General features: G+C 45.5%; 1 protein-coding gene across 2 annotated transcripts; it reads left to right on the top strand.

Annotated features, from left to right (window-relative positions):
- Positions 1–15,795: 15,795 nt before the first annotated feature.
- On the top strand, positions 15,796–70,858 carry TNPO3 (transportin 3). 2 transcript variants are annotated; one of them, XM_040413501.1, is made up of 23 exons: positions 15,796–16,373; positions 18,395–18,595; positions 23,522–23,595; positions 23,675–23,831; positions 24,196–24,339; positions 26,659–26,834; positions 32,365–32,503; positions 36,097–36,243; positions 36,567–36,674; positions 39,503–39,594; positions 39,839–39,978; positions 40,240–40,431; positions 41,383–41,474; positions 44,720–44,796; positions 44,903–44,963; positions 45,068–45,208; positions 45,844–45,960; positions 46,063–46,157; positions 47,617–47,773; positions 54,942–55,109; positions 55,311–55,423; positions 56,166–56,260; positions 70,191–70,858. In XM_040413501.1, exons 1-22 carry the CDS (start codon positions 16,260–16,262, stop codon positions 56,224–56,226), a joined length of 2,766 nt encoding a protein of 921 aa, XP_040269435.1. In that variant the 5' UTR covers positions 15,796–16,259; the 3' UTR covers positions 56,227–56,260; positions 70,191–70,858. The 2 variants fall into 2 exon arrangements, with proteins under 2 accessions (XP_040269435.1, XP_040269434.1); XM_040413500.1 differs by having other exon boundaries at positions 45,044–45,208.
- Positions 70,859–72,089: the final 1,231 nt, after the last annotated feature.

Genomic DNA, 72,089 nt, shown 5'->3' with positions numbered 1-72,089 from the left:
CCCTTGGGCTCCTGACCAAGGTAATTTACATATCAATAAGATAATTTTTTCTAAGAATCTAACACACACAGAGCAGTAAGGCCTCTTTCACACTACCGTTTTTTTTTTTTTCGTTTTGCGGCCCGTTTTTTGCGTTCCGTATACGGTCCATATACGGAACCATTCATTTCAATGGGTCCGCAAAAAAAACGGAATGTACTCCGTATGCATTCCATTTCCGTGTTGCCGTATCTCCGTTCCGTGCAAATATAGAACATGTCCGTTCTGTGGCTCCATTAAAGTCAATGGGTCCGCAAAAAAAATGCATCCGTATGTCTTCCGTATCCGTTCGGTTTTTTGCGGAACCATCTATTCAAAATGTTATGCCCAGCCCAATTTGTTCTATGTAATTACTGTATACTGTATATGCCATACGGAAAAACGGAACCAAAATGGAAACACAACGGAAACAAAAAACGGAACAACGGATCCGTGAAAAATGGACCGCAAAACACTGAAATAGCCATACGGTAGTGTGAAAGAGGCCTAAGGCTCCATTCACACGCCCGTGGTGTGTTGCGGACCCGCAAAGTGCGGATCCGCAACACACCCGCCCGGCACCCCTATAGAAATGCCTATTCTTGTCCGCAAGCTGCGGACAAGAATAGGACATGTTCTATCTTTTGCGGAGCTGCGGACCTGAAGATCGGGGCCGCGCTCCGCAAATGCGGATGCTGACAGCACACTGTGTGCTGTCCGCATCCATTCCGTCCCCATAGAAAATGAATGGGTCCGCACCCGTTCCGCAAAATTGCGGAACGAATGCGGACCCATTTGCGGACGTGTGAATGGAGTCTAACAGTGGGATCATTTTAACGCCTTCAAACCCGGGCCTGTTTTCACCTTCCTGCCCAGGCCATTTTTTGCAAATCTGACATGTGTCACTTTATGTGGTGATAACTTTAAAACGTTTTACTTATACAGGCCATTCTGAGATTGTTTTCTCGTCACATATTGTACTTCATGACACTGGTAAAAATAAGTTAAAAAAACATTTTTATTCATAAAAAAATACCAAATTGACCAAAAATTTGGAAAAATTTCCAAATTTCAATTTCTCTACTTTTATAATAGATAGTAATACCTTCAAAAATAGTAATTACTTTACATTCCCCATATGTCTACTTCATGTTTGGATAATTTAAAAAATGACATTTTATTTTTTGGGGAAGTTAGAAGGCTAAGGCCCCCTGCACACGAACGTGTGCTTCCCGTTGATGTATTGCGGACCGTATTTGCGGATCCGCAATACACGGGTGCCGTTCCGTGGGCATTCCGCATCCCGGATGCGGACCCATTCACTTGAATGGGTCCGCAAATCCGGAGATGCGGAATGGTGCGGAACGGAACCGCTTCCGTGGGGTTTCGTCCCGTACTTCCGTTCCGCAAAAAGATAGAACATGTCCTATCTTTTTGCGGAACGGCCGGATCGCGGACCCATTCAAGTGAATCGGTCCGCGATCCAGTGCGGCTGCCCCACGGTCTGTGTTCGTGCATTGCGGCCTGTGTTCGTTGCTGCCCCACGGTCTGTGTTCGTTAAATTTCCAAAACCCACTTTTTAAGGACCAGTTCAGGTCTGAAGTCACTTTGTGAGGCTTACATAATAGAAACCACCCAAAAATGACCCCATTTTAGAAACTACACCCCTCAAGGTATACAAAACTGATTTTACAAACTTTCTTAACCCTTTAGGTGTTCCACAAGAATTGATGGAAAATGGAGATTAAATTTCAGAATTTCACTTTTTTGGCAGATTTAGAATTTTAATCCATTAATTCCAGTAGCAAAGCAAGGGTTAACAGCCAAATAAAACACAATATTTATTACCCTGATTCTGCGGTTTACAAAAACACCCCACATGTGATCATAAACTGCTGTACGGGCACACGGCAGGGCGCAGAAGGAAAGGAACGCCATATGGTTTTTGGAAGGTAAATTTAGCTGAACTGGTTTTTAGATGCCATGTCCCATTTGAAGCCCCCCTGATGAACCCCTACAGTAGAAACTCAAAAAAGTGACCATATTTTGGAAACTACGGGATAAGGTGCCAGTTTTATTGGTACTATTTTGGGGTACATACGATTTTTTATTGCTCTATATTAAGTTTTTTTTGAGGCAAGGTAACAAAAAAATGGATGTTTTGGCACCTTTTTTATTTTAAATTTTTACAGCGTTTAACCGAGGGATTAGGTCATGTGACTTTTTTTATAGAGCAGATCGTTACACACGTGGCAATACCTAATATGTCTACTTTTTCTTATTTATTTAAGTTTTACACAATAATAGCATTTTTGAAACCAAAATAATGATATTTTAGTGTCTCATAGTCTGAGAGCCATAGCTTTTTTATTTTTTGACCGATTATCTCAGGTAGGGTCTCATTTTTGGGGGGCATACGCCTTTTTGATCACTTGCTGTTGCAATTTTTGTGATGTAATGTGACAAAAAATGGCTTTTTTTTACACAGTTTTTTTTTTTTTTACGGTGTTCATCTGAGTGGTTAGGTCATGTGATATTTTTATAGAGCTGTTTGTTACGGACGTGGCGATACCTAATATGTATACTTTTAAAAAAATATTCACTTTAGCACAATAATAGTAGTTTGGAAGCAAAAAATAATCATATTTTAGTGTCTCAGTCTGAGAGCCATAGCTTTTTTATTTTTTGACCGATTGTCTCAGGTAGAGTCTCATTTTTTGCGGGATGAGGTGAAGGTCTGATTGGTACTATTTTGGGGGGCATACGCCTTTTTGATCACCTGCTGTTGCAATTTTTGTGATGTAATGTGACAAAAAAGGCTTTTAGCACAATAATAGCAGTTTTGACACAAAAAAAATGATGTTCTAGTGTCTCCATGTTCTGAGAGCTATAGTTTTTTTTTTGGGGCGATTGACTTAGGTAGGGGCTCATTTTTAGTGGGATGAGGTGATGGTTTTATTGATACCATTTTGGGGGGCATACGCCTTTTTGTTCGCTTGATTGTTGCACTTTTTGTGATGTAAGGTGACAAAAATGGCTTTTTTTTACACTGTTTTTATTTTTATTTTTTTATGGTGTTTATCGGACAGGGTGGATCATGTGATATATTTATAGAGCTAGTCATTACGGACGCGGCGATACCTAATATGTGTGGGTTTCGTTTTTTTTTTCTGTTTTTTATTATAAAATAAGGGGAAAGGGGCGTTTTTTTTTCATTTTTACTTTATTAATTTTATTACTTTATTAATTTTATTAAAAACACTTTTTTTTTAAACTTTTTTTTACTTTACTTTATTTATGACATTCACTTTTGGGGGTCTGATCCCCTCTGCCATGTATTACAATACATCTGTATTGTAATGCATTGCCTGTTAGTGTATGACACTGAGTCATACACTAACAGGTTGCCTAGGAGACCCAGCTGAGGCTGGATCTCCTCGGCACCCGTAGAGGGCAGGTCCCGATGCTGTGCAAGGCATTGGGCAGCCTCTGCACGGCATCGGGCTGCCTTGTGTCACATCGGGTCCCCGCCACAGCAGTGCGGGGACTCGATGCTCTCCCTCACCCGTCACAAACCTCTTCTATGTCGCGGTCAGCGCGGACCGCGGCATAGAAGGGGTTAATCCGCTGGCATCCGCTGGTATGCCGGCGGATACAGCAGGGGCCCCGGCTACCACGGACTGCCGGGCCCCTGCAGTGATCGATATGACGTACTATTACGTCAAATTGCGGGAACTCAGTGGTTCCCATGACGTAACAGTACGTCAAAGGTCAGGAAGGGGTTAAATACAGCAAGGAGACTGATGGGCACATATAAATATCGCTATAGCGTTAATCCTGGGGACAGAATCCCTTTAAAGCGCTGCCTGACCATTTATATATGTGCTATCTGCAAGGGGTATGTGCAGATAGGATGTATATATCCAGTGGGCAGTTGCGAAGGGTTTTATCTGTATGGTAAGATGCATGTCCACCTACAAAGGTGGTAGCACATGCTCAGTTCCATCTTTCAACTACCAACAGCCAGATCTACTGTTAGAATCTGTGAAAGGCTGAGTTCACACTTAAGTTATTTGGTCAGTTATTTCCATCAGTTAGGCTACATGCAAACGACCGTATGTGTTTTGCAATCCGCAAATTGTGGATCCGCAAAAAAAAAACGGATGACATCCTTATGCCATCAGTTTTTTTTTTTGCGGATCCATTGTAACAATGCCTAAAACGGACAAGAATAGGACATGTTCTATTTTTTTTTGCGGAGCTACAGAACGGACATACTCATGCGGACAGCACACAGTGTGCTGTCCGCATTTTTGCGGACTCATTAAAATGAATGGGTCCGCATCCTATTTGCAAATTATTTTTTTTACGGACACGGAAACAAAATACGTTCGTGTGCATGAAGCCTTAGGCCTCATGCACACGACAGTTGTTTTTTTAGTCAAAAAATTGTGCATCCGCTAAAAAAAACAGATGTGGCATCCGTTTTTTTGGGAGGATCCGTTTTTTTCCATAGATTCCTTGTAATAAATGCCTATCCTTGTCCGCAAATGTGAAAAAAGTAGGACATGCACTATTTTTTTTGCTGAAGGGAAACACGGACAACGGACGCGGAACACAAACGGAAAAACTATCAGCATTTTTTTGCTGACTGATTGAAATGAATGGGTCCCCATCCTATCCGCAAAAAAAACGGAACGGAGGGCTTATTGTGAGCCAAAATCAGTAATAAAGTCTATCTGCATCTGTTCTGTGTTTTTGACCCGCACAATAACTGATGGAAATAACTGATCAAATAACTGAAGTGTGAACTAGGCCTTACAGGGAGGGAAGTGCAGCAGAAAGGGCACGCCCCACCGAACTCCTAGAGATTTAAGCAAAACAACTGGTGCAATGAGTGTGGAGATCTCTGGATCCGTGTGAGGTACAGGGCTGGTTCAAGCTGTGTTAGAAAGAGATTGTCATGTACTATATGATGTCTAATTATTTTTTACATCATTCATGGCATAAGCCCCTTTAAGGTGGCACTATGACTAGCACTGAAATCCCAGGAGTTGCTTTTATTCTGCCAGGGTGATTTGAAAAGAAAAAAAAATGTCAGGGGTAGATATAATGACATAAAAGTATTCAACCCCCCTGATACATAGTGAAAGGTCTCCCACCAACTGCAACATCACAGGTGAACCCATCTGCTCTTTCATGCTGCCCTCAGAGAAGGCTTTGCGCACATCCATGTGCTATTCGTATATTTTATGGATAGCTTACTCATCCATTCATTTCTATGTGGCCATGCGCACATTCGTGTCTTTTGAAAATCTCTTTTTCCTTTCCGCAAATTATAGAGTAGGTCCTATTTCTGGTCCTTAAAAGGGGTTATCCGAAACTATAAAAATGTCCCCAATATGCTAAGCCCCTCACATTGAATATACTTACCCCGCTCCCCGCACCGCTCCTGGTCCCCGCACCGCCGCCGCTGCTTCTCCCTGTGCGTGGATGAAAACATCCAGTGTCAGGGGGGGTTGGGAGAGAGCAGCCAACGGCAGGCGGGGATGCTAGGGAGACATTGGATAACCCCTTTAATGTAGATAGAATAGCCCTTTCTATTGTTGGGAGTGGGAAAATACAGAATGCTCAGGAAACATATACGTGTTTTGTGCAGCTGTTTTTTGCAGATCCTGCTGCCAGCAAGAAGTCGGTTGATATTCATGATATGTGGGCTTCCCCGACCCACAGTTGCTTATTGACAGATTTCTCCCTATTATTATTTATAGTTTAACATATAGATACTTAAAAATGGGTGCTTATAAGTGACAGGCTCCTGAAACCAGTGTGTCTGTCTGTACTTTATGCCACCCTAAAAGAGGCCAGCATAAAGGACCTGGCAGGTTCCCTCTGACACTGTCATTTGCCGTATGAAATATATTTAAGGGGTTCTCACATCTCAGACAATGGGGACATATCACTAGGATATGCCCCCATTGTCTCACCTCTGGGACCTACACCAAGAAAGGAGCCCTGAAAGTTGTGGAGGGCGCACTGCGCCTGCGCATAGTTTTTGGCATAATTGTTGGCATAATTGAAAGTTTATAAAACATGCCCCCCAATGCCTGGGCCCCTCATATAGATTATACTGACCCTGTTCCCCGGCACCCCCGTCGCTCCAGATCCCTGCATGGCCGTCACTGCATGTCTGCATCACCCTCGATACTAGGGAGGCTTCTCTCCGTCGTGGCCTGCTATTAGCTGTGTAACATCCTGAAGTATGTCACTAAACTTCTGTTCCCCTGCTTCATAATGTTAAGTGTATGTATATTGTCATCTGGTATAAGTTTGCATCACTCTCTCCATAATGTGCATTTTCCAGGCCTGTTGTATTGTATATTTGCTGTAATTCTCAATGTACACCAGCAGGTGGCAGCAATATGTAAGCAGACCATGGTTAGTTAATAGATCTAGACTGGAATAGACCATTCCAGGCTAGCTCCCCCCTTTCTGAGGAGGAGTGGAATGTTCCCACATCCTACTTCAGGGGGAGGAAGGAAAGTTCTAGGCAGTGTGAGCCACCCCCCTGCTGGGGTAGGCTGTGTTAGTAGGAGCTCCCAGAAACAGGGACCCCAACCAAGGATCCAAGCCTCGGCTGAGGCCCAAGATCAACCTTCCCAGCCTGAGTCCCTTACCTCAGCTGGTAGACCAAGAAAGCAGCCTTTCACAGAACTATCAGATCTCCAGGAAGCCACCACCATACCCTGCGAGCAGTCCTGTAAGTAAAGATCCTAAGACAAAGAGAAGATAAGTACCTCATCAGCTAGTCAGACCCATATCAAGTAGACTAAAGACAGAGCAGAAGATAGATACCTGACAGTTTCTCTAGGCATATAATCAGATGCAGAATACATATAAATTCCTGCCACATATTGCCACTACCTGCTGGGACCCTAGACTATTGATGTACACTGTATGGATCAAAGCTGCATTTCACCAAGTAAAGACAAGTTGGACCCTATTATCTGTGTGGATTCCCATCATTCCTCAATTACTCCTATTAACAGCACTCATTTTGTTGCATGTGAGCCAGGATACAGGAGTCCAGCCGTACCACAGGTAGAAGACACCGTTTACACTACCATATCTGCTATACAGAGACAATATCCCCCTCTGGCATTCCTCACCTGGTACGTGAGCTCATAACATCTTAAAGGGCCCTGCTACAGTACCTGCGCAAGCTGCAACTGGCGTCACAAACTTATACACATATAAACTGACCCACTGCATAGCATTCCCACTGACCCAGTGTCCTGCTCATTGGAGCTGCTCCCCTCATCGCCAGATGTTTTGATCCGCATGGCAGGGAGATGCAGCAGCGGCTGTGCGGGGATCCAGAGGGACGCGGGTGCCGGAGAGCAGGGTAAGTATAATCTATATGAAAGGCCCGGGCATTGGGGTTCATTTTTGTATAGTTTGGATAACCCCTTTAAGTATCTATGTCCACACTTAAATAAGATATGATATTGGGGGAACAGAATGGCATTAGTAGCGTTCATAGGTACAGTAGGACCAGGGAGCAGTGAGTACAGTGCACCTTGTGCTGGCTCTGTACTCACTGTTCTCTAGTGTTTGTCTGCTGAGCTGTGACCTGTGCACAGTGTGTGGATGTTGGCACTCTCTTTGACCTCACTCTGTGTGACGTCGGGTTAAAGCACAGCGTGGCAGAAAGAGCGCTGAATCTCATTAGTGGCGGCAGAAGAGAGGTGAGTTGATTTTTTTTAAATCTGAGGTCTGATTGGGGGTCTTATTAATATTGGGGTATTGATCTGCGGTCTGATTGGGGGTCTTATAACAATGGGGGTCTGAGCTGAGGTCTGCTTAAAATTGGGGGTCTGAACTCAAGTCTGATTACTACTGAGGGATTTGATTGGGGGTCTGAACTGAAGTCTGATTAAGGCCTCATTCACACATACATGGATTTTAGCAACCAATGACGCCGTGTGCTCGTGCACTCAGCAGGACGGGTTTTCACAGACCGTGGTCCGTGAAAATCCACGTATGTGTGAATGTGGCCTAACATTGAGGGATCTGATTGGGGGTCTGATCTGGGGATGAAAAATTTTTAATTTTTTTATTTTCCTCCTTTAAAACCTAGGTGCACCTCATCAGCATCTTATAGGGTGAAAAATACGGTACATTTAATAGAATTATTAAATATGTAAAAATATCTCTAGATATTAACACAATGGTTTCCAGTATATTTTAATTTGCTCTAGTGAAATATGAGTGTCGTGTCCTTTTAAATTCTCAATAGCATCACCATGGTAATAGCATTAGCCATCCACCAATCGAATTGCTTGGCTTTAACATGTTAATATCAATAGCCATCCAATAGAATTGCTTAATTTGAATTTGAAAAACAAAAAAGGTCGGTTGTACCTCGGTAAGCAGTGAAGATGGACGTCTCCCGCCTCTGCTCAGCAGGATCGTTGTGCAGATCATGGCGTCATATCGTAGATAAGTTCTCTTTATCTCAGTGAAATGATTGTTTATTATGTATCTAGTAGATATAGAGTCCTTATATCAGATTAATAGACGGAGAAGTGGCCACCCACAAGATGATTTCATATGTTCCTTCTACCCTGATAAATGAGGGGCAGTGATGTAACGCAATATTACCCACTTCCTCCAGTCTATATATATTACATGTGAGCATGTCAGGCTGTATTCACACTTGCAGAACAGAAACTGCAATTCATAGCTGATTCCTCACATGGCGATATCACCAGCATCTATTGGTCCTCACTGACTTATGATAAGGGACGGCAGGATCTGCTGAAGTGTCCGTCCTTGTAAAGTGCTCTATGCAGCAATAGTTTTTCTGTCAAGTATCTTATGGAGTCTCCTCTGCAGGTGTGAACACAGCCTTAGGCCTCCTGCACCCGACCGTATGGCTTTTTCAGTGTTTTGCGGTCCGTTTTTCACGGATCCGTTGTTCCGTTTTTTGTTTCCGTTGTGTTTCCGTTTCTGTTCCGTTTTTCCGTTCGGCATATACAGTAATTACATAGATAAAATTGGGCTAGGCATAACATTTTCAATAGATGGTTCCGCAAAAAACGGAACGGAAACGGAAGACATACGTATGCATTTCCGTATATGTTCCGTTTTTTTGCGGACCCATTGACTTGATCGGAGCCACGGAACGTGATTTGCGGGCAATATTAGGACATGTTCTATCTTTAAACGGAACGGAAAAATGGAAATACGGAAACGGAATGCATACGGAGTACATTCCGTTTTTTATTGCGGAACCCTTGGCACTTAGCCAGTTCTACTTTACACCAGTCGCATCACTTGTGCGTTGCGTGAAAATCGCAGCATGCTCCTCTTTGTGCGTTTTTCACGTAACGCAGGCTCCATAGAAATGAATGGGGTTGCGTGAAAATCGCAAGCATCCGCAAGCAAGTGCGGATGCGGTGCGATTTTCACGCACGGTTGCTAGGTGACGATCGGGATGGGGACCATGGTGATGGATCATGTGATGGACCATGTGATGAGCGTAGTGACGTCATCAAAGGTCCTATTCCTCACAAAAGAAGACAGAAGAGATGCCGGCTGCGCAAACAAGTGGATTAAGGTGAGTTAAATTATTATTTTATTTTTTTTAACCTCTCCAGCCCTATTGTACTATGCATTCTGTATTCACAATGCTATTATTTTCCCTTATGACCATGTTATAAGGCAAAATAATACAATCTACACAACCTTGAACCCAAACCTGAACTTCTGTGAAGAAGTTCGGGTCTGGGTACCACATTCAGTTTTTTATCACGCGTGTGCAAAAACTGAACAACGGAACGCAATCGCAGTCAAAACTGACTGCAATTGTGTACCTACTCGCGCGGGTTTGACGCAATGCACCGGGACGCATCCGGACCTAATCCGGACACGCTCGTCTGCAAGGGGCCTTAATGTTTGTTCCTCCTGCCCCCTATTGAAAAAAACATGCATGCTTTTGGTCCAAGCATGCATGTTTTTGGGAAAGCCAGTAGAGATTGCTGTCAGCTAAACAAGAGTTTGGTCAGCAGTTTATGTTTATGGCGGGCCACCTTTCAGTAAAATTATAATGGGCCACCTTTCAGTAAAATTCTACCTGGAAGAACGAGGAAGGAGGCAGTTATCTCCCTACTCTTCATAGTCTGTGCCTGCAGAATGTATGGCTTAAAGGTGTTCTTACTGGAATGCCTATGGCATCCTTAACAGCCTGTATGAGTTTTCTGGTAAATTTCACCTTGCCATCCTTCCTTATATAACTAAATCCCACTGGATCACCTAAAAGACCAGGAACCATATTGGGAGTAGACTATAGGGCATGAAAGCCTTTCAGGGATCGACTAGAGGACATGCTTACCCAAAAGAGTTTACTACAGGGCAGGGAACTTGCTGAGGGTTAACTATAGGACACTGAGGCCTGCCAGAGTTGACCACAGAGCTGAGAAGTCTATCAATTACAAAAAGGAGCCTACTGAATGTGAACTACTGGACAAAGAGGATGACATGAAAACCAGTCAAGGGTTGACTATATGACACAGCAGCTCACTGTTTTTTCACTACAAAGAAGAGACACACTACGGAGGTCAACGGCAGCAGGAAGTCCTACCAATGTTGAATATAGAACATTGAACTTGGGAATGGGGTACATGTACTTCATTAAGGGGTGGCATGAGTAAGATACGTACTGTATATCATTATTCTAAACCCACTGAAAGGCAACTATAGGTGGTAGAAACCAGCCAAGAATAAAGGAAAGAGAAGCAAGACTTTGAAGCCTACAAGGGTTACCTACATGACATGGAAGCTTTCTGGTAGTGGAAGATGAGAAGCCTACCAGTGGACAAATACTGGACAAAAAAGCCCACTTGGCATTGACAAAACCTATTAGGGTTCAACTAATGGTGTGCTGGGTTTGGTAATGGACACATAAGCCTGCCAGGAACTGACTTCAGGACATCTGATCTATGCATCTAAAGTGAGGGAGGCAGTCAACACCATAAATTGGATCAAGTATAGTGTTAGACAACGGCACCTGAATCAGAGGCAATGGATCAGTCTACTAACGAGTGGACCTGACTTCAAAAATTAGAAACGGAACCAAAATGCAGGCCTGAAGTAGAATTGGGAGAAAGCCATCTTAGGAGATACATGGAACAGAGGAGGTAGGACTGGAACCAGGAACACTGCCCAGAACACCAGAATGCAGACCAGACAGACCTCCACAGGTAAGTGGTGAACGAGAAGACATGGCCTTTTAGAGATCCAGATGTGCATCTAAATGGAAACATACAGACAGGGACATGAGGCACCCAAACACTAAGCAAGAGTGGTAAGAGAGATGAAACACTAAGCAAGAGTGAAGACTGAGGTTTGAATCTAACAGTAACTTCTGTTTTCATCTAGGTGACATTAGATTTACATTATTGGAACAACAATCTTATGTCTGTGGTGACCAGGAAATCCAAAGGGGAATGAGAAGTGGACAAGTTGGATTTCCACCAGTTTGGTCTTATTATGTTGTTTAAGCTATCCTACATCAGAAGTGTCTGACTGCATCAGAACTTTGCCCTTTTATGCTAAATACTGCTTTAAACCATAGAAATTACAGGGGAGATTTATCAAACTGGTGTAAAGTAGAACTGGCTTAGTTGCCCATAGCAACCAATCAGATTCCACCTTTTTTTTTTCACAGCTCCTTTGGAAAATGAAAGGTGGAATCTGATTGGTTGCTATGGGCAATGGACAACTAAGCCAGTACTACTTTGCAAAAGTTGTATAAATCTCCCCCTTACATTTTTAGGCCTCATACTCACGACTATATTCTTGGTCTGTGTCCAATCCCATTTCTATGGGTTTGCAAAAAAAAAAAGCACAGCACACGGATGTCCTCCGAGTTTTTTTTACAGCAGGCTCCGCAAAATTAAGGGATGCACAGCGACTGCATTAGTATTTTGTGTATACATGATTTGCAGACCGCAAAAAGGACACAGTGGCATTCAGGATGTCTTACTCAAATAGCTCAGGGGAGTGACATCAGTCAGATGAATGATTGTTCAGGTGACTGCTCAAAACTATGGTTTAAAGCATTATTTGGCATAAAAGGGGAAATACTGTACAATAGTTCTCCTGGATCCTGCTTTTCACACATCACACTAAAGTAAAGTTGTGTGATCCCATCTGCCAAACCAGATGGGTCCCTACACTAACACTTTTTTAAAAGGAGATGTATTGTGGAACTGCTGTGGACATCTTCTGACCACAGACCCCACAAAATCTGAGCTGATGCATCATATGTGCAATATCTCTGGGTGTCCAGTAAAGCAAAAAATCCTTAGGGTAGGGACCCATCTAATGGAGAATATTGCACATTTCACTTTATATAAATATGGAGTATAACTGTAGTATAACCTGAATTTTCTAAAAGATAACTCATGTAGGCTCTGTTCAAAACAGTTTCATGGTTTCCACCAGAGACATCCAGGAGACCTCAATGACTTATAATGGGATCGATTGGTTTCCACCAGGAAGTCTGATAGGAAAAACCACTTCCAGGGCTGATGTGTACATATCCATAGTCAGGCTAAACCAGCATGGTAGGGCAGCACGGTGGCTCAGTGGTTAGCATTGGTGCCTAGGTTTGAATCTGACCAAGGACAACATCTGCATGGAGTTTGTTCTCTCTGTGTTTGCGTGGGTTTCCAAAGACATACTGATAGGGAATTTAGATTGGGAGTCCCGTTGGGGACAGCAGTTGATGATGATGACTGTAAAACGCAGTGGAATATCTCAGCGCTATATAAGGGAGTAAAATAAAGCGAATATTTGGTTCATTAGGGCATTTAATCTTTACAGGGACACAAGTCTCCACTGTCACCCTTCCGTTTTAATCTAGCCTTGGAGCCACTGTCTAGATTCTTTGATCAAATCGGTTGCTTATGGTCTTTTGCCTATATTTGCTTGACGGCACTCACTGGTGGCAGTGGAGTCTCTGCAGAAGGCAGCGAGCGCTGTACAAGACAATACTTGCCGTGTGCTCCTCCGCTGTTTGTGAAGCTGCCGACATGTCAGTCCACCCAGAAATGGAGGTGCCGGAGGCACTGGTTCCCTGGCAAGGCACGTGTGCTCCATGTCTTCTGCTGCTTGCTGAGCAGCGAAGGTGAGTAGTGCGCACTCGCCGGTGATGTTGCAAAACCCGGAAGTGGAGGAACCGTAAGCTCCATCTCCACTTCTGCGTTCAGTGAGGTCACTATGATCTTCGCTGCTCGGCAAGCAGCAGAAGACGTGTTGCGCACGCACCTTGCTAGGTAACCAGTGCTAAGGCGTGAGATATCAGTGCTAGGCTCACATCTAGTGCTGTCAATCTAAGGGGCCGGGGGCATTTTTATAAGGAGGGAGGATTCAGAATGGAACACCAGAGCCGTCGCTGGAGCGGTGCTCAGACCACATAAGCCCGCTTCCTGGTGCTCCATCATTAGAGAAAATAAAATGGCCGCCATCCTATTAATACACACATATCCTGTCCTAATCACACAGCAGGACAAGTTACTTCAGGACACTGAGCTAATGAGCTGCCTCATCCTCCTCTGTGCTCGTCAGGGATTATCATCCTATATACAGTTTAATATGATCTTCAGCTGAATTTTGTAGAAATGGAGTTCACATGGAGGACAAGCTAAAGTATAATAAAGTAATATTTAAAAGTCTTTTCTGAGATAGGTCATCAGTATCTGATCGGAGGGGATCCAACAGCCTCCTGTGAGTGCCGCGGCCTTCTCTCAGCTTACCAAACATAGTGCTGTACATTGTATAGTGGCTGTGCTTGGTATCGCAGCTCAGGCTCATTCACTTTAATGGGGCTGAGCTGCTTCTATGCCACGTGACACATGAACGTGACATCACATGGCCTAGGCAAGGCAGAGAGAAGGCCGCTGAGCTCTCAGGAGGCCCTCTGCCTTCTCAAAACAGCCGATCGACAGGGATCCCAGCTGTTAGACCCCCAATGATCGGTAAAAAAAAATCACGGAAATCCCATTTAAGTATTTTCAGTCATTTTATTTTGTAAATTCCTGGAGAACCCCTTTAACAACAGTCTGTAAATTGTTGTGCAGAATTTTAGCTGTCCTGGGGATTCCTTGTCAGATTTTTCATTTCACGATGCTCCAAATGTTTTCTATTGGTGAAAGCAGTGATGGCCAGTTCGCAGTGTTCGCCAGTGAACACATGCGGGCTGCCATCTTGACTCACCCGTCCGGCGATGCACAGATAAGCCCTTACCTGTGCCTGTCTGAAATCAAATGCGGTCTACGGGAGCAGGCAGTTCCGAGAACAGCCCGATGAAGGCCCCCGGCGGCTGTTCTCGGAACTGCCTGCTTCCAGTGACCGCATTTGATTTCAGACCGGCTCGCGGCACAGGTAAGGGCTTACCTGTGCATCGCTAGACGGGTGAGTCAAGATGGCAGCCCGCATGTGTTCGCTGGCGAACACTGCGAACTGACCATCACTGGGTGAAAGGTCTGGACTGCAGGCAGGCCAGCTCAGGACCAGGACTCTTCTTCTGTGAAGCCATGTTGTTGTGATGGATGCAGTGTGTGGTTTAGCAATGTCTTCCTGAAATATCCAAGGCCTTTCCTGAAGAAACTCACCTGGATGGGAGCGTATGGCCCAGAGAAGACGGAGGCGTTTCTGGATCGGATTGACACGTGGCTTCTTCTTAACTGCCATTTGTAGATTCCACGACAAACTGTGTTGACAGACAATGAGTTCTGGAAGTGCTCCTGAGCCCATGTAGTGATTTCTAGTACAGAATCATACTACTGGAGGGCCATCATGAGCCTCCAGTATTGACTGATGGATTCCTCCACATTCTCTGATGATTTTATGAACTGGAGATGGAGGGGAATTCAAAGTCTTCACGGTTTACGTTGAGGAACGTTTTCCTGAAATTGTTCCACAATGTTTAGATGCAGTTATGCATAGATTGGTGAACCTCTGCTCGTCGTTGCTTCTGAGAGACTCTGCCTGTATAAAATGCTCTTTCTATACCCAGTCATGGGACTTGGCCAATTACTCCTCTGGCTGTTATTTTTTTTTTGTATTTTATATAAAAGTTGTATATCCCAACTTTTTTGAGTGTTACAGCCATCAAGTTCTAAAGCTACTTTCATATTAGCGGCAGGCTGTGCTGGCGGGTGAACAGCCTGTCGGATCCGTCCTGCCGCTAGTTCACGCGTGCCCCCGGACTACGTCCCCATCGACTATAATGGGGGCAGGGGTGGAGTTCCGGCGGCGGCACGGCGCGAGGCAGCCGGACTAAAACTATGACATGCAGTACTTTTAGTCCGGCTGCCTCTCGCCGGAACTCCGTCCCCATTATAATCAATGAGGACGGAGCGGCAGTCCGGGGGCATGCGTGAACTAGTGGCAGGACGGATCCGACAGGCTGTTCCCCCGCCGCTAATGTGAAAGTACCCTAAATAAGTTTAATGAGTTGTCCCAAGTCAAATATTCTAGTGTTCAAACCAGCACCTGGATCTGAACACTTCTGTAATTGCATGTATTATAGCTACTCAGTTATTTTAAATCTGTGTAGCGCCACCTGCTGTTTGCCCCTTTTCTCTATTCTCTGTCCTGCTCAGTGACACAGAAGCACATGATCACTGCAGAAAGGACACCCCCTAAACTGCTTGATATAAAGCCAGCAGAGCTCTGGACCCATGTGAGGTACAGGGCTGGTCCTATTTTCATTTTTTGGGAAGACCTCCTTTCAGCCACTGTGGCCTAGCCTCCTCTACATGACTGACTGGGTGACGGCCCCGCAAATTTTAGTCTCTCCTCCGACACCCTACGGGAACACTTGCTTCCGCCTTCTTAGTTCCGTCCAACTGGGGGGCGCAGATGACCAGCGGACTGACAGGAAGTGTCTGGTGACGTACGTCCTGCCCGGGAAGCAGCCGCCTTCCTGAGGTGCTGGAGAGGTGGGGAGGCTGCGTGTGACGAGTGAGGATCCCCCGCTGGTGCTGTTTAGGACCCTGCTCGGCTCCCTCTCATCTCCTGGGAGAGGAGGCGGAACGGCGCCGAGCTGTGAACCAGTTGCTGGTCGGAAACGTTGCTACTGCACAATCCCAGTTCCGGCCGCGGAAGACGATGAGTCCTGGGGAGCGGCGGCTGTAATACACTGCGAGCCAGGGCGTGCACGCTGAGCTATGGAGAAGCCGGGCCTGCAGACCGTCTACCAGGCCGTGCAGGCGCTTTACCACGACCCGGACCCGAGCGGGAAAGAGAGGGCATCGCTATGGCTGGGCGAGCTGCAGAGATCGGTGAGAGGCCTCGTGCCAGGAAGCTATGGAGGCTGCTCCGGCACAGGGGGCACTGAGCTGGGCAGCGGCTGGTGGACCTATAGGTGTCCCCTGGAGCCGGGGAGCTGTGCTGTCAGTGTGTGGGAATGCCCCTTTACAGCAGCCTAACTACTGGGCGGCAGATCAGCTGTCCCTATGCCCCTAGGGGTGTGGCACTACAGGACCATTGGGCACAGGAGTGCCACATGTAGTGGGGGCAGAGGGCATGTCGCCCAGTCATACAGTCATGTGAATAGTTATAGTCAGCCGCCATCTTTCTCCTCCAAAGCTGCCCCTTCCATCGTGACTAGCGCTGTAATAATGGGGGAAGTAGTCGTTTATATAGCGCCCACATCCACCAGTCGGCATTCGGGATCCCAGTTGAAAATTCCAAACGAAAGCGGTTTTCAGAGTGTTTTATACAGATGACCTTTCCTCAGGGCATGGGTATATGATCGCTGGGGGTCCGACTCCTGGCATCCCTGCCGATCAGCTGTTACTAAGCACAGCACCATCCATAGGGTAGCGGCTGTGGCCACATGACATCACTGACCCAGAGTAAGCTGTGAGGAGGCCGTGGTGCTCACTGATCACATACAGATGGCCTGTCCTGAGGGTAAAACACTCAGAAACCCCCTTTAACATACCACCATGTTTTTTGTGGCGCGCACGTTTTACTGGATGCCACTGGGCTCTCCGCTGCTCTATTCCAGGGGCGCTCAACCTGCGGCCCTCCTGTTGCAAAACTACAACTTCCAGCATGCTGTAATAGCTGTAGGCTGTCCAGGCATACTAGGAATTGTAGTTTTGCAACAGCTGGAGGGCCGCAGGTTGGGCATCCCTGCTCTGCCATTCTGTAAAAAAATAAATAATGGATGGATACTACTTGGCATACATAGTATCCGCAGGGCCCTGTGGTTACATTTGGCACATGTATCAGAAGCTTTTCCTGGCATAAGCTGACGTGGATGTAACAAGAGGGCACAGCTGGCGACTTTCCGGTACGGCCGCATAGCATGGCTGTGTCACGGCGAAGTACCGCACGGCATGTACGAGCCACAGCGGGCAATAAGTATAATCATGAAAACCGCACTGTTCGGTCGGTCTATATCAATTGCAGCACGGCCGTTAACAATACAGACGGACTAAACAGTGCGGTCTTCATTAGTTTAATGGGAACCCCTTGCGTCGAGTGATTGTACCCTCACTCTTGAACATTTGCCCACGCTATTCTAATGTGGCTGCAAATTTTGAACAGATTAGCTAAGACTGAATGTTTAAAGGGAACCTGTCACCGGGATTTTGAGTATAGAGCTGAGGACATGGGTTGATAGATCGCCGCTAGCACATCCGCAATACCCAGTCCCCATAGCTCTGTGTGCTTTTATTGTGTAAAAAAAAAAACGATTTGATACATATGCAAATTTAACCTGAGATGAGTCCTGTACGTGAGATGAGTCAGGGACAGGACACATCTCAGGTTAATTTGCATATGTATCAGATTGTTTTTTTTACACAATAAAAGCACACAGAGCTATGGGGACTGGGTATTGCGGATGTGCTAGTGGCCATCTAGCAACCCATGTCCTTAGCTGTATACACAAAATCCCGGTGACAGGTTCCCTTTAACTTCTTGTACATGGTGCTAAATCTGGCCGGGGGCCAAGCCCCTAGGGTGGGCAGGATGAATGGAAATCAAGTTGCATAAACCAGTCACCAGCCGTATCTGAGACAACCTCCATATAAAGTGCAGAGTGATGTGACCTGGGTAGTGCGGTATATAGATAGTCCCCTATTCAGCAGGTTCCTGACGCTTAGAGGACTCCCCAGTAATGTGGGCACCTATTATTTGTCAGCCCGGTGTGTGGATCGGTAAGAGCATTCATATCCTGTATCCAGAATGCAATCCGTTTTACATTCATTGCGGTTGCTCAGGAACACAACCGTTATCTGGTCACAGTCGGGAAACATTGCTTGACTTTCTTTCCCTGTCTCCTCCATAGGTGTTCGCTTGGGAGATCTCGGACCAGTTGCTGCAAATTCATCAGGATGTGGAGTCTTGCTACTTTGCAGCACAAACCATGAAAATGAAGATCCAAACCTCGTTCTATGAACTGCCCGCAGACTCCCATGCTTCCCTGCGGGCCTCCTTGTTGTCTCACATACAGAACCTGAAGGACATGTCACCTGTCATTGTAACTCAGGTACTATTGCATGTAGACAACCTAATCACTTCTGTCTCCCAATATCTGGTGGTGTGTGAGACTGAGCACAATTCGATCTATGCTATCACGCTGTCAGGTAGACCATGTCTGTCCAGCCATTGTAGCTGCCAGTCTTCCTTTTTTGTAGCTGGGGTTTCCTTTTTTCAACCCCCCCGGCTTCCCTCCAAAAAAAAAAAAAAAAAAAAACCACCTTGTTCTTTTGACTGCTTATAGGTCCCAGGTCATTGGGACTAAAGCATCTAAAATAATCCCACAGGTACAGTTTGTGTATTTGAAAATGTAGATTCATTTCAGGACACAATTCAAGATGATTTCCACCCCCAAAATTGGCATATATCAGCAATGGTTGTAGTGGCGAATGCCTCTGATATGGCACGCAGCATGGCATGCTCCTTGATATAGGTTGACGAAACAAATATTTGTCAAAAACCTTCTGAATATTTGTCTTTGGAAATAATCAGTGACAGTAGCCATTTGTCGCATAGTCTCAAAGGCTTAAAGCAGTCCTGCCTGATAAGTGTGGTCCAGGTCTTCTGACATCGGGATATGTATGCGTTTAGTTTAGCTGATGAATTCAAGGTCAAGTAGTTCTGAACAAGAACAGTGTGTCTCCAGAATATACTAGTACACGTGGTCCCATGTCCTAAGCGCAACTCAGTCTTTTTTAAGTGAAGGGGGCTGGGCTGAAATACTCAGCAACAGCTGCTATCCAATGGACGTCGCTGTGGCGCTCCCTGGAATAATTGGGGTTACCGGGTGTCGTACTCCTGCCAATCTGATAATAGATGACCTATTCTGGAGGATAGGTCATCAATATTAAACACACAGACATCCCCTTTTAACCTCTTAATGACGACTGTCGTACATGTACGGCAGACGTCTGGAGTTTTAAACATGGCACCATAGCCGATGGGTTCCTGCTGTTTTAAACGGCAAAAACCTGAAGGTAATGCCGGTGATCAACCGTATCTCCAATCCCGGACATTTAACCTCTCAGATGGCTTGGTCAGTTTTGACCACGGCATCTGAGAGGCTTTTCCCGGGAGCACTGGGCTGCGCTCCTGAGGTCCGAACGACTCCCCCGTTCGCTGTGTTAGCCTTGAGTCTTAATTTGCAGTGGTAATGTATTGCGGTCTTTGGGAGAAGCAATCAGATGATCGCATGTTCAAGTCTCACGGATTGCTCTCTCTCTGCTTGTGGCGGCGATGACAGACTTCTCATCAAACAGGGGCTTTTCAAGCTCAGACGGTGCTTCATTTGTCACACAGCACATCAAACTTCCAAGTTTGGCATCATTTGGCCAGGTGAACACAGTTCCAGTGTCACACCACAAAATAAACAAGCCTTGCCCGTCTAGGCTCTCACTAATACACAATACTTGCCTATCTCACCTATAGGTCGCTGTTCACATTGGGAAATATGGTTTCACACAGCCATACGGTCCAGCAGGCTCCTGACTGTGACCAACACAACACATTGGGGTCTCGGCCCACAAGTCCTCCTGACTGTGACCATGCTATATCTTGGGGGGATATGGTCCTACAGTCCTCCCGACAATCCTCTCCAGGTGTCACCGGGCCACCGAAACTCAGGCTTTACCCAGCCTTGTGGCCCTCCTGGCTGGGACTACAAGGAGCCTCCTTCTCAATTCCTTAACTCCTCCCCACATGCACTGAGGATTGATTTATCCCCCAGTGATTATCACAGTTGGCCTATGCCTGTAGTGGACTAGGGTTGTGGACTGAGACTCCCAGCCCAAAGAACTTAACAAACCATCTCCAGCAAGCACATCTCTGGATTTCTGCTACCTCCCCCAACTAAGCTGGAGACCAGGTGAGATATGCACCCCCTCCAAACCTCTACGGTACACTTCACCACAAAACGTGAACGCCTTAACGGGGAAAAAAATCTAAATGGACAATTTTACTTTTTTTTTTTTTTTTTCCATTGCTTCTCCTTCCATACAAAATTTGGATAATAAGTGATCAATAACTATAAGAAAAAAAAGTTATAGGGGTCAGAATATGGAGAAGCAAAGAAAAAATAATATTTTATTTTTTTAAGTATTAAAACACAAGAAAAACTATATAAATGAAACCCATAAAACTGTTGGATCTTTTTTTTTTTTTTTTTTACCAGCCTCCCACTTAATCTTGGGCAATATATTTAATAATTAAACCTTTGAGTAAAATTTTAACAGAATGCCCTAATAATAGTTTTTCTAATATACTTTATTATATTTAATGGATTTTGTATTTTTATTAGACTATTCCTTGTGCACTTAAAACTCTGTTCTCTGTACACCGCTGACTGACGGAGTACATTCTATCAATGGGGCCGCAGCAGCGCTGTGAGTACTGGAAGGAGCGCATATTGCTGACATGCAGGACTCTTAGCTTAGCGGAGCAGGCAGAAGCAGGAACCAGCTCCGCTCAGCTAATCCTGGCACAGTATATGGGTACAGGGTATCCATGTGCTATGCCAGGAGTTAGTAATCCTCCAGAGGGCATGGGCAGGAGCAGCAATATGCTCTCCTGCCTGTACTCACTGCTGTGCGGCCCCATTCATAAAGTGTCGCGGTGTACAGAGAACTGAGTTTTAAGCACACAGGGAATGGTGCGCTTTAGGGAGGGAAAAGTGTAGTAAAAATAGAAAATTCATTAATAAAGTATATTAGACATAGTATTATTAGGGAGAACATATTAAAAGTTTAGATAAAGGTTTAGTTACTCTTTAGGCTATGTACATTTGTTGGGTGGCTCAAGAAGCCTGTAACAAAGGACCTGGAAAGTCGTAATGAAATCCTTTTCAACTTTGTCTGATACTCCCAAGTACATTACAATCAGCAAGATCTCTGCTTGCTTTAGTGATCGTTTACATCCTGGGGTTGAAAACCTGTCTGGCCCTAAGGCTTTGAGCACATGTTTGGGCATCCATTTTACATGGAGAAATAGGCTAGGAATCCTGAACTGGCCCATTGTATTACGGAGGTGTTCCTCCATATAAGCCGCCCTTCTGTGGGCGAGTACAGTGGCTTGCTTATGCATTATGCAATGCCTCTGGGGCCATATTAACGCCCCCTAGGCACTCCATGTCATAGCCACATGGGAGTCCTGATACTCCTCAGAGCTTAGCGTTAGCAGCAGAAAACATCCTCCCTTAGAATTTCATCTTGGGTATTGTCTGTGCTGAATCCAATGTAGCCAACCCTCAGCAGTGAGAAGTGTTAGGTGTATATCTAGGTGTCCACTTACTGATTGAAAGGAAACAATGACTTAAAAAATTAGAAAGAGATGGAAGCAGCCAAGAACGCCCCCATGTTTTATGAGCAATGTTCAGCCTTCTAAATTATGGGTTCTGCGGTTTCAGCCGCACCCACTAACGGGTGCATAGGCAGTGCCACCCTCTCCGTGTGGCTCCTGCTTTCCTAGATTTGAGCTGATCAGGTATGGACTTTGCCACGGTGAATATATTCTTTATATCTGAACGGAATGCTACAAGTTTACCGTCAAAAGGTTGTACATGTTTGCACAAGCAGGATTTTTTGCAAAAATGGGAACTTATTACCCTTGCACGCCATACTTAGCACTTTCCTGAGAAGTGGATGGGGTTCAGTGGGATCCAGCAAATTTACTAGAGCCAGGTGTAAATCATAGCTTAAAGGGAACCTGGATTTTGTGAATATAGCTGAGGACATGGGTTGCTACATGGCCGCTAGCACATTCTCAATATCCAGTCCCCATAGCTCTGTGTGCTTTTATTGTGTCAAAAAATCATTTGATACATATGCTAATTAACCTGAGAGGAGTCAGGGACAGGACTCCTCTCAGGTTAATTTGCATATGGATCAAATCGGTTTTTGACACAATAAAAGCACACAGAGCTATGGGGACTGGGTATTGCGCATGTGCTAGCGGCCATCTAGCAACCCAAGTCCTCAGCTCTATACACAAAATCCTGGTGACAGGTTCCCTTTAAATCTATGCCAGTTCATAGCTGGCATAGATTTGAGTTTCTGGCACACAGAGGGCCAGAGATGCGCCTTATTAAAGGGCTCACACCTCTTAATAAATGAGGCGCATCTCGTTTTCTGTTATTGAATGAAGAGGTATTCCAGTTATTAGAAGTTATCTCCATCCGCCTGGATAGGGGATAACTATTAGATCTCTGGGATCCCCACCAATCACGATAACGGGGACATTGTACCACTCAAAGCCCCCCGAATTGAACAGTGGCAGGTCGGGCATAGGCGTTTGCTGTACTTGGCTGTCACTGAAACTCCTGTAAAGATGAATGGAGCGGTAGTACACATGCTCTGCCTGCCGCTCCATTTCAGGGGATTCCGAGGGGTACAATGACCCTGTTCACTGAGTGGTCAATGGGAGCCTCAGACCAGGGATCAACAACCTTTTGGCACTCCAGCTGATGTGAAACTACAACTCCCAGCATGCAACATGCTCAGCTGTTCTTCTAACTCCCATAGAATGATTGGGGCATTATGGGAGTTGTAGTTTCAGAACAGCTGGAGGGCCGCAGATTGAGCATGCCTGCTGTAGGGTCCATTCACAAATCCGCAAATGGGTCCGCATCCGTTCCGCACCCATTCATTCTCTATGGGGACAGAAAAGATGAGGACAGCACACTTCCGGGCCGCAGCTCCACAAAAAATAGAACATGCCCTATTCTTGTCCGCAATTGCGGACAAGAATAGGCAGTTCTATGGGGGGTGCCGGCCAGGTGTATTGCAGATCCGCAATTCACTACGGACGTGTGAATGGACCCATAGACAAAGATTACCTGCCATCACTACCGCTCCGTGGATCCATGATGTCATTCCTAACTAATGGTAAAGATTCTCTGAGGAGTACTGACTGTTGTGACACACAATTTCTTTTTTCATTGTAGCTGGCTTTAGCAATAGCGGATCTTGCCCTGCAGATGGCTTCCTGGAAAGGCTGTGTGCAGACCCTTGTAGAAACGTGAGTTGCCTGCTCCTTATAGGCATGTGTGTTTTACATGTTGATGGCTAGTTCCTCACCAAGCCAATGTTTTCTACAGGTATAGTAATGATGCCTCATCATTGCCCTTCCTCCTGGAGATCCTCACTTTGCTACCCGAGGAGGTGCATAGCCGGTCCCTGCGTATCGGTGCTAATCGGCGTGCTGAGATCATCGAGGATTTGGCTTATTATTCCAGCACTGTGATTTCTCTTCTGGTATGACAATTCATTTGCAGGTGCCCTATACATCTGTGGATAGGCAGTAGTGCCAGTGCAGTGATAGAATCTCCCCAAGAGCATTAAGTGATGCCATGTCCTAGGGTAAGGGATTAACCCCTTGTTGAGCTGTACACAAGATCCTATGACAGCCTTGTATTTTAAGTCTCAAATGCATTCTCCGTCTCAGGACTGGTGCTGTCGGACACCTACCAATCATAAAGTAAATGCCATTGCTTTGTGACATGAGAATACCCCTGTAATTGGGTGTTGAAGTTATTTAGTTGCATTATTTAATAGCTGTAAGATAAATGGTCTGCAGGATCTAAAAGAGCTTGATTTCCGTCTTCTTTTTACTCTTCAGATGAACTGTGTAGAGAAATCTGTTACCAATGAAAAAATGATGATAAAGACCTTTAAATGTTTGGGCAGCTGGTTTAATTTGGGCGTCCTAGACAGCAATTTCATGGCAAACAACCGACTCTTGCTGATCCTCTTCCAGGTCCTGGTAAGCTATGTCACTCCCTTAATTAATACTTTCTGAAACTTGTATGATGTGGACTTGTCAGCTAGACACAGTTTGCTACAACTTTAAAGCAGTTTTCTGGGAAACCTCACTACTTAGGTGTGCGCTGTGGCGTTTATTGATACTTATCTGCTTCCCGCCACTCCGGTCCCGCACCCGTGCTTCTGCTTGTCCATCTTCCGGTCCTAGTTGTTAACTGCTGGCTGGGGGTATGGACATGGTCACCTGTGTTGCTGCAGCCATTGGCTGTGAGGGAAAGATGTTATCTGCTAGTCTAATAGTAGATGTAGAATTGGGTTAAATGTATGAGGGCACTATTGCTATATTAATGGGCCTAGATCAATATAGTGTGATCAGTGTGATGGGCTAATTGAGTCACTGGGGGGGTGCACACTCTGGCTGCAGTGATGGCCTAGTTGAGAGTAGAGTTGCAGCGGGTATCAAATTATCGATACCCAATCAATACTTTTGTACCGGTATCAATTCAATACCGGGATTTGACATTTACTGATACTAGGCTGCGCTACTGCACAGCCTAGTATCAGAGAACATGGCGCGCACTGCTCTCAGCGCGCTCCATGTTCTCCTCAGCAGCACAGGGGAGAAGGAATCTCTCCCCCCTGTGCCACTGCTGCCACCATTAAAAAGAGAGAGGGGCGGAGGAAGGGAGGGGCTGTGGCCACTGCGCCACCAATGATAATAACTCGCCCATTAATACAAATACAGGGTGTGGCACCTGAGGGGTTAACTGCCGCGGATCGCAGTGGCAGTTCTGATCGGAGCCCCAACAGTGTAATCCTGGGGCTCCGATCGGTTACCATGGCAGCCAGGACGCTACTGAAGCCCTCGCTGCCATGATAAGCTCCCTGCTGCTGTGTGTACTGTGCACAGGGCAGCAGGGAGAGTGTAAAGTCCTATTCACCCTGATAGAGCTCTATTAGGGTGAATAGGACAAGAGATGAAAAGATACCAGGTTCTAGCCCTTAAGGGCGGAAATAGTTATTAAGTAAAGTAAAAAAAAATGAAGTTTAAATCACAACCTTTCCCAATTTTATATATAAATGATAAATAAATAAGCATATTACATATCGCCACGCCCAAAAAAGTGTGAATTATTAAAACAGAAAAAAAATAAAAAATAAACCAACCGCGTGATTTGGCTTTTTTTTTTTTTTTTGTAACCTTGTCCCCCAAACAATAGGATCAGACAGTTCGATTATGGGCCGGACTTTCCATAAAATGTGTAGTGCACGCTGCTTTTTTGGCGTTTTTATTTTTTTTGCGTAGTATCGCAATACTTTTTATGGTATCAAAATCGAATTAAAATTTTGGGAATCGAAACATCCCTAAGTTGAGAGAGTTAAAGGGGTTCTTCTCACTTCAGTATTTAATACAAGGCACTTACTAATGTATTGTGATTGTCCATATTGCCTCCTTTGCTGGCTGGATTCATTTTTCCATCACATTATACACTGCTTGTTTCCAGGGTTTTTTCCTATAGTGTGCAAGCATGACTGCTGCTGGATTGCAGGGTGGTTGTAACCCTTTGATATGAGCAGTGTATAATGTGATGGAAAAATGAATCCAGCCAGCAAAGGAGACAATATGGACAATCACAATAAATTAGTACGTGCCTTGTATTAACTTTCTCTACATAATAAATGCTATTTGCTGACTTGAGACGACCCCTTTAAACGAGGATGTTTGCCATTCTAAAAGTCAAAACAAAGATGTAGTTAAAGGAGTTTTCCAAGATTTTTAGGTAATCCGTATCTCATCAGTGGGGGTCCGATATCTGGGACTCCCGCCGATCAGCTGTTTTAGAAGGCATCGGGGCTTTTCCTAGGCCAGTGACAACACATTGATCGGTCACATGGCCTAGGAACAGTTCAGCAATGTACAGCGCTCACAAGACCACCGGTGCCTTCTCAAACAGCTGATTGGTGGGGGGTCCCAGGTGTCGGACCCTCACCGATCAGATACTGATGACCTATCCCGAGGATAGGTCATCAGTATGAAAATCTTAGAAAACCTGTTTAAAGAACCAGGACAAGAAGTAAAATACATGGTGTTACTTCAAAAAATGATATCCAGGAAATCATCCACCAGTTTGGTTATGTGTTTTCTCACATAGGCTGATATTGTTCCTTTTAACTAACCACTGGCTGTAGAGCAGTCTGTTTCACGGCAGCTTTTGTCTTGTAACTGCACCAGGGACAGGTTGCATAGTTTGAGCTCCACGTGTAGAGTGTTTCATCTTGTATTGTATTCATGACCACTTGAGGTGTTTTGTGTTTGCAGCAACAGGACCAGACCCCTTCCAATCTGCATGAAGCTGCTTCTGACTGTGTCTGTTCTGCCCTCTACGCTATTGAAAATATTGACACCCACCTGAACCTGGGGACGCAGCTCTTCCAGGGGGTTCTTACACTCGAACCAGCTTATCACATGGCAGTCGCTCGAGAGGACATGGACAAGTAAGATACAGGAATGCGTTAACAGGCTGGGTCTTGACTTGGTAGCAGGTGACCTAAAATGCCCCTTTGTATACATAAAAAATGGGATAACCCCTCAGCTTACTTGCGGGCTGGCTTATTTGAGTCTGCATTACTGCCAGCTCCTTATGGCAGCATCTTCTGCCTGTGATACGTTTTTCTTGGGGAGACTTTTCATGGGGTTCTCATTTTTCAGGGGGTTAACACATCGTGATTTATTCCTTAACAGAACCCTTTTTAAAGGGTTTCTGTCATGAGAAATAACGTTATGTAGGTGACTGACATTAGCAATGTGCTACTGTCAGCAGTACATAACAGTGTGCTTTATGCCGCCGTTTCCTCAAAATAAAGACTTTTATAATACGCTAAGGAGCCTCTAGGTTCTATTAGGGTGTTGCTTCAGCACCTAGAGGCTCAGTCTACGCACCCTTTGGCACGCCCACGTACAGTTGATTGACTTTCGAGTTCTCCTCAGTGTCCCATAAATCCCGCGCCTGCGCCGTCCCTTTTAGTATTAGGCGCAGTGAGTGAAGGACGCGCTCCTGCTGCCTGCTTCCTTCCTTCGGCGCAGGCGCAGTACTTCAGATCTAGCATTCATTTGCTAGATCTGAAGTACTTTGCCCCTTTGCTTGCGTTTACATCTACCCACTGTCTCTGCAATTACACTGGAGATGTGCCTTAAAGGGCTTGTCCAAGATATTTTTTAAAAAAACACTGCAATTTGGTAATGTAAAATTAGAAAAATCAACTTGTACCCACCTGGTTGACTTGCCAACACTTTGGTGGTCCCCTCAAGTCTTTTTGTTTTCCTGCAATGATGATGATGTCCTGTACATGCCCATGTTACGAGTGAAGCCAGTTACAGGCCGCAGTGTTGATACTTGCATGTATGGCATCAGACCGCAGAAGCCAGTGAATGGCCCCAGCAGTCACGTGCACATGTACCACACTTCATAACTCCAGCGCAAGTCAAAAGACACTGGTGGGGACCTCCAGTGCAGCCAGCAGTTTACCAGTTGAGTATAGCTTCTTTTTTTTAATCACATTTCCTGTTTTTAGTACGATTAATTGAAATTCTTTAGCAGCCATATTGCTTGTCACCTGTGATTCAGCATGTTGGCTGCTGAAGGTAAACTGTCAGTATGCAGCAATGAGTTTAGTAGAATCTAAGTTTATATGTGGCTTTTCCTTTTCTGCAAAAATTGCCATATCTGTAAGTATTAAAACATAATTACCTGACTTACATGGCATATCTTACTAACAATACGTATTCCCTATCCACAGGATAAGCGGAATAAGTATCTTATTGTTGGGGGTCCAACTTCTGGGACCCTGAACGATCATAAGAATGGAGGTCCCGAAATGCCCCATAAGAATAGAATGTAAAATAGAATATAATGTTCTTAAAGGGGTATTCCCATCTTAGACGATGGGGGCATATCGCTAGGATATGCCCCCATTGTCTGATAGGTGCGGGTCCCACTGCTGGGACCCGCACCTATATCGAGAATGGAGTGGGTAGCGCTGTGGCTGGAGGACCCCAGATTTCCCGGGGTCCGTCCACCACCAAGCGCTAATCCCCGCCTCTCCCATAGAAATGAATGGGAGCTCATGCTCCCATTCGTTTCTATGGGGCAGACTGCAATAGCCGAGCCAGCGCTCGGCTATTTTCGGTGGCCCCATAGAAATGAATTGAGAGCGGCTGCGCATGCGCAGTGCGCTCTCCTTCACTTTCAGGGCTCCATTCTCGATATAGGTGCAGGTCCCAGAGGTGGAACCCGCACCTATAAGACAATGGGGGCATATCCTAGCAATATGCCCCCATTGTCTGAGATGAGAAAACCCCTTTAAAGGGTGTCTGTCAGCAGATTTGTAGCTATGAAACTGGCTGATCTGTTATATGTGTGATTGGCAGCTGAAGGCATTTGTATTGGTCCCATGATCATATGAAGTTCTCTTTGACAGGGCCAGGCAGTGTAAATGTCATCATGCCCGGGCATGTCAGTCTGCAGAGGGCGCGGCAGTTGCAGAAAGAACAGGGCATCTAGGTGTAATGGCATTTTCTCAGCAGTGCAAGTACATTCCGCTGCCAAGCGCAGATGCAACAGGTCAGCCCGTTTCAGAAGTACAAATCTGCTGACAGATGCCCTTTAAAAGTTAACCTCCCAATGGAAGACCAATAAATGAAATCCAACATGTGGCATCCTATGTTCCTCCTGAGACATGCCTCTGCCAGGGGTATAGGGATAACTTTGAGACCAACATTTCCTTGTGCTTAGTCAGCCTTCGAAGACTCAGCCAGTCACTCATTTCATTACATAGCAATCAGCCTAACGTACATGGCTACTGCCTACTAAAAGCTACTAGAAGATGCCTGATGGCGCTTGTAGCAATCCTTCTGTCTGTCTGTTAAGCTAATAACATGCTGCAGCATCATATGGCAGAATTGTTGCTATGGCTCACATGTAAAATTTGAGAATTGGTTGCATTTAGGCCTTTTGCACCCGAACATATTTTTGGTCCGTCCCCAAACTGCATATTTTTTAAGTTCGGTTACAGACCCATTCATTTCTATAGGGCCGCAAAAAATGTGGACAGCTCAGAGATGTCATCCGTGGGCTGTCTGTTTCCATGCAGCCTTTTCTATAATAGTGGCCGAGCAAAGTGTGGGATGCACTCGACCGATATCAATAGTTTGCAGGTTGTCAGTTTAGGGACCGCAAAATGCATGCAACCATAGTCCTTTATGCAAACTAGTGCATTAAAATGATAACCTCGAAATATCAGTTTGATTCAGTCTTGTCTGCCAGCTGACTCAGGGTTTACTTAAGCCCCATTCATTTGTCTAGACCCATATTACACTGGCTGATGGTATTAGGCCTCCGTCATCCTATTTTTGAAGTGAGAAAGGACTTCCTTTTATCTTTTGTGGTGATCAGCAATTTCATTTAGTCAGAAAGCAAGAACGTGTCCACCTAGGCTGGAATGAGACAGCAGCTTTCATAACATGCGACATATATCATGAATTATGCAGATGCAACACATTTTTTCATGTGTGGTAAAACTCGTTTCATATGACATCCTATATGGAAGCGCCTCAGTGGTATGTGCAGGCAGCATTATACATAGCCTTCAAAGCAGAATCTGAGCCATGCAGCACTCACGTGGTCGGCTTCACATTTCTCTCTTGGAAGCCAAGATGTCTGCCAGGTACAGACTTAAAGGCTATGAACACCTTTGGGGGCTTTTTTTTATTATTATTATTATTACATTGTACTCATTTTGAGCTAAAAATAATTTTTTCAATTTGTCTTTTATTAAAAATATGGAGCCCTTTTTTCTGCACATAGCTGAGATGCTGTAGTAGCACCCTATGGATTATCTGTCTTTTCCGTCAGTTGGGGAGCTGACTGATTCCTTATCTCTGCTCTTTGATGTTATAAACACTCATTATAGCTCAGACTGTGCAAGGACACATCGCCAACTGGTAACACCCATCTGTACCTTTACTGCAAGCTGCTGACAATTTATTCATAACTTCTAGTATAAATAATAAAGAAATGGAACAACATACAGACATAAGAACAGGTGCTCTAGAATTGTTATTACATGGGAAATGCATGGAGCTATTAAAACAGGCAGGTCTGGGGCGGTGACAGGTCCTCTTTAAATAAGTGTTTATGGCCTCTTAGTAGTTTAGGGATAAGGCTTATTAGATGGCGGCACAAAACAAAAGTACCAGTCACACAGTTAGAAAAACAGTTAACACTTTGTGACAGAAATGCTCAATAATTTTAATAAAGGCCAATTGAAAATATGATTTTTAGCCAAAAATAAGTAAAATGCAATCATAAACCAATATTGGCTCCAAAGGTGTACATAGCCTTTGGTTTCACTTCATTTTGCGTCATTATTCACTAAAGGGAGATTTTGCCTTTTAAATTCAGATAACCCTAATTCATATTTTCTCAAACATCATTAAATATTAAATAACTATGGCATAAGTTAAAGGGGTTATCCAATTTCTTAACCTAACCCCCGCAACAATAAGCTGACAGAGAAAATTGAAATACTGACACCTCTCCCAATAGCTTCTGGGCTTATTATAGGGGTTGTCCAGGCAAACTGTTTCACCCAACCCAGGTCCTTGTCTGATTAATTAGCCCCCTGAACAATACTTTCTGGGTGCAGGACTGTTGCCTCAACAACCGGCCACCCAGTGTACAGCTGCATCTCTCTACGCCCAATGTCAGATGGGGGCTCGAGTATGTCCGGCCAACCCCTTAAGGCTCCATTCACACGTCCGTGGTGTGTTACACCCGCCCGGCAGCCCTATAGAAATGCCTATTCTTGTCCGCAAGCTGCGTGTGAATGGAGCCTTAATCGGACTTTAATCAGCAAAGTACAAAAAAAAATATAAAATTACTTAAAGGGGTTATTCAATTTCTTAACCCTCCCCCAATGTGCCGGGCCCCTCACCGGTAATATATTTACACCGCACCCGGCGCCGCTCCTGATCCCCACACTGCCGCTGCTGCTTCTGTCTCTGCACACTGATAAAAACATCCAGTGTGGGGGGAGCAATGGCAGGCGGAAATGGGGGCGAGCCTCCCTAGCGTCACCCTCGATGCTAGGCAGGCTTGTCCCCGTCCCTGCTTGCCATTGGCTTGCTCCCCCCCCTGACACCGGATGTTTTCATCCTTGTGTAGGGAGAAGCAGGGACCAGGAGCGACGCCGGGAGAGGTGTAAGTATGTTACCGGTGAGGGGCCTGGCACATTGGGGGGTGGGGGGGGTGTTAAGAAATTGGGTAACCCCCTTTTTTTTTTTTTTTTTTTTTCCTTTATTTTGGTACTTTGCTAATTAAAGTCCGATTTTTAAAGGGGTTGGCCGGACATACTTTTGAGCCCCCATCTGACATTGGGCATAGAGAGATGCAGCTGTACATTGGGTGGCCGGTTGTTGAGGCAACAGTCCTGCACCCAGAAAGTTTTGTTCGGGGGGCTAATTAATCAGACAAGGACCTGGGTTGGGTGAAACAGTTTGCCTGGACAACCCCTATAATAAGCCCAGAAGCTATTGGCAGAGGTGGCAGTATTTCAACTTTCTCTGTCAGCTTATCGCTTCTGACAACGCCCACGTACAGGCAGTTGCTTCTCAAGTCCTTGGATTGTGCAACTTATCCACTTCCCCCACTTTAGTCCTTAGCCCTTTGTGGCAAAACTTGCACTGCCTTGAGGGTCTGCTAACCAGATGTAACCTAAGACGTCCGCAGCAGAGATGACATCAGGCCACATGATCCTTCCTGAGCACATGCAGCTCATCAGTCAGTCAGGAAGGTAGGGTCTACTAAGGTTAGCTTCTATTACTGCAGGCTGCGGGTCACATGTTCATAGTCTGCAGCCTGGGGTGAGAGGATTGGAGCGTATTGTCTGTCTGTCTGTCTCTTGGCAGCCTTACCTTGTGTATGCACATTTACCTCTGTTGATTGCTCTTCTTAATTCTGCCTTTCAGGGTGTTAAATTATTGCAGAATGTTTACAGAGCTGTGTGAAACCTTTCTAGAGAAGATCGTTTCGACTCCAGGTCACGAGCTGGGAGACCTACGAACGCTGGACCTTCTCTTGATTTGTGCTGGTCACCCACAATATGAGGTAGCAAGTTGTTATATAATTATGAAAAGACCACCTTTACCTCAGCATTATGCCTTTTACATATCAAAGCAGTATTCCCATTTGTAGCATACATCTTCAGTTTATGACTAGGGGATGTAACCTTTGGGACCCCACCATTCTTGAGAAAGAAGGCACCACAACATTACTTTAGCTGCTTCCACTTCAGTTTTTTTTCCATTGACGCTCCGGGCCACTCGCTTTGCATGAAACTGTAGCTTTCCCAAGTCACTTTCCTGGGGATGCGCTGTAATTCCCTGCTCAGCAAGTGACCAGGATTCCGCTACACCGAAGAGGACGCAGCGCTAAACCAGAGCTGCAGTCCATCGTTCTCAGGAATGTGGGGGCCCAGTGGTCACATAGAAGTGATGACCTGTCCATCTTTATGCCATCACTTTACAGGATAGGAATACCCGTTGCTTCTCAATTTTTGGACATGATGTCCAGTGTTATTCACAACACATGTACATGTAGTTTTCTATTTGGGGTTCATTAGCTGACTGTTCACAGTGGATTTCTTGATGCAAACCTCAGAAATAAGCATGTCACCCATAAGTGCCCATGTTTAAAAACCATATGGTATGGTTTTTTTTTTTCCTGCCTTGTGTCACTGGGGGAGAAACAGAAGACCATGATTTTAGTTGCTGCCAATAGGAGGCGACACGAAGTGTGTGTGTGTGGGGGGGGGGGAAATAAAATAAGCTCCTCCCACCAGCTGAGGGGGTCATTTATTAGATATATGCCAATTTTTGGCGTATTTCTGTTGTAGATTAAGTCGCAAAGGGGATTAGAGACCAAATCTGAGACTTTTCCCTGCTCACTCCAGGTCTAAGAAAGGGGGCATGGTGTGGGCGGGGAAGCGGTTGGGCCGGCTGGCCATCTCATTTATCATTTTCCACGCCGGTTTTAGGCATAGAAGATGATCTAAATCTACGCTGGCAAGGGAGCTGGTGTAGATTTAGTCTGGCCGTGGATGCGCCTAAGTTATGTAAAGGCCGGCACCTCTACATAACTTGGGCGCATCATGTGCCAGCGCAAGGTTTTTTTTAAGAATGGCATCTAAAACGCCGGTCTTAATAAATGACTCCATGAGTGTTTGAGCCTAGTATCTGTAGGAGACTATGTAGGTTATTTTTTTTCATTCATCCTTTTTATAGGAACACGGACAGTTCCAACCTTTGTTAACCCACAATTCCCTACCCCTAGAAAACATCGAGGGACAGCAGATCATAAATCCACCATTATCTGCTAGCGATCGTGTCACCTCGCATGTAATATCCACTGTCCAGTGTAGATGTTCTCCCCAAGGGGCAGTAAGCAGATGGAGGTGACATTGGAAGGTAAGTATTCTTCTGCCCCAGCCTTGTCCCCTCTGTACCCCACTTCCCAGAAGTGTCTCACAGAAGGCTGAGTATGGATTGTTCCCACCTCACTGGTTCACTCCTTCCTCTTCTTGCTGTCCCCAGCGTACCAATCTATCTGGCCAGCTTGGAGGGGTTGCTAATCCCTGTGACGTACTGGTTAGCGGTCAGAGGATGCATGCTCTGGCTGCCTGGTCCCCACGTGCGATGCCTGTGGGAGGTGGTGGTTCCAGAGTTCTTCACTCCCTGGGGTCAACACCTTTGTGCCACAGGTGTCTTCACCCTAATTTGGAGGCCGCACTTTCCTTGTGCAGCCTGAGACCACTTGCTCAAGGAATCCCTCATTGGCAATCTGGATGAGATCTAGCCACTGCTCTTTTCTTCCTACTGGGCCAAAGTTCTTTCCTTTTTCGGTCATGAGATCCCGGCCCCTTTACCTAAGCTGTAGCTTATGCTCAGTAACCTCTCTGCAGCCTTCAGTGAGGTCCCGGAGCTCTGGAATAGCAGGGTGTTGGGCTTCTTTTTCCCCTCAACAGGGGCAGCCACCACATCATGGTCGGTTTCCTGTGGTTATACAAAAGTATAATCCTCTGTATTATTTGCAAACCATTTATTATGCATTTCCCCATTTTATTAGGCAGTGTCCCTAGATGCTCTATCTACAAGCCTATTCAGGTCTCCCTCAACAAGCCGAGTAATTGTGCTATCACTAGGTGCCATGATTGACCGGTCTTTTCGGTACTGCAGTGTACCAGACATCAGCATTATTCCCTTCAATGGTGGAGTGATTCTGCTGTCACTAGACATTGTATTTGACAAGACTACACTGTTCAGAGTTTCACCAAGTAACTGCATTACACCCTGCAATAGGGAGACTTGTGCCTTCCCTAGGGCAGGTATCTTACCCACTTCAGTGGTGGTGCCCCCTGGGCATCTGGCTTAGTCTCCCTACATATGTCTGCCCAGGGGTCTCAGCTTGACAAAGTTCTCAGACACTGACAGTAGGGTGTTTTCTGTTGCCACAGAATTCCTCGCAAACTCCAGGCATTTTGGAGCACAATGCTAGCTTCCATCTTATGGGACTACTGACTTACCAGGTTTATAGTTTTGAAGGATGGTCCTGGGCCTTTTTTTTTTTTTTTTTTTACTGGGGAAGTGGTTGGGCCGGCCCCCAGTGGGTGGATTCTTCCAACAGGCTGGACCATCTGGGTCCCTATGTGGCCACTCCACTCCATTTGTAATCTCCGCGCAGTCTTTTCTCTGTCGCCTGTTTATTTGATCTCTGCCATTCAACAAGTATATGTGAGGACAGTCCATTCGTGTACGTTCACACTTCTGTTGGTCTAATCCCTTTTCATGTGGTGTCCAGGGCTACCCTCATTCCTAGTATTAGGATGGCATTCAGCATTGCTCAGTGAGGCTGGGTTCACCCTTGTCTTATTTTAGTTTTACACCGTGTTCGTCAGTTGGGTGGGACAGGGGAGGAGCGGGGGCTTGTCGGGGCCGCGCCAGTACTGTTATAACATCCCACGTTCTTCTGTGTCGTCGTCCCCCCCCCGTCCCCCCGTCCCCCCGTCCCCCTTCCCCCAGTGACACAAATGAGAAAATGGGAGTTTTGTACTAACCTGTAAAATCCTTTTCTCGCTACATTCATTGGGTGACTCGGCTCCCACACAATTTTATTTTATTTTTTAAAGATGGGTCCCACTTTTCACAGTTCTGACCCATCTAGTTTTCTCTGATTGTACGTTTTACCAGTGTCTGCAGGAGGGGTATAGTCAACGTTGCCTCCTAGTGGCATCGGCTATACCCACGGTTTTCTGTGTCCCTCAATGATCTCGGCAAAAAAATGCTCTTACAGGTTAACCCAAAAATCCCTTTTTCTTTAGATCCCCTTTGGTCTAAAACCGGAAGCTATGGGTACATTTAGCGTAGGTGCCAAGAGCTTTCCTAGCACAAGAGGAAAATGCGCAGGAGAAATGCATTGTGAGCTGAAGTTAGAAGACCTGTGCATGAAGGTTTAGATCCAGGGATGACTGGATGGAGTTCTGCCTAGAGTTGCAAACAATATGTGTTGTATTATAGATTCACATATATATATATATATATATATATATAATAAATATATATATATATATATATATATATATATATATATAAATATATATATATATATATTTATATATAATCTCTTTTTTTTTTTTTGTCCTGCAGGTAGTTGAAATATCATTTAACTTTTGGTATAGGCTGGGTGAACATCTTTACAAAATAAATGAGGCTGTGCTGCACAGTATCTTTAAACCATACATCCAGAGGCTTCTGCATGCTTTAGCCCGCCACTGTCAGCTTGATCCAGATCATGTAAGTAACCTTTTTAGCTAATTTATTGGTACAGATGTAGCTCCAAAGACACATTTACTAAGGGAATTCCAACTATTTTAGTCAAAAAAAGTCCCCTTTTTAACCAGCTGTGCGACCTATATTTTGTTGCACGTCCGGTTTTACACCATGTTCGTCAGTTAGGTGGGACAGGGGAGGAGCTGGGGCATGTCGCGGCCATAACGGCACCTAATTTATGATGAGCCACACGTCTCGTCATACATTAGACATATCTTAGGGCAGCGCAAGGGGGGAAACTAAGACCGACGTTAGGCTTCAACTCAGTTTCTTTTTTGCTTTCCTAGGAGGGAGTTCCTGAGGACACAGATGATTTTGGAGAATTTCGCATGCGAGTTTCTGATCTAGTGAAGGACCTGATCTTTCTGGTGGGCTCTGTGGAGTGTTTCTCTCAGGTGTGTTTGTATAATTCCTGTAATCTCACAATATCTGTGAGCAAAAACTCTTACCCTGTGCTAATGCTTTTCCATAACTTATGGACAGTGAGTCTTCAGATGAACAAAATTATCGTTTTTAAGGGGTTATACCACGAAAGCCATTCATTACATATCTATAGCATAGGGGATAAATGTATTATCTCTGGGACCTTCACTGATTACTGGAATGAGGGTCTCACATCCCCATTCTGGGGCAGTATGACTGGAGCAGTGATTATGCTTGCATGCTGCCACATTTAATGTTTGCTATCTCTGTCTTTCCCATGGACTTGAACATTCGTTGCAACCTAGCTTCTACAGTCAGGTCCATAAATATTGGGACAGCGGCACAATTCTAAAATGTTTGGCTCTATACACCACCACAATGGATTTGAAATGAAACGAACAAGATGTGCTTTAACTGCAGACAGTCAGCTTTAATTTGAGGGTATTTACATCCAAATCAGGTGAACGGTGTAGGAATTACAACAGTTTGCATATGTGCCTCCCACTTGTTAGGTGACCAAAAGTAATGGGACAGAATACTAATCATAAATCAAACTTTCACTTTTTAATAAATGGTTGCAAATCCTTTGCAGTCAATTACAGCCTGAAGTCTGGAACGCATAGACATCACCAGATGCTGGGTTTCATTCCTGGTGATGCTCTGCCAGGCCTCTACTGTAACCGTCTTCAGTTCCTGCTTGTTCTTGGGGCATTTTCCCTTCAGTTTTGTCTTCAGCAAGTGAAATGCATGCTCAATCAGATTCAGGTCAGGTGATTGACTTGGCCATTGCATAACATTCCACTTCTTTCCCTTAAACTCTTTGGTTGCTTTTGCAGTATGCTTTGGGTCATTGTCCATCTGCACTGTGAAGCGCCATCCAATGAGTTCTGAAGCATTTGGCTGAATATGAGCAGATAATATTGCCCGAAACACTTCAGAATTCATCCTGCTGCTTTTGTCAGCAGTCACATCATCAATAAATACAAGAGAACCGGTTCCATTGGCAGCCATACATGCCCACGCCATGACACTACCATCACCATGCTTCACTGATGAGGTGGTATGCTTAGGATCATGAGCAGTTCCTTTCCTTCTCCATACTCTTCTCTTCCCATCACTCTGGTACAAGTTCATCTTGGTCTCATCTGTCCATAGGATGTTGTTCCAGAACTGTGAAGGCTTTTTTAGATGTCATTTGGCAAACTTTAATCTGGCCTTCCTGTTTTTGAGGCTCACCAATGGTTTACATCTTGTGGTGAACCCTCTGTATTTACTCTGGTGAAGTCTTCCCTTGATTGTTGACTTTGACACACATACACCTACCTCCTGGAGAGGGTTCTTGATCTGGCCAACTGTTGTGAAGGGTGTTTTCTTCACCAGGGAAAGAATTCTTCGGTCGTCCACGACAGTTGTTCTCCGTGGTCTTCTGGGTCTTTTGGTGTTGCTGAGCTCACTGGTGCGTTCCTTCTTTTTAAGAATGCTCCAAACAGTTGTTTTGGCCACGTCTAATGTTTTTGCTATCTCTCTGATGGGTTTGTTTTATTTTTTCAGCCTAATGATGGCTTGCTTCACTGATAATGACAGCTCTTTGGATCTCATCTTGAGAGTTGACAACAACAGATTCCAAATGCAAATAGCACACTTGAAATGAACTCTGGACCTTTTATCTGCTCATTGTAATTGGGATAATGAGGGAATAACACACACCTGGCCATGGAACAGCTGAGAAGCCAATTGTCCCATTACTTTTGGTCCCTTAACAAGTGGGAGGCACATATGCAAACTGTTGTAATTCCTGCACCGTTCACCTGATTTGGATGTAAATACCCTCAAATTAAAGCTGGCAGTCTGCAGTTAAAGCACAACTTGTTCATTTCATTTAAAATCCATTGTGGTGGTGTATAGAGTCAAAAATGTTAGAATTGTGTTGATGTCCCAATATTTATGGACCTGACTGTTCCTAGTTGTCAGGCAGAGCCTCAGTAGTTACAGAAAGCCTCATACCTTCCCATTTCACAGCAGATCTGCTTCCTCTTTCCATAATTTACTGTTAGTCACTTTTTTCAGTCAGCAAGTCCTCCCTGTTTTCCTAAAGCCTAAACACTGCTCGTCACCTACCCCACCTGTTGTTACCACAGTGCCCTTCCTCCCCATCCCTAATTTGGTTACAGCACAGGGCTAACCAACTTTCCATTGATTCTTTCTTCTCACATGCTTTGGCAGTGAGCCATCGGTTGGTCATGTAACTGCATCACCGCAACAGACCACCTTTACTGAAAGACATGGCGCTGAATGTCATTGACTGCCTAGCCCCTTGCATATAACTGCAGCAATAGACCAAAAATATCCTTTTGACTTCTACATTTTTAGACATATGAGTTAAAGGTTTTGATTATTTTAAAACCCTGGAGCCCTGGGCAGTTATTGAGAAATGTTGCTCTTTGATTTTCTGGTGGTCCCAGTGACTTGACTTAGTCTAGCTCAGTATTAGTGGAGGTGATTGGTTTGAAAAACATTTTTGTCTTATTTGTGGGTCTGTTCTTGTGTGGGGAGTAGTGGGTCCTATTAATAATTTTTTAAAAATTGAGAGATCCCCAATATGCCTTCCACAGTACGGGGCTACGGAACGGACATACTGATGTGGACAGGACATGGTGTGCTGTCCGCATTTTTTGCGGACCCATTGAAATGAATGGGTCCGCATCCTATCCGCAGAAAAAAACAAAAACGGAACGAACATGGAAACAAACAACGTTCGTGTGCATGTAGCCTTAATCTTGTGTTTTTATTCTGTCTGCAGTTGTATTCCACCTTGAAAGACGGTAATCCGCCATGGGAAGTCACAGAGGCAGTGTTGTTCATCATGGCCTCCATTGCCAAAAGTGTAGACCCGTAAGTATTCCTCTGCATGTATGTGGTAATCTCCAGTGTACTGTCAAAAGGAAACCAACTTTCTGTAGTATAATAATACCATGTGTTGGCGTCATGAGGATCAGTAGCGAATGATCTTAAGTGGATGAAAAGGGAATGTCATCTCGTCATACAGGCTTTTTTATTTTATTTATTTTGATTCCCAGATCTTGGTGTGTCAATCTACTTTGTGTCCCATAGCTTAATTTCATTCTTATTCTTTCAGGGAGAAAAACCCGACATTAATTGAGGTATTAGAAGGTGTGGTCAGGCTTCCTGAATCTGTGCATATTGCTGTGCGGTATACTAGCATTGAACTGGTAGGGGAAATGAGCGAAGTAGTTGACAGAAATCCTCAGTTTCTTGGTGAGTCTTTAAACCCATGTTTTATTTTTTATATAGCTTTGACTGTATTATAAGAGCATATGATCTGTCGTCTTACTTAGTTTATATGTTGAAAGGTTAGTTTGAGATCCTACAGGTGCACCTATGCATATGATCCGATTACTTACGTATATGGTAAATTCATGCCAGTACCTGACTATTCATTCAAAGCTTTCTTTGTTTTGTATATTTTTTTTTCAGCATGCTTGACTATAACCATCTACAATACATTTCTCATTGTAGATCCTGTTTTAGCTTACCTTATGAAAGGCTTGTGTCAGCCAGCCTTGGCTTCCCCCTCTGCCAAAGCCATCCAGAATATTTGCTCTGTGTGTAGAGACCACATGGCACAGCACTTTAGCGGACTTCTGGGGATTGCAAAATCTTTGGACTCATTTACTCTGCCACCCGAGGCCTCTGTGGGACTTTTAAAAGGTGAGAAGTTAGGAGGATTAGCCTCCTTTGCTCAGCAAAGATTAAAAGGGGTTGTCCAGGATTAAGAAAATAAGAGACTGATGAGAATGTCAAAAGTTACTAGAAGAATACAGACCTTACATGTAACTGTCTCTTTGCACATCCATCACCAATCATGTGGTTAAAGTGAGGACCTAGCAACAGTCCCTTTTTTTAGGTTTTGATATTGATCATCAATATCAGATTGACAGGGGTCCGACACCTAGCCAACCCCCCTCCTGTCAATCAGCTGTTTAGAAGTGGCAGCAGCCTCTTTGGAGCTTACCAAGCACAGTGGTGTCCATTGTATAGTAGCTGTCCTTGCTATTTCAGCTCAGCCCCATTCACTTGAAAGGGGCTGAAGCTACACCTAGGCCACGTGATCAATGAACATGACTTCACTGGCCTTGGAAGAGGCCTTGATGTTAACCGAAGCACCATGGCCTCCTCAAACTACTAATCAGCAGGGGAGGAAAAGTAATCTGTATAAAAATTTCAGACAGCCCATTTAAATGTGCATTGTTCCATTATTTGTATTGATTTCATATATTGGAGCTGAAGGGCGTGTTCACACGACTATGTATTTTGTGGGCTGCAATATATGGATGACATCCGTGTTGCATCAGTTGTTTTTTTTTTTTTGGTTTGTTTTTTTTGTGAACCTATTTACTTCAGTAAGTATGTGGTCCACATTTGTGGCCAAGAATAGGACATACAGAGGTCGAAAGCACTCTGTTCCTCAAAAGACACAATACGTAGTATTCTTGGCCGCAAATGCGGGCCACAGACCCATTGTTATCTGTGTAGTAGATCAAAAAAGCTTGCTGAATTCGCTGAAAAAAAAATGGATATCCTGTATTGCACATCAATTACATCATAACAAAATAGTATTTCTTTTGTCACACCCACGCCCTTCTCTCTACCCGTCTGTAGGCACAGCATTAGTCCTGACACGTCTGCCTCTGGATAAGATCTCAGAGTGCTTGAGTGAGCTGTGTTCTGTCCAGGTTGAATCACTGAAAAAGGTGAGCAAATGGTTCAGTATATCGAATAATTATGGATTGTGTTTAGTAGTAGTAGTAGAATATGTAATTTTTATTGGTTTGCCTAATATATATATATATATATATATATATATATATATTTATTATCTATCTATCTCACAAAAAGTTAGGGATATTTGGCTTGTGGGTGAAATTTCAGGATGAGCCTAAAATTCACTCTAACCTTTTCGAGATTAACTTAATGTCACCTTCTCTAAACTTTTGAGTGCACATGTCCAACCGTTCAATGTTTCAGCACTTTTTGCACACCTTGCTGTATAGCCCCAATATTACCCAGGCAGCCCCCCTGACTTGAGCATCGGAGCAATTCATGCTCCGATGCTCTCCTTTGCCCTGTGCGAAGTCGCGCAGGGCAAAGGCATTTTCTGGAGTTCCGGTGACGAACCGGGCTCTCCTTCGGGCTGCCAGGCAGTGAGCCCGCTGACGTCACCGGCACTTATGGGCAGGCTTTAGCGCTGCCCTAGCCTGTAAAACTGCTAGGGCAGCGCTAAAGCCCGCCCATCAGAGCCGGTGACGTCACCGAACAGCCTCTGCCCGGCAGTGTATTATTGTAAATAAAATATCCCTTGCCTTGAGCGATCCTGAGCAGGACAAGGGACAGCATCTGAGCATGAAATGCTCCGATGCTAACATCGGGGGGCTACCTGGGTGAAATTATGGATATGTCCGGGTTCAGCTCTGAACCCAGACAACCCCTTTAACGCTTTATTGTGAACAATGCCCTGCAGAAACGGATGATGAATGCCACACAACTCCAGGTACATTTAAGGCATGTGAGAGCCAACCAAGTGTCCCCTCAGACCATTCAGAACTGTTTACATCAGCGTGGTCTGCGTGCTAGACAACCTGTAAGGGTACCTGACAATAGGTGTCATCTTCTTGCATGGGCCAGGGAGCATCTACGCTGGACAAGGACCACTGGGCCTCAGTGCTGTTCACTGATGAGTCAATTTATGCTGAGCAGAAATGATGGCCGCCAACGATGTTGGAGATGTCAAGGAGAGCGCTATGCATCAGCCACTGTTGTCACCAGACGAGCCTTTGGTGGTGGTTGTGGTGTTAGAGTGGGCAGGTGTGTCTAGTCAATACAGAATGCCCTACACTTTGTGAATACTACAGTGACAAGCCCATACTACTTGAATAACATCATTAATCCAGTCATTGTGTCTCTACATGAACACGGGCCTAATTTCATCTTCATGGACGAGAATGCACCAGCTCATCGAGCTCGCCTCATTAGGGAACAGCAGCTGGAGACTGTGGGACCTCAAATGGAGTGGCCTGCACTTTCTCCAGACCTGAATCCCATTGACAACCTATGGCAGTGATGGTGAACCTTTTAGAGATTGAGTGCCCAAACTGTAACCCAGAAAGAACCCATATATTTATCACAAATTGCCAACATGGCCATTTAATCTGAATACTACAGTCCAATATAATATATCTTCCATGTACTTTATCATTTAGATATAATAGCCTGTCTACATTCAGAGCGCTGCCTGTGCCGTTCATAGTGCGCTCTGCGCTGATAAATGGCGGGAAAAGTCTAAGGCATATTGGTACACTGTAGACTTTTTCCACGGCGTTGGTGCTCACAGAGAGGGCTCCCGTGCCATAGGTTCACCACCACTAACCTATGGGATCAGCTGAGTCACCATGTAGAGGCTCGTAACTCTGTACCCCAGAACCTCAATGACCTGAGGACCGCCCTTCAAGAAGAGTGGGATGCCATGCCTCAGCAGACAATAAGTTGACTTCTGAACAGCACGAGACGTCGTTGTCAAGCTGTAATTATTGCTCAAGGCCACATGACAAGTTATTGAGACACTGACAATTTTGTGGCGGTATACCCACCACTGGTGTGGGCTTTTGTTTCAATGAATTGTTTGAGATTAGAATCACCATTGCTGCTTCTACTTACATGCCCTACTTTCATGACATAATATCACTGTAGTCCATAAATTTCACCCGAAAGCTAAATATCCCTAACTTTTTGTGAGTAGTGTATGTAAATGGATTGAGAGGCCCAAAGTTATTAAAGATGTTGTGCCGAGATTAAAACTTTTCTCCTGGCCGCATCATAAGAGCATATCTCTAGATAGTGGCGGTCTGACTGCTGGCACCATCATGAACTTGGGTGTCCTCTGCATGAATGCAGCGCCATAAGCATGCACAGTGGGTCTGACAAGATGCGAGAAAAGTGCTCGTTGATCTCCTGCAGTTCCATGGATATAAACTGAGCAGCAGCGGACATGTAAGACTATCGCCCTATTCATACTGGGGCACAGGATCTCATGCTTGTGATTTGTGGATATCGATATCCCACAGTCGGACCCTTATAGATCAGACACTTATGCCCAATGATATATCCTGTGGACCGGGTATAAGTTTTAATCTTTGGACAACCCCTTTAAGATTCAAAGGGAAGGAAAATGTAATCTTGGTCACTCGCATCTACAGTGAATCATTCTGTATAGAAACATACATAGAATGTGTCGGCAGATAAGAACCATTTGGCCCATCTAGTCTGCCCAATAATAGTAGTCATTAAGAGGATTTTGCCACCCATTCTAACCAGTACAAAATTTGAAGCAGACTGTACATGAGCATAATACGGATCGGTTTATTATCCATATTAGCCCCCTATGTACGGTCTGGCCTGAACTCTGAGAATTATAGAGATCTAGAGTGTTCAGGTCAGTTGGGCCATAGCAATTGTAAGTTATACAGACAGATATGTCCATATTATGCTCTAGTGACTCCAGCCTCATACTAAATGAAGTAACTCATCAGTCACTTGTAGTAGGTCTTTGTATTGTGATTGCTCGATTCTAGTGGTATTACACTTCAGTACATTGAGATCGGTATAGAACTACTGGCTCTCCAATAATTTGAACATTACGGCTCCATTCAGACATCCGTAGAATGGGTCTGCATCCGTTCCGCGATTATCCGAAACGGGTGTGGACCCATTCATTCTCTATGGGGCAGGAAGAGATGCGGAGAGCACACTATGTGCTCTCCGCATTTCCAGAGTGCGGCCCCGATCTTCCGGTCCGCAGCTCCGCAAGAGAAGAGGGCAATTGCGAACAAGAATAGGCATTTCTATGGGGCTGCCGGGCGGGTGTATTGCGGATCCGCAATGCACTACGGACGCCTGAATGGAGCCTTACTCATTAAGATGTGTTGTCTTCTTTCTTGCCCAGCTTCTCTCTCAAGACCCTAACAATGGTCTATCTTCTGACCCCACACTGTTTCTGGACAGACTGGCAGTTATATTCAGGTAAGCTGGTCACTAGTCATTTCACCCACCCATATTTTGATAGGTGTAGATGTCCTATATTGAATTGGACTGAAAGTCATGCTTGGACTCTTCCTGTTTTTTAAAGGCATACTTCTCCCACAGTGGAAAATGGGCAGACTCATCCATGTCAGAAAGTCATTCAAGAAGTAAGTACCAAAGGACGAGCTTGCAGTTCTCGGTGTGGTTCTGTTTTTGGCGCTTGCAGACTGTGGTGTTTATTACTTAGCCATTATTTCTAATCTATGCTCAGATATGGCCTGTGATGTCGGAAACGTTAAATAAGCACCGAGCGGACAATCGCATTGTGGAGCGCTGTTGTCGATGTCTACGTTTTGCTGTGCGATGTGTTGGAAAAGGATCAGCTGCTCTTTTGCAGCCTCTTGTAACTCAGGTATTGTAGGGGGTCCAACAGCCAGCTTAGTATATATACTGTTCTACAGGCTTAGTGGAACTTACCAACCTGATCAAATATTTGTTATTGTTAGCGGTCATCCGGCAGTGTAATACTGCCGACGAACAAGCAAACTCGGGATCTTTTTAAAAATTAAAAAAAAAATCCTGTTTTGCCGGTGGCAGGTCGCTCTGTGTATTAGACGCTCTGCTGCCGGCAAACAATGAGACAGTATAGGGACGAGTGATGCATTAGTGATCATTCCTCCCTATGCTTAGAAGATCGTTGTATGTCATACGGTAGCAGTGGTCTCCTCCTCTAGTGAGCAGGCAGTTGGCGGGAGGGAACTCTTCCCTTCCTACAATCGCCTGCGCTATCTGCCCGTGTAATAGGGCCCTTATTGTGTATGACTTAATTAAAGTCTCTTACTTGCCTGCACCCCGGTTGCTCCAGTCTTGGACCCTGGCTCCTGCTTGTCCATCTTCCAGTCCCTGGATAGTTAATTTCTGACTGGATTATGGACATGGTCACCTGCTGTGCCGTCGCATCCAGTGACTGGCCTCAGCGGTGACATGTCCCCAAGCAGCACATGATCAGATTTCCTGATCTGAGTTACAGTTGTATTTTCTCACTAGATGGTAAATGTGTACCAGATGCACCAACACTCATGCTTCCTGTACCTGGGCAGCATTCTCGTGGATGAGTATGGGATGGAAGAAGGTTGCCAGCAAGGGTTGCTTGATATGCTGCAGGTGAGTCTCAGAGATTGGAATAAGCTTCTTTTCTTCTGCTTCACGTGTTCTATGTTGATGGTTTTGCTTTATACTTGCCTAAAATTTTCTTTTTAATACCAGGCTCTTTGTGTTCCTACCTTTCAACTACTTGAGCATCCAAATGGGCTTCGTAACCACCCAGATACGGTAGATGACCTTTTCCGACTCTTAACAAGGTAATGCTGTATACTAGGGCTGCAACGAGAGCTCGATTAAATTGAGTAATTCGACACAAAATAATTCTCGATGCAAATTTTTTGCATTGAGGATTAGTTTGTGTCATGTGACCACGGAGCGGGAGTGAAGCGTTTACTATTACTCCCGCTCCGTGGTCTCCTGTTGGCCTGCAATGCGCTCGGAATACTCACCTTTCCAGCAGGGGGCCTCCGGACACTCCACAGCACGTCCATGGTCCCGCGCTGCACTGACCTCCTGACGTGTGCTCGCCGTGACCTGACGTGCTGTATGTCAGACCCAGAGCAACGATCGAGTGTCGGCGGCGCCCCTGCTAGAAACGTAAGTTGGTGACACCAAGGGGGTGGGGGCGCGGCTAAGGCCGGATGCCTGGAGTGCACAGTGTCATAGCAACCAATGACTCGGTGCACTTCGTGTGTCAGGAGGAGGGCAGGCTGGGCTTTCGCGGACAGTTAAACCACGGACGCACGGAATTGTGGCCTGGCCTTGGGGGAGAGATGGCACAAGGGGGGTGGGGGGGAATCAAGAGACGATGGCACAAGGGGGGGGGGGGATCAGAGGCGATGGCACAAGGGGGGGGGATCAGAGGCGATGGCACGAGGGGGGGGGATCAGAGGTGATGGCACGAGGGGGGGGGGGGGGATCAGAGGCGATGGCACGAGGGGGGGGGATCAGAGGCGATGGCACGAGGGGGGGGGGGATCAGAGACTATGGCACAAGGGGGGGGGGGGGGGATCAGACAGACGATGACACAAGGGGGGGGGGGGGGGGGGGAGTGCTGATGGTACTGGGGGAAACAAAGGGTGTTGGGGACTGGTGGCAGGGTGTCTGAGTTTTTATAAAGGAAAACAGTCTATTAATTAATTCTTTATTATAAGAGTACTCGATTAATCGGTAGAATACTCTATTGCTAAAATAATCGTTAGCTGCAGCCCTACTGTGTACATACATTCTTCTCCCCTTTTTGGGACTCTTAGGCTAGGGCTACATGACGACATTTGTAATGTTGTGCAACATATTTTATAACCGTAGTCTATAGTGTCATACTGCAACACGACAGTCGCAAAAGAAAAAACGCAGTGTGACACCATAGACTGCCATTATGTAATATGTTGTGTGAGACCTGTTGAGGGTAGTTGTACCCTATATGTTGCGCGACTCCTTACCCTCATTTCATCCCTTTTGGCCAGTTAATTGTGAGTTGCTTTCTTTCCAACTGTGTAATTAATGTAAGTCTTTCATCTTGGGGATTAGGCTTCTTTCACTGTCTTATTTGGAAAGAAAAAGTGGCAATGGGTCCCAGGGAGGAGCATTCCCTAAGGACTAAGATTGGTTTCCACTTGTAGGGGAAAGGGTATACTGGGGAATGGACCCCCAGTGTGAAGCCGCCTAAGCAATATTTTCCACTCACCAGGTCACCTTGTGTATATGCTCTCTTAGGTTCATTCAGCGATGTCCCATTATCCTGCTGCGCAGTCAGGTGCTGGTGCATGTTTTGCAGTGGGCTATTGCTGCCACTTCACTAGACCATCGAGATGCCAATTGTAGTGTCATGAAGTTTCTCCGTGATCTTGTCCATACTGGGGTGGCCAATGATGTAAGTCTGCACAGTCTGTTACCATGTGCTGGATGGTTTTTCCAGTATGTGCCCTACAGCTTCCTTTTATGGTGTTTGACCTGTAATAATGCTTTTCATGTATGTGTTGTATTTTTTACATTTTTTTTATATAAAAATGTAGTTCATAGGAGAATCAAGCAGAAAATTTAGGGATCCAGCAGGACTCTTTGGGTACAACCACATCGCGACTGCGCTGTGTGGTCGTACCCTATAACTATACATTTAGTGCCAAGGTTGTGAGCAAATCTTATCCCCTACATTTTATATATGTGCTCCTTTTGCACAGAGCCTTAGAATTATTTATTCCTTATTTTGCAGCTATAATTGATTGTACAAATTAAGTTTTCCAACTACAGCACAAAATGATTTAAGCCACTGTAAACGGAATAGAAGAAAGTATGAACTTGTATTTGTTTCTTAGGCCTTGTCAGTGCTTTGGTCCGTGTTTGATCAGTTTATGTCTCTTATGCGTTTAGTATGCATCTTTTCCCCCCACTCCCAGTGTCTGTACTACTTCTCCTGATGAGCCTCGTCTCCCATGAAGTCAGGGCTGACCCACACCCATTTTTCCTTCGTTTCCATGTTGTCTGTCGTGGCTGAGAAACACAATCTCCCTTAGTGCCCGGACCAGCAGCTTCAGAGGGGCCTTTCCAGCACTTCTCCCCATCTCCTTCCCGGAAGGATTTTTATGGATGGAAACTCGGGGGGAACAAACGTACAGACACCATAGGTAGAACGGTCCGTTAAAGAAAGACATGCTGCTTTTTATTCACTATTTACAGGATAGAAGATTAAAGGGGTTCTGCAGTTTGTTTTAACTGATGTATCCTCTGGATAGATCATCAGCATCTGATCGGCAGGGGTCCGACACCCGGGACCCCCGCCGATCAGCTTTTTGAGAAGGCAGTTGCGCTCCAGGAGCGCCGCGGCCTTATCACTGTTTACCACTGGCCCAGTGATGTCACGACTAGTATCAATGGCCTGGCCGGGGCTAAGCTCCATTCAAGTGAACAGAGCTTAGCCGCGCCCAGGCCAGTTGATACTAGTCGTGACGTCACTGGGCCTGCAGTAAATGGTGAGAAGGCTGTGGCACTCCTGGAGCACCACAGCCTTTTCAAACAGCTGATCGGCGGGGGTCCCGGGTGTCGGACCCCCGCCGATCAGATGCTGATGATCTATCCAGAGGATAGATCATCAGTTTGTTTAAACTGCAGAACCCCTTTAAAAAGACCTTAAGCATAAAATCATGTAGCCATTCGCCTGCACAATCGGTTTTGCCTCACGGCGTCTTCAAGGGCTGTGGGTTCACAAGCACAATTCCTACTTTTAAAACACCCGCCCATCCCCCTTTAGACGTAGCTCTGACTCCACCTCAAATGAAACAATTAACATGCAGCTCCACATTGAGTCTTTTTGTGGGGTAGCTATCTAAGGCCACATCAGTTCTGCGCTGCGTGAAAAACGCAATGTGTTTTATATTCTGTTCTTTTCACGCAGCCCTGTGAATGGGGCTTCCGGATGCAATGCATTTTTCACTGAAGTGCAGATGTGATGTGTTTTTCACTGATGATTGCTAGGAGATATTGTTTGCCAACTTTCAGTTTTTTATCACGAGAGTGAAAAACGCATCAAAATGCATTGTACCCGCGTGGAAAAGCTTGCTTGCAAAATGGTGCGAGTTTTCCTGAACGCATCCGGAGCCAGTCACGCTCGTGTAAAAGGCCTAATAGTATAAAGCGCCCCCCCCCCCCAATGTTTTTCACTATGAAACATTCCTACCACTTTCAACCCTTTTGGGCTTTTATCAGGTTTGTCAGCAAAATGTGCCAATACACTGAGATTTTACTCCCTTTTTAATATTCCTTATGTGATCTCCTAGTTCTGCCTGTTCTCCCCACGGACAATCCAAGGCCTCATGCACACAACCAATGTCGGCTGGTGCCCGTATTGTGGCCTCACTTGAATGGGTCCGGAAAGTGCGTTGTGGAACAGAGGCACGGAACCCCACTGAAGCACTATGGAGTGCTTCTGTGGGTTCTCTGTCCGTGCCTCCGCACTGCAAAAATATAGAGCTTATTCTATTATTTGTAAATGGATACAGTGTCTGAACCAGCACGAACTAACAGATTAGGCGCTCCCTCCCTTGGCAACACCCACTGCCAACAAAGAACAATTAGGGCACTCAACTATCTGGGTAATGCAGGGAAATGTATCAACTAAAAATAGTAATCATTTATTCAAAAAATGTATAATACCTGTTTAGACCTTAAAAAACACATACTGTATATACAATGTATATCAGAAAAAGCTATAAAAGCAAAAACTTCAAACCGATGAGTCAGATATATAGATAGTGCGCGTGTACCATTCACCATATAATGTCAGAATTTCATATAGGTTATAGTTGGTGGTCAGACCTCATGGGTAATCTGCACATGCACCTTATTAAAGGGAACCTGTCACCTCCAACAAACATCCCAAGCCGGCAGGGGATTAAAGAATGTTTTTACAGCTTTTGCTTCATCTGATCGTTACAAACACGCTGCTGGCTACTCTAAGGTACTGCTGCTGGCTTGGCATGTCTGTTGGAGGTGACAGGTTCCCTTTAATAATATATTCTGATCTCTATTAGAATATCCTAGTTAATACATGGTAATTCCACAGCATACCATTTCAGTTTATCACTATATGTAATGGACCACAATATGAAAGTCAAATCAATAGTTATTAAAATAAACAAAGGGCCAGCAGCGCTCTGTGAGTGTCATGTTCTTATTGGAAACCTCACTGAATTACACCTGCTGTTCTGTATCGATGATATATTCTGGATAATCAATATCCTCTTCAAAAGAACATACAGGCGATCGATGGTAGTCAGTTAACTGTTGCTACTTCACTTGTTGCCACTGGGTTGTAATTGTTGCAATCGCCGCTGTAATAGATATTGATATTCAAATGGTTAGGTTACCAGTCCTTCCCTGTGGTCGCGGAGCCTGTGTGCAGAGTATTGGGTATTAGCTGCAGCCTCTATGCCTTTGATACCTCCGCTGTTCTTGGCGTCCCACGTGATCCTTCCTGCTCCGGAATGCCTGGCTGGACCGTGAAAGCAAGGAGCGCTCCTATTTAGCTGTAAAAAATGGTAGCTTATGATCCTGTATTTCAACTCAGGGATATTATTAGTCCCACGTGTACTGTCTCTTCTTTAGAACCAAACGCGTTTCGGAGCTTCGTGTTCCTTCATCAGTGGTGAACAGTACATTGCTTATTTGTGTCCTTTTAAAGATAAATCCCTAATTATAGGGGAGGTGTTTATCACAATGGTGTAGGTCAATACGAGGAGTGGACCTTGTTCATGCAGAGAGTTCGGCAAAGCCAGCCAAACAGCCGGCTGTCAGTCACAGCGAAGGGGCGTGGTTACCGTGACTTGAAGCAAGAAGGCCGCTGCCTCCTTGACTTCAAGCATGTGTGGAGAAGCGCGCCGGGCAGGGTATTAAAGAACGTTTTCAGTACTTTTGCTGCATCTGCCTTCAGGAAGAAAGGCATCATCAGAAACACACTGCTGGCGGCTTGGGATGGTTTTGGGAGGTGACAGGTTCCCTTTAAGTTGTCACAATTCCTTATATCCTCAATACCTAAGGCAATTTTGTCATTTTTCCACATCATAATAAATAGTCACTGCTGGCTGTCTAAATTGGAGAAACATGTTTTATAAAATAAGGACGTATGCAGCGCACAGGACCAACTCTGGCTAATAGAGGTGCTCACAGTAAAGAGGACTCGCCCTGTCCACTTAAATTGTAGAGGTCAAATCTAGAAAAAACTGGGCACTCTCAGGATGCTGGAACCATCGTGTGTGTGTGTGTGTGTGTATATATATATATATATATATATATATATATATATATATATATATATATATATATATATAATAAAATGATATAGTGATTGTAAATAAGTGGATGAATAATAAAATGAATAAAATAAACAACAAGTGCAATAAATATTCAACCTAAAATATGGTGGCTAATATGTTCAGAATAGATAGCAGCATGGAACACCAATATTAGACTAGTACTTGACCCCTAATGAAACTTTAAACAAAGTCCACTCCATACATCAATATTTCTGCTGGTATGGATGTAGCGATACTATAACTGTATCGAGATGGTGCGATCCCAATATAATGTAAAATTTGTAGGGTGATCGCACTTCACTTATTACTGACTTAGAATATTGGAATGATATCTTATTGCAGTTTTGCAGATCTTTTGTTCCACAACGGTAAAAATCGCTTGAAGTGGTGTCCCGCTCTATTGAAGTAACAGCGGCGTCCCGCTGAACTCCTCTACTGTCAGTTTAAAGAGGACCTTTCACCCGAAGAAAGTATGTAAACTCACCATAAAGATGTGTAGAGCGGCGCCCAGGGATCCCCCTGCACTTACTGTTATCCCCGGGCGCCGCTCCGTTCTCCGGTTATAGCCTCCGGTATGTTTGCAGTTAGGCTCCACCCAGTTGAGCCTGCCGCGGTCTCCTTCTCCTATGCTGTAGCGCTGGCCAATCGCAGCGCTCAGCTCATAGCCTGGCTTTGAGCTGAGCGCTGCGATTGGCCAGTGGTACAGCATAGGAGAAGGAGACCGCGGCAGGCTCAACTGGGTGGAGCCTAACTGCAAACATACCGGAGGCTATAACCGGAGAACGGAGCGGCGCCCGGGGATAACAGTAAGTGCAGGGGGATCCCTGGGCGCCGCTCTACACATCTTTATGGTGAGTTTACATACTTTCTTCGGGTGAAAGGTTCTCTTTAAATGTTATAGATATATGCCGGCATAACTTGGAAGGATCCTACCTTGTGCCTACCTTCCACCCCAATGTCACTCTGGACGAAGGTTGGTATGGAACGATATCTTACAGGTAATGTCCGTCTAGTCTCCCACGTTGGTAGTGTTGTTTGACACGTGCGGCCCTTCCTTATTGTATCGGGTCAAGCGCTGTAACTTTCCACTCACGCGGCGGCCGGTCCTGCAATGGGGATTTAGGCACAGGGTATTCGTGTAGCTTCTTGAATGATTACAAGTATCGGCACCTCTCTCCGTAGTGCTTCAGTGGGGTTCCGTGCCTCTGTTCCACAACGCACTTTCCGTATTGCGGAACCTATTCAAGTGAGGCCACAATACAGGCACCAGCCGACATTGGTTGTGTGCATGAGGCCTTGGAGGGTCCATGGGGAGAACAGGCAGAACTAGGAGATCACATAAGGAATATTAAAAAGGGAGTAAAATCTCAATGTATCGGCACATTTTGCTGACAAGCATGATAAAAGCCCAAAAGGGATGAAAGTGGTAGGAATGTTTCATTGGGGGGGCGCGCTTGATACTATTAGGCCTCTTTCACACGAGCGTGACTGGCTCCAGATGCGTTCAGGAAAACGCGCACCATGTTGCAAGCAAGTTCAGTCAGTTTTGTCTGCGATTGCGTTCAGTTTTTTCCGCGCGAGTGCAATGCGTTTTGATGTGTGTTTCACGTTTTTGATAAAAAACAAAGGGTTAACAACCAACATCACTTAGCAACTATCAGTGAAAAACGCATTGCATCCCCATTTATTTCTATGGGCCAGGGCTGCGTGAAAAGCGCAGAATATAGAACATGCTGCGTTTTTTACGCAAAGCAGAACTGATGTGTGAAAAATGAAAATTGAAATGAATGGGTCAGGATTCAGTGCCGGTGCTGTGCGTTCATGTTACACATTGCACCCGTGCGGAAAACTCGCTCGTGTGAAAGTGGCCTTAGACATCTACCCCAGAAAAAGACTCAATGTGGAGCTGGATGCTAATTGTTTAATTTGAGGTGGAGTCAGAGCTACGTCTAAAGGGGGATGGACGGGTGTTTTAGAAGAAGGAATTGTGTTTGTGAACCCACAGCCCGTGAAGACGCCGTGTGGCAAAACCGGTTGTGCAGGCGAACGGCTACATGATTTTATGCTTAAGGTCTTTTTAATCTTCTATCCTGTAAATAGTGAATAAAAAGCAGCATGTCTTTCTTTAACGGACCGTTCTACCTATGGTGTCTGTACGTTTGTTCCTCCCGAATTTCCATCCATAAAAATCCTTCCGGGAAGGAGATAGGGAGAAGTGCTGGAAAGGCCCCTCTGAAGCTGCTGGTCCGGGCACTAAGGGAGATTGTGTTCCTCAGCCACCGACAGACAACGTGGAAACGAAGGAAAGCTGGGTGTGGGTCAGCCCTGACTTCATGGGAGACGAGGCTCATCAGGAGAATTAGTACAGACACTGGGAGTGGGGGGAACAGACGCATACTAAACGCATAAGAGACACAAACTGTATAGTCCACTCCAAGCCTTATATAGATAGGCTTTTAGAAGACTGCTCCATGTGATGTACATGTTTCATCAGTGATTGTGAGCCAAAACCAGGAGCGGCTCTTTCCCTTATACCTCATGTCTGTGAGCTAAAAACCATTCAATTATACCTTCACAATCACTGATGGAAATCGCTGACTAAACGCTGATGTGAGAATTGGGCCTTAGGCAAGATTTTGCCATTTTAACTATTAAGTGACGTCTGTAGTCCTCGGGCACGCTCGTCTGCGGGGCAGATTCACGACGCCTGTTGCTGGATGAAGCTTGGTCAGGCTGTCTAGACCATCACTAGGTTTATCACAGGGGCTCAGGCCGGATGATACATCTGGTGCAGGGATGGACACTTTTCTCTGACTTGGTTAGCTTGGTTTGAGGTAGAATCTTATGCCAGAATAGTGGTGCAATTTTGGCTTGAAATGTTGCATATTATACCATGCCCCGTAATCCACCAAGCCAAATCCATTTTCTGGCTAGGTGTGTGATTACCAGAGACCTTGATGCACCCAATTGCACCATATTTTTGGTGCAAAATCTTAGGTTTCATTGCAGAAAAAATATATGGCAAAAATGTGTACCCAGCCTAAAAAGTTTCCATTCACTGACAATAAGCAGACATCTTGAGGAATAGAAATACTAGTTAGCATTTTTTATTATACGGTACTGTGATTCATACAGACCCATATCTATATCACAAGACAAAAGAATGGGATTGGATCCCATCAGAGAAAGCAGGGGAAGCCTTTCACGTCTTGTCTCCTCTGTCTCGATACCCAGCATGAAGAAAACTTTGAGGTACGGAAGGACCTGATCCAGCAGGTGCTGAACCAGTTTGGGCAGCAGCTGACCAGTCAGCTTCTACATTCGTGCTGTTTCTGTCTCCCACCTTACACCTTGCCTGACGTGGCCGAAGTCGTCTGGGAGATTATGACCTTTGACAGGCCGGTAAGGAAAACCATTGCTCAGATTGTCTAGTAGTCCTGGAGTATATGGGTTTGGCTACTGTGGTGACTAAGAGTCCATCTGTATTGACTTCCATCTAGTTTCTAATATACTGGGAACGTTTCTTGTTTCAGATCTTTGGTAAGTGCTGTATAATTAGCTTTTTCTGATCGGGAAGGTAAATGAGAAACTTCTCCCTTTCAGACATTTTGTAGGTGGCTGGAAACATCTTTGAAGAGTTTACCAAAGGAGATGTCAGGGGGTGCTATCACAGTAACGCATAAGCAGTTAACAGAATTTCATAAGCAAGTCACAAGGTGAGAGGAAGATCACTGTGCATTGGTAAGATGTATGACATGTCACAGGTGCCAGTGTCTTACTATTTGGACAGGGACAGATGCTCTGGTAGAATTGTACACATGTACAGGAGCACTACATCATACCTTTATTTCCATAGTTAAAGAGGACCTGTCCCCACTCCTGACATGCCTGTTTTAATAGCTTCATGCATTCCCCATGTAATAACAGTTCCGGATCATCTATTCTTATGTCTGTATGTTGTGCCGTTCCTTTATTATTTCTACTAGAAGTTATGAATGAATTGCTAGCAGTCTGCAGTAAGGGTACAGAGGGGAGGTAACCAGTTGGGGGTGTGCACCTGTACAGTCTGAAAATGGCAGCACTGATTGGATAGATGGGGGTATGCACCTGCAGTCTCTAACTGGTTACCTCCCCTCTGTACCCTTACTGCAGACTGCTAGCAATTCATTCATAACTTCTAGTAGAAATAATAAAGGAACGGTACAACACAGAGCCATAAGAATAGATGCTCCAGAATTGTTATTACATGGGGGATGCATGAAGCAATAAAAACAGGCATGTCAGGAGCGGTGACAGGTCCTCTTTAATATTGCATATTTCTACAGTGTTGCCTCTTAGAAAACGTTTAAAAATGCTTAGTTTGTGGGCCTGCCATTGTATGACATTATCTCTGACCTACTTCGGTGCAGGAACCTGTTTCCCCTGTACTAAACTGCCTGTCCTTTGTCTTTCTTCCAGTGCTGAGGAATGTAAACAGGTGTGTTGGGCTCTGAGAGATTTCACCAGGTTATTCCGATAGCTGTTCTCCTACGTCACCCAGCCTGACTGTCACGGTGAGTTGTTAGTTTTGGACCTAGTTTTCTGCCAGGTTAGGTATTGTGGCATTATTAACCAGTAGTTTAACCCCTTAAGGACCAGGCTATTTTTTGCATATCTGACATGTCACTTTATGTGGTAATAACTTTAAAACGCTTTTACTTATACAGGCCATTCTGAGATTGTTTTCTCGTCACATATTGTACTTCATAACAAAAATATTTCTTTTTTATTTAGAAAAAAATCATAATTTACCAAAAATTGGGAAAATTCACAATTTTCAAAATTTCTATTTATCTGCTTTTAAAACAGATAGGGATACCTCCTAAGATAGTTATTACTTTACATTTCCCATATGTCTACTTCATGTTTGGATCGTTTTGTAAATTACATTTTCTTTTTTTGGGACGTTAGAAGGCTTAGAAGTTTAGAAGCAAATCTTGAAAATTTTCAGAAAATTTCCAAAACCCACTTTTTAAGGGACCAGTTCAGGTCTGAAGTCACTTTGTGAGGCTTACATAATAGAAACCACCCATAAATGGCTCCATTTTAGAAACTACATCCCTCAAGGTATTCAAAACTGATTTTACAAACTTTGTTAACCCTTTAGGTGTTTCACAAGAATTAAAGGAAAATGTAGATTAAATTTCAGAATTTCACTTTTTTGGGAGATTTTTTATTTTAATCCATTTTTTTTGCTAACAAAGCAAGGTTAACAGCCAAACAAAATTCAATATTTCTTGCCCTGATTCTTTAGTTTACAGAAACGCCCCACATGTGGTTGTAAACTGCTGTACGGGCACATGGCAGGGCGCAGAAGGAAAGGAACGCCATATGGTTTTTGGAGGGCAGATTTTGCTGGACTGGTTTTTTGACACCATGTCCCATTTGAAGACCCCCTGATGCACCGCTAGAGTAGAAACTCCAAAAATGACCCCATTTTGGAAACTACGGGATAAGGTGGCAGTTTTGTTAGTACTATTTTAGGGTACATATGATTTTTGATTGCTCTATATTAAATGGCAAGGTAAAAAAAAAAACAGCTGTTTTGGCACAGTTTGTATGTTTTGTTATTTACAATGTTCATCTGACAGGTTAGATCATGTGGTATTTTCATAGAGCAGGTTGTTACGGACAGGACAATACCAAATATTTTACATAAAGCATTTTTGAAAAAGAAAATTTTTTTTTTTTTTTTTTTTTTTGTGTCTCCATAGTCTGAGAGCCATTATTATTATTATTATTATTATTATTATAATTATAATTATTTTTTGGGTCGATTGTCTTAGGTAGGATTTTTTTTATGGCATGGGTTTATGGTTTGGCACTATTTTGGGGTGCATATGATTTTTCTGATCACTTGCTATTACACTTTTTGTGATGTAAGTTGACAAAAAATGTTTTTTTTTTTACACCAATATTTTTTTTATTTTAATTTTTTTATTTTACGGTGTTCATCTGAGAGGTTAGGTCATGTGTTTTTTTAGTTTTTTTTTAATAGAGCCGGTCGATACGGACGCGGCGATACATATGTCTACTTTTCTATATTTTACGATTTTTATTGTTTTATTTTCATTAACTTTATTTAGGGAAAAGGACACTTCTTAACTTTTTTTTTTTTTTTTTTAATGTAAAACTTTATTTTTGTAACTTTTTTTTTTTTTCGTAACTTTTTTTTTTTTTTGTCCCACTCTGGGACTTCAGCTTTTGGGGGTCTGATCCCCTTTACAATGCATAACAATACTTCTGTATTGTAATGCATTGGCTGTAAGTGTATAACTTCCTGTAATACACTTACAGCCTGCTTCCTGCCTTTTATTCACAGGTCACACAGCACTGAGGGGGACTAAGTGCAGCTGATAGGGTTAACTGCAGCTAAGGGGGAAGGGCAGGCACAGCTCACTGGTCACACAGCTCCCCAAACATCAGGGAGCTCTAAGGAATGGCTGTGATCTCCTCAGCAATTAGGAGTGCACTGCTGAGGATTTATAGCGCACACACACACTGGATCTCCTCAGCACTGTCACGGTAATGACAAAACTGAGGCGATTGGAGTGGAAATAGGCGCCTTAACAGTCTGGATTGACTGACCAATCACAGCGATTGTCAGATATGGACAGCTGTGACTGTCTCTGTCATAGGTGGTGTGACTAACCAGCTTTCTGTAACAGCTGTGGTCACTGTCCTGTCACTGGGTGTTTGCTCTTCCTAGTGCCTGAAGTACCTGCAAGTTAGGACGAGCATTCTCATCCAAGGTCCCAGCCAGATTTTTTATTTTATTTTATTTAAAAAAAATTTCCCTCAACCTCCAGGGAAAATAGAAGCAGCATGATCTATCTTGGGGCGGAATCTGTGCTGAATCTCCCATTGAAATAAATGACTTGACCAGAAACGTGGCCTGTCACACCAATTGTATAAATATGGCACCCAAGTTATGAAAAACAATAATTGAGTAATGGGAAAACCTTAAAAAAATACTTTAATTCATCATATGTTAAAATGATAGGCCCAAAAAATTAGTCAAACAAAACTACCTCGAAAGATAGTCCTCAGAGGGTGAGTTCGGAAACAAAGGGATACAATAAAAGAGGGAGACAGATACTGGGTCTCTTCCCCTAAAACATCCCTCAATCTTCACTTGTGAACACAAATACCCCTCTCTGTCTGTCCCTTGGTGTCCCTTGTAGGCAATATGGTGACTGCCCAGCTTCGTCAGAGTTTAAAGACCAATCACACCCTAGGACAGACAAACATATATCATATAAACTTGTCTGACGCGTTTCACTGGCAATGGGCCAGGTCATCAGGGGACCAATGAATACCAAGAATTCAGTAAAAACACATACTGGGCGCTCATCCAGCATCAGACACTACCAAGTATGCCGGCGCCAGCAAGTAAGGAACAATACTATTAGTCAATAGAGAGTACTTAGCTCGCCGTGTGTATAGGATTCCTGGGTCCGCTGATTGGTATTGGTTTAAAACAGCGTAAAAAAAACAACCTGAAAAGCGCTCTAAAAAATAAATGAGTTATTCTGCAAAGTATTTTGTATCAGATTTTCAAAATCCCCTGTGTGGACATACCCTAAAGCCTCATGCACACGAACGTATTTTGTTTCCATTTCCGTTCCATTTTTTTTTTGTGGCTAGGATGCGGACCCATTTATTTCCATGGGTCCGCAAAAAATGTCTTATTCTTGTCCGTTTTGTGGACAAAGATAGGCATTGTCACAATGGATCTGCAAAAAAAAAAAAACAGATTGCATATGGATGTCATGCGTTTTTTTTTTTTGCGGACCGCAAAACACATACGGTCGTGTGCATGTAGCCAAAGAGAGGAATATTAAAGGGGTTGTCCGGGTTCAGAGCTGAACCCGGACATACCTCCATTTTCACCCAGTCAGCCCCCCTGACTTGAGCATCGGAGCAGTTTCTAGATCGCGCAGGGCAAGGGTTCTTTTATTTACAATAACACACTGACGGGCGGAGGCTTCCGTCCGGCACTGTGTTCGGTGACGTCACCGGCTCTGATGGGTGTGCTTTAGCACTGCCCTAGCCGTTTTACTGGCTAAGGCAGCGCTAAAGCCTGCGCATCAGTGCCGGTGACTGCACCGGGCTTCCTGGCAGCCCCATGTAGAGCCCGGTTTGTCACCGGAACTCTTCGTGCAGGGCAAAGGAGAGCATCGGAGTATGAACTGCTCCGATGCTCAAGTCAGGGGGGCTGCCTGGGTGAAAATGGAGGTATGTTCGGGTTCAGCTCTGAACCCGGACAACCCCTTTAACAGGTGGTTCAGCTTTTCTACAACTGCCTGCTATAAACCTAAACTGAGGCCTGTTTACTAGTTTACCCCATGGGAGCTACATTTTACATTGCCTCGCTTAAAGGGGTTTTCTCGCCCAATTCCTTGGGGGACACAGGAAACCTTGGGTATAGCTCAACTCCCTAGGAGGCGTGACACTAAGTGAAAACCGTTTTAAGCCCCTCCTCCAGCAGCTTTACCCTCAGCCCGGAGAGAGAAACTACCAGTTTTTTGCTTAGTGTCCAAGGAGGCAAGACACTCCCTGCTCTGCAGGGCTGTTTTTTCTCCATTTTATTTTTTATTTTTTTTTCCACAGGGACAACAGAGACGCCTGGACCTCTCTGTTTCTCCCGGGGTCGAGCTGCACCAGTGACGGTCACCCGCACTGCTTCCTCCCCCACAGAAGACAAGGAGGACCAGGGCAGCCCAGCTCCCCTGCATCCTGCCAGCGTAAGGGTCGCCCACTCATCAAGCCCCTCTCCAGCTCCCTGCCACTGCGGTGCCAGGAGCTGAAGGGGCGACCCTGCTGGAATGGACAGAGGGTGAAGACATCAGGATGGTGAGAGTGGCTGTCCCAGCCCTGCTTCCCCCCCCCCCCCCTCCTTCCGCCCCCCTCCTGCACCCATGACCTGACACTGGAGGCAGATGTTTTTCTGGGACTACATAGGGTCCCCTCTCCCTGAAGGGGGGGGGGGGGGGGGCGCTATACAGGGGGGACGAACGCACATAGAGGGGAAGAGCACTGGAGCAGGGGGGGATAGTGCCCCTTGATGAAGCCCTCAATCGCTGCAGGCATTTGCAGCAGCGGCACTCAGAACACGCCGGCACCCCTTCACTGCCGGCCGGCAGCACGACGGCCGCACACAGATCGCGGCATCGCTCTTGCGCTTGTACGGCCGGAACCTCTTGCGGCCGCACACTTGGGAGACTGGGTACACCGCTTACCGCCCCCGTCCTTTAGGTGTACGGCGTTGGAATTAATCGCGCCATTACTGTGTCACAGGCCGTCACTTCCGGCCTTATCTTTATTCAAATCGCGCACGCGAACGAATGACGGGGGGGCGGGTCTTCGCTTCCCGCTCCCCTCTTATCCCGCCTCCCGCTCTCTCAGAAGTCTCTGCTGCCGTTCCTAACTGGGGAGAGTTTGTGCTCCCGCTCCGGTGTCTGCTGCCTGCGGTTTGCTGTTTGCTCCAGCCCCTGAGGTCGTCGGTCTGGTAGGACTGCTAACCCCTTCCTAGTGCCAGCAGCCCCTAGCTTGGACGGCCATACATCCTAGCCAACATGTCAGATCCCTCAGGGGCCTCTGGGCCCCGGTATCACGCCTGTAATGCACCCCCTTCCACGGGGGCAATCAGACCCGCATTGCTCTGCATGCCAGGTCCCAATTCAGGGTCCGCTACTTGCTGTGCCGCCCCTTGTCCTCTTGGATCCTCCTGAATGGGCAAAATCCCTTTCTCAGGCCGTGGAAAGCCTCACTAATGTCGTGGGCCGCCTTGCGAATGCACAGCCGGTCACGCTGTCTGATACACCCCCTGCCGTACCCTCCGGGTCCGCTACTTCGGCCGACCCGTCTGGGTCCCTTGCTCCCAGCGACGCCTCCAGGGCCCGGCACTCCCAGAAGCGGTCCAGGGCGGAGTGCGTATCATACTCGGATGCATCCCTGTCACCTCCAAGGGTACGGTCTCAGTCGGACCCCTCCTCTACACAGGACATGCCCTCAGAGGGAGAATTCGTGGATTTGGATTGGGATATGGACTCTGCTTTACCGTCCAAGCTGGCCTCTGCTGTAGGTCATCTCATTACCAACATTCGTGACACCTTTAAAATTCATGATGACCCTCCCAGCTCTGACAAGGCCGGTGTGTCCTTTCTCCACCCAAAGCAGGTGTCCTCAGTATTTCCTCTCCATGAAGATTTTTCGTCGGTAGTCTCTAAGGCCTGGTCTCGCCCTGATGCCCGTTTTACCCCCCTAAGAAGTTAGATATCTGTTATCCCTTCCCGGCGGATTGCATCTCCACTTGGGCGTCTCCACCTAAGGTTGACCCTTCTGTGGCCCGCTTGTCAAAAAGCACGGTCATTCCTGTGGCGGACGGCTCCTCTCTTCAGTCTGCTGAGGACCGACGCATGGAATCCCTTACAAAGGCCATATTTGCCGCCTCCGGTTTAGCTCTCAGGCCGGTCTTTGCCTCCGCCTGGGCCGGGAAAGCTATTTCGGAATGGGCTTCCCAACTGGATCAGGAACTTGATTCAGACGTCTCCGTTCAGGACCTCCGTGCCCTAGCCCAACTCATTGTTCAGGCAGGAAAATTAATTTGTGAGGCCTCACTTGATGCAGGTGCCCTTATGGCCCGTTCCTCTGCTCTGGCCGTTTCAGATAGAAGAGAACTTTGGCTAAAGGTTTGGACGGCGGATTCCGCTTCCAAATAGTCACTTGCTGGCCTTCCCTTCGCGGGCTCCCGCTTATTCGGGACCCGCCTGGACGAAATCATTTCTGAAGCCACGGGGGGAAGAGCTCCCATCTTCCCCAGCCTAGGACCAAGAGCGCCATTCGAGGCCGTCCTGGTTTCTCTCACTTTAGGCCCTCTCGCAGGGCCGCCGATCCGCGTCCGGTCAGTCATCCAACTCTTCCCAGCATAGGCGTAAATGCCTGCTTGCCGTCCCACGGCCAAGCAGACCCCCGCCTCAAGGTGTGCCCCCACCCACCTGGGTGGGGGGACGACTACTCCTGTTCAGGGACATCCGGCAGGCGCACGTCTCCGACGCCTGGGCTCTCGATGTTGTATCTTCCGGATACAAAATCGAATTTGCGTCCCTCCCTCCGGTTCGCTTTTTTTCGCTCCCGTGTCCCAAGGGACCCCCAGTGTGCGGCCGACTTCTCCGAAGCCATTTGCACCCTTCTGGAAAAAGGAGTGATCACTCTCGTTCCTCTAAGGGACCGATTCAAGGGGTCCCCAAAAAAGAAGGTTCGATAAGACCAATATTGGACCTCAAGTGGTTAAACCGTTTCCTCTGTCTTCGGCGGTTCAGGATGAGTCCCTCAGATCCGTGGTGGCCTCTCTGGAGAGAGGGGACTTTCTGTCGTCTATCGACATCTTGGACGCTTACCTCCACGTCCCGATCGCTCAGTGTCACCAGCGTTTCCTTCACTTTGCGGTGGGGAACGACCATTATCAATTTGTCGCCCTCCCCTTCGGCCTGGCGACGGCTCCTCGGGTGTTCACCAAGATCCTTACCCCTGTCCTGGCCTTGCTCTGCTCCAGGGGTGTTTTTCTACTTCCCTACTTGGACGATCTGCTCATCAAGGCACCCTCCTGTTCCCAGACGTCCACCAGCGTGAACCTCACGCTGCAAACCTTGGAGCGGTTCGGTTGGATTATCAACCTTCACAAGTCCTCGCTTACCCCATCCAGACAACTCTTCTTTCTGGGGATGTTACTAGATACAGAAGCGGCGGAGGTTCGGCTCCCACCGGAAAAGCGTCAGCTCATTCACCATTCGGTTCGGACCCTGCTTCTCCACCGCCGTCCGTCCTTCCGGTCCAGCATGCGAGTATTGGGACAGATGGTGTCCTGTTTCGAAGCGATTCCTTTCGCGCAATATCACTCCCACACCTTCCAGATGGCAATTCTGTCTGCCTGGGACAAGTCTCCGGAGAGTCTGGACCGGCCCTTCCCCCTTCCTCCCCATGCTCGGACCTCCCTCTTCTGGTGGTTACGGACCCCCCTTCTTGGAAAATCCTTTCTGCCAATGACTTGGTTGGTGATTACCACCGATGCCAGTCTGCAGGGTTGGGGGGGGGGGGGGGGGGGTTTCCTCCCCGGTCCGTCCAGGGCACTTGGTCTCCATCGGAGTCCAAACTGCCGATAAACATTCTGGAACTGAGGGCGATTCTCCTATCGCTCCGGCATTGGACTCCTCTACTTCGGGGTCATCCCGTTCGGGTCCAGTCGGGCAACGCCACGGCGTATATAAATCATCAAGGGGGCACTCGCATTTCAGCGGCTATGCGGGAGGTGTCTCACATCCTCCATTGGGTGGAAACTCATGTTCCGGCCCTGTCGGCCATTTACATTCCGCGGGTGGACAACTGGGCGGCGGACTTCCTCAGTCTGACGACGATAGACCCGGGCGAGTGGTCTCTGCATCCCGACGTGTTCGAGTCCATTTGCCTCCGTTGGGGTTGTCCGGATGTGGACCTCATGGCCTCCAGGTTCAACCACAAGCTCCCCACCTTCCTGTCCAGGTCCAAGGACCCGAGGGCGTATGGCGCCGACGTTCTTCCATGGACGGAATTTTCCCTCCTGTACGTGTTTCCGCTTCTCCCTCTTCTGCCACGGGAAGAGGGCGTGCCTACGGTTCTCATAGCCCCGGATTGGCCTCGCCGCCCGAATGTGGTTAGGGCCCTGAAGATTTACCTGGAAGTCACCGGACCCTTTTGGCGCACGGATTCTCTTTGTGGTTCCGGAAGGTCCGCGCAAGGGGTTGGCGGCGTCCAGGGTGTCTATTGCCCGCTTCATCAAGATGGCTATTGTCGAGGCTTACTGCGCTAAGGGCAAGGAGACGCCTTTTGGTGTTACCGCTCACTCTACCAGAGCGGTTGGTGCTTCTTGGGCTCAGAGGCATCGGGTTTCGGCTGAACAACTGTGTAAGGCGGCCACCTGGTCTTCCTTGCACACCTTCACCAAGTTCTACAGGGTGAACACCTATGCATCGGCGGATGCTGCTTTGGGCCGCCTGGTCTTGTAGGCGGCGGTCTCTTGATACCTCCGGTGGTTTTCGCCTTGGGCTGTAGTCCCTCCCTTCTTGGACTGCTCTTGAACGTCCCAAGGTTTCCTGTGTCCCCCAAGGAATTGGGCGAGAAAATGAGATTTTTATATAACTTACCAGTAAAATCTCTCTCTCGCTCTTCCTTGGGGGACACAGCACCCACCCATTATCTGGTTTACTGTTATGGTTTAGTTGCCCCTGTCGGGTAGTTGACTTGTTTGGTTTTGTATGGTTGGTCATTGTCTTTCTTTAACTACTTGGACACGCAACTGGTAGTCTCTCTCTCCGGGCTGAGGGTATAGCTGCTGGAGGAGGGGCTTAACAGTTTTCACTTAGTGTCACGCCTCCTTGGGAGTTGAGCTATATCCAAGGTTTCCTGTGTCCCCCAAGGAAGAGCGAGAAAGAGATTTTACTGGTAAGTTATACAAAAATCTAATTTTCCCATCATAGACAACAGGGGCATATTGCTAGGATATGCCCCCATCGTCTGATAGGTGCGGGTCCCACCTCTGGAAAGGTGGTGAAGGGCGCATATGCAGTCGGCCCCATAGAAATGAATGGGAGCAGTGGCTGAGCTAGCGTGGTGCGCTCCCATTCACTTGTATGGGGAGACCGCTTGGCGGTGGTCCTCCAGCCATCACTTTCCCAGCTCTGTTCTCAGCATAGGTGCGGGTCCCAGAGGTAGGGGCATGTCCTAGTGATATGCCCCCATTGTCTGTGATGAGAATACCCCTTTAAGGCTGGGGCTACACGACGACTATGGTCACTGCAACCATAGATTGCTTTGCTTTACAAGTAATGCAAGTGAATGGAGTCGTGTTGTGACCCACAAATTGCTGTGACTGGACAGTTGCAAAGAATACAACACTGCTGGATTTCTTGCAATTCTCTGGTCACAGCAACTTTCATTATGTTGTGAAGCTACAGTGACGCACAGAAGTCCTTTGGTAGAACAATGGCATTGCCCAGGGGCAGACTGGAAAAAAAAAAGAAGCTAAAAGAGGCCCTATGTTGTAGGTGGGTCAAAATTGACAGAAGGCGGGGCAACAGAAGTAGGCGGGGTGGCGAATACCATTGCACAAAATACTGTCGCAGGAGAACCGTATACCACCGGACAGCACAATATATTGTCCCAAAAGCAGCCCCTCTGTTGTGGTTATCAATAGTGGCTCTTTTCTGTCCTCTAGTTGTCTCCGATTCAGATACAGAGCAGGGGCTGAGGAGGTGAGACGCGGGCCACAGCAGTGGAATCGGGAGGGCATGTGCTAGATACATAAGTACCTGATTCTCGCCGCGCTAGTTAACACTGAGCTCATTATGTACCCAGCCAGCAGCAGAAAGGATGACTTGGGCGACCCCCTGAGCATGGGCCCACTGGGAAATTTCCTATAATGTCTATGGCCAATCCATGCCATGTACACCCAGCCTAAAGAGAATTTGTACCTCCGTGACTCAGCACCACCTGTCTTCCACAAGAACTGAAGCCTGGATATTTTTTTTCCAACTTTGCAAATGGCAGCACCATTGGGGCCCATGCACACGGCCATTGCCCGGCCGTGCCCGTATTGCAGCCTGCAAACAGCGGGTCTGCAATATGTGTGCACCAACCATGTGCACCCCGCATCACTGATGCAGACCCATTCACTTGAATGGGTCTGCAATTCGGAAGGTTGGTGCGGAACGGAGGCACTACGGAGCTCTTCCGTGGAGTTTCTGTCCTTGCCTCCGCACCACAAAAAAGTATTACGTGCACTACTTTTTTGCGGTGTGGACGGACCCATTGAAGTTGAATGGTTCTTGATCTGTCTGCGGAATCCGCATGGATGTTGCCCGTGCATTGGGGACTGCAAATTGCATCCGTCATATATCCAGTGGATAAGTGATTAATAGAGATGAGCAATTTTCAGGTTATGAAATTCATTCACGCTTTGTTTGGTGGTAAAAGCAGAATTGCATTATGGATTCTGTTACCATGGACCATAATGCAATTCTATGACAGAATGCCTTTAGAAGCATTCCGTTATCCATTTCGTCATAATGGAAGTCTATGGCTTGCGTAACAGTTCCGTCCAGTTTCCGTTATGCAGGAGAGGACTCCCCTGCATAACGGAAACGGGACAGATCCGTTTTGCAGCCCATAGACTTCCATTATGACGGTATTGCGTTATGGTCCGTGGTAATGGAATCCATAACGCAATTCTGCTTTTACCACCAAACAAAGCGTGAACGAATTTCAAAATATAAAATTTGCTAATCTCTAGTGATGAATGTTTGTAGGAAAACGGTGACAGTGGCCAGAATACCCAATGTTAAAGCGATCTGTCTGTGTTACATCACAATTTATTCTCGTGAGTGGTTAACCCCTTAGTGACCACACACATTTTTCAAAAATTGCATTCCAAGAGCTATAACTTTTTTGTTTTTTCGTCATTGTACTTGTATGAGGTCTTATTTTTTTGCAGGACAAGTTTATAGTTTTTATTGCACCATTTTAAGTACATGTAATGATTAACCCTTTCACGTCCAGCGCTGTACATGTACGGCGATGGGTGAGTGTTTAAAGATGGCGCCGGCTCCTGCCCGCTGCGGGTGGCCGCCTACTTTTCTAGCAGACACCTGCGGCTAATGACCGCAACCGGGCAGTAATGCTGATCGCGGACATTTAACCCTTCAGATGCCGTGGCCAATCCTGACCACGGCATCTGAGAGCGCTAAAACCGAAAGTGCGCACTTTCGGTTGCGCTCCAGCACCCCCGTGTAGCGATTGGAGGAGCTGGTGCGTGTATGCAGCAGCCCCTATCTTTATGAATGACACTAGGCTGCTGCATAGTACAGGTTCTTCTAAAAAAATTAGCATATTGTGATAAAGTTCATTATTTTCTGTAATGTACTGATGAACATTAGACTTTCATATATTTTAGATTCATTACACACAACTGAAGTAGTTCAAGCCTTTTCTTGTTTTAATATTGATGATTTTGGCATACAGCTCATGAAAACCCCAAATTCCTATCTCAAAAAATTAGCATATTTCATCCGACCAATAAAAGAAAAGTGTTTTTAATACAAAAAAAGTCAACCTTCAAATAATTAAGTTCAGTTATGCACTCAATACTTGGTTGGGAATCCTTTTGCAGAAATGACTGCTTCAATGCGGCGTGGCATGGAGGCAATCAGCATGGCTTGACTTAGGGAATGCGGCACCTGTAGCCCATTTCCTGTACACGGTGGCTCTGGATGTTTCTACGTCAGACTCAGTCCACTGCTTCCGCAGGTCCCCCAAGGTCTGGAATCGGTCCTTCTCCACAATCTTCCTCAGGGTCCGGTCACCTCTTCTCGTTGTGCAGCGTTTTCTGCCACACTTTTTCCTTCCCACAGACTTCCGACTGAGGTGCCTTGATACAGCACTCTGGGAACAGCCTATTCGTTCAGAAATTTCTTTCTGTCTCTTACCCTCTTGCTTGAGGGTGTCAATGATGGCCTTCAGGTCGGCAGTCTTACCCATGTTTGCGGTTTTGAGTAATGAACCAGGCTGGGAGTTTTTAAAAGCCTCAGGAATCTTTTGCAGGTGTTTAGAGTTAATTAGTTGATTCAGATGATTAGGTTAATAGGTCGTTTAGAGAACCTTTTCATGATATGCTAATTTTTTTAGATAGGAATTTTGGGTTTTCATGAGCTGTATGCCAAAATCATCAATATTAAAACAAGAAAAAGGCTTGAACTACTTCAGTTGTGTGTAATGAATCTAAAATATATGAAAGTCTAATGTTTATCAGTACATTACAGAAAATAATGAACTTTATCACAATATGCTAATTTTTTTTAGAAGAACATGTATTTCCTATGGAGCCCTTGCCTGTAATGGGACTCCATAGGAAAGTAGTGAAATCATCATAGACTTCAATGCAACTGCATTGGAGTCTATGATAATAGATATCAGATTATTGGTTGTTTAGAGTTCTCTATGGGAACTATAAAAAAGTGTTGGAAAAAGTTTTAAAAATAAAATTAAAAAGAAAAAACATAAAAATTCTAATCAACCCCCTTTTCCCAAAATAAAAGAACTTAAAAAAAAAAAAAAAAATACACATCATGGGTGTCAGAATGTGCAAAAACGCCCATAGTATAAAAATATATTCCCCATACGGCAAAATGGGGAAAAAGCGTTCAAATGGCCGATTCGCCATTTTTGGTCGCTTCATTTTCTACAAAAAATTTAATAAAAAGTCATATTTTTTTTTGGGGCAATTTCACCCCATTTGGAATTTATTTCCCGCTTCCCACTACATGATATGCAATATTAAATAGTTAAAAAAGTTATGGCTCTGGGAAAGGCAGGGAGTGCAAAACGAAAAAGAAAATAAAAAAAAAACCCTCCTGCCTTGAGGGGTTAAAACAAGCTGTTTAGCTAAAACCCCCTTTGTTTACGTCAGTAAAAAGGCGTATTAGTGGTCACTAAGGGGTTAATATTCTTACTGTTTATGCCATTGAGCCTTAAGGAAGTTTTACGCAGAAGTCAATGAGTTAACGGTTTTTGTCCATTTCCTGGGCTAATGGCAGTAAATGTGAGGTTGCATAAGCAGTCAGCTGCTACAGGGCAGATCCGGGTATTGATTACCAGCCATTTTGGATAAGATGCTGATTAAATTCAGCAGGGATTTGAAGGTTCATATGAAGGCAATCTCTCATAGTGCAGAATATGTTCTTTAGTATAGAAAAGACATGCAGGCCGCAGATCACGTTAACATCATTGTTTTATAATTGCATTGGACCTATGGACTAAAACTTGTTTGTCTAACTCCAGATCTTTTGCTGGCCATGCCCTCTTCCAGTTGATTGACATATGCCATTCAGAAGCTAGGCCTTGTTGGTCAGCTTGAAGGGGGAGTGGCCAGCAGAGGAGCTAGAGTGCTAAGTGGCTCGGGCCCACCCTCATTGCACTTAAAACCTAATTAACATATGGATTCGGGTTTTTCTTTTCTTTAGGCCCCTTTCAGACGAGCGAGTTGCATACTGTGGACTCGCAGCGTGAGTATCAGACAGCTCCCATCCTAAACTTCCAGCACTTTACGGGGTCGCATAGCATTATATTGATTTATGATGCTATGTAACCCTTACAGTTCTGGAATGTATTAGATGACACTGACATAACGCTGTCAGTGTTATACAATACATTCCAGACCTCTAAGGGTTACATAGCATCATAACTCAGTATAATGCTATATGACCCCAGCAGTGCTGGAAGTTCAGGACGGGAGGTGCGCTTCAAGTACAATGCGTGACACTCGCTTGTCTGAAAGCGGCCTTATAAAGATGGCAGACGGATATTTAGTAGCCTGTTCTTGATGCATCATGATGTTCCTTTCTTGCTTCTTCTCAGTGAAGTCAGGTTACCCAGGCCACTAAGACGGCACCTTCGGAACAGAGAACCATTGTGGATTGGCTTCTATACCCCATAGTGTGTGATGCCAAATGGGGGACGCAAAGCAAGAGGAAAGACAGACCCGTAAGCTTTGTGGATGGCGTCCCTATGTAACGTGTGCTGAAGATAATGTAAAGAACTGGGAAATATAAAAGTAAAACCCTTTCACTTCTGGTCAGAGGCAAATGTTCCCTGTAGCGCTGTGGTTTCTATAAGAATGTTCCACGGTAGTAAGAACCTCAATGAGCAAACCGTGCCAGAAGTGTACCGCTGCCCCAATCCCCCACAGTGCCACATTGTCCTCATGTTTGAGGGGTGAAGGGGTCCTCCAGGCAATGTTGTGTGCCCAAGTGCCACGTATGCATTATGGGATGGATTGGGGGAGGGGAGAAGAAGGTGGGGTTAGGAGGGTCTAGAGCTTTCCTTGATGGACTTGTTTTAAAATAAAATTAAACACAAGAAAATACAAAAAAAAATGAAACGGATTTAAAAAAAAAAAAAAAAAGAAGCAAGCCGTCAGACGAGATCATCAGTTGGCGGAAATGAAATTTGCGTGAATGCAAACAAAAATATGCAGCTAAACTTTCTGTGAAAAGAAAAAGTGCAAATAAAACTTACAAAATGAACTTTAGCTTGTGTGGTATAATATTTGTGGTTTTCTTTGTTTCTCATATGATATCAAGGTCACCATAGCCTAGTGATGGAACAAACCCAACAAGGCATGTCACCAGGCTCAACACATTGGCCTAGGACGAGGGCTGGATAATCCCACCCTTCGGGCTCATCCGGTGTGTTTGGGATCCGCAAAACATGGATACTGCCCGTGTGCATTCTGCATTTTGCTTAATAGACCAGTCCTATCCATGTCCGTAATGCCGTCAATAATAGAACAAGTGGTATTTTTTGTGGAACGGAGATACGAACACGGAATGCTCAGTCATTTCCTTTTTTTTTTTTTTTTTTGCGTCTCCATTGAAGTGAATGGTTCTGCCGCAAAAAATGGAACGAGCACGGAAAAAAAATACCTATGTGGGTATGACCCCTTAATTTAAAGTAAAAAATGGGATCAGGTCCGAGATGAATGATAAAAACCTTTGCGGAAGTAAAGGTTGTTGTCCCACATTATTATATTGAGATCTGTATACAGTCACAATATATAGATCAGTCCATTCTTCGTCTGTAAACTGTCCTCCTTTGTCGATTTTTATTTGCATATTACGTAGGTCAAAGGTTAACCGAAGACGTGCATCCATAAAATACAAGTACATCAGGTTGAATAAAGCTTCTGACAGTTTCTCTTGTTAAAGGGAGACTGTCACCAAAATATCACTTTTTGTGCTGCTGTAGCACAAATAAACATGATTTAAATGGTACCTTTGTTCTTTTCTTGATGTTCATAAACCTCAAAAACACAGTTTTAATGATATGCAAATAAGGGCTCGCAAGTGCCCAGGAGCGGGCAGTAAGTGTCCAGGCCGCTCTGCCTTCTGCGTGCATAACTCCTCCCTAACCCCTCGTCTGGTTCGCCTTATATTCCCTGCGTCACTGAGTGACAGAGATCCCTCGCGTGTGCAGTTCACTGCCGGGCCCAGTGCCAGCTATCCCTAGTAGAATGCCATTAGCTGGCACATGCACACTGCTGGGAGCGATGCCAATGCCTGAAGACGCTGAATTGTATGTTTTCCCCCTTCTCTCTTTCCCTCTTGGTTAGGGTCTTCCTAGCCTTCCTCCCCTCACCCTCCATTGCCCCCCCCCCCCCTTGTTTCTCTGCCTCATTTTCTACTTTAGTCCCCAGCTTCTAACGGGACAAGGCCACGCTGTTAGTGCTTATTCCCCAGTGGCTCTATATGGAACAAT

Source organism: Bufo bufo, chromosome 1 (assembly GCF_905171765.1).
Source record: "Bufo bufo chromosome 1, aBufBuf1.1, whole genome shotgun sequence".
Lineage (NCBI taxonomy): Eukaryota > Metazoa > Chordata > Amphibia > Anura > Bufonidae > Bufo > Bufo bufo.
This window is presented reverse-complemented; position numbering and strand designations above follow the sequence as displayed.

Bases quoted from the DNA above. Each gene is read 5' to 3' on its own strand.
- TNPO3 (XM_040413500.1), top strand. From the start codon at position 16,260: ATGGAGAAGCCGGGCCTGCAGACCGTCTACCAGGCCGTGCAGGCGCTT. The intron at 45,961-46,062 runs GTGAGTCTCAGA...TTTTAATACCAG, and splicing joins GGTTGCTTGATATGCTGCAG to GCTCTTTGTGTTCCTACCTT. The intron at 55,424-56,165 runs GTGAGAGGAAGA...TCTTTCTTCCAG, and splicing joins TTTCATAAGCAAGTCACAAG to TGCTGAGGAATGTAAACAGG.